General features: G+C 38.7%; 7 protein-coding genes and 1 long non-coding RNA gene across 10 annotated transcripts; 5 read left to right on the top strand and 3 right to left on the bottom strand.

Moving 5' to 3' along the window:
• Positions 1 to 1,399: 1,399 nt before the first annotated feature.
• On the top strand, positions 1,400 to 7,710 carry LOC108093597 (mitochondrial uncoupling protein 4). Of its 3 annotated transcripts, XM_017193726.2 has the most exons (6): positions 1,401 to 1,554; positions 1,611 to 1,877; positions 1,937 to 2,198; positions 5,606 to 5,715; positions 5,870 to 6,358; positions 6,421 to 7,710. In XM_017193726.2, exons 3-6 carry the CDS (start codon positions 1,953 to 1,955, stop codon positions 6,593 to 6,595), a joined length of 1,020 nt encoding a protein of 339 aa, XP_017049215.1. In that variant the 5' UTR covers positions 1,401 to 1,554; positions 1,611 to 1,877; positions 1,937 to 1,952; the 3' UTR covers positions 6,596 to 7,710. The 3 variants fall into 3 exon arrangements, with proteins under 3 accessions (XP_017049223.1, XP_017049215.1, XP_017049231.1); XM_017193734.2 differs by lacking the exon at positions 1,611 to 1,877 and having other exon boundaries at positions 1,400 to 1,554; XM_017193742.2 differs by lacking the exons at positions 1,401 to 1,554; positions 1,611 to 1,877; positions 5,606 to 5,715 and having other exon boundaries at positions 2,108 to 2,198.
• LOC108093615 (RING finger protein 121) lies at positions 7,696 to 9,847 on the bottom strand. The gene is made up of 7 exons (XM_017193755.2): positions 9,730 to 9,847; positions 9,475 to 9,636; positions 9,352 to 9,386; positions 8,991 to 9,287; positions 8,698 to 8,926; positions 8,405 to 8,640; positions 7,696 to 8,350 (listed from the first exon to the last, which is right to left on the bottom strand). The coding sequence occupies exons 2-7, from the start codon at positions 9,520 to 9,522 to the stop codon at positions 8,230 to 8,232; spliced, it is 966 nt and encodes a 321-aa protein (XP_017049244.1). The 5' UTR covers positions 9,523 to 9,636; positions 9,730 to 9,847; the 3' UTR covers positions 7,696 to 8,229.
• A 62-nt stretch (positions 9,848 to 9,909) lies between these two features.
• On the top strand, positions 9,910 to 11,548 carry LOC108093587. The gene is made up of 3 exons (XM_017193715.2): positions 9,910 to 10,146; positions 10,209 to 10,311; positions 10,568 to 11,548. Exons 1-3 carry the CDS (start codon positions 9,959 to 9,961, stop codon positions 11,390 to 11,392), a joined length of 1,116 nt encoding a protein of 371 aa, XP_017049204.1. The 5' UTR covers positions 9,910 to 9,958; the 3' UTR covers positions 11,393 to 11,548.
• A 556-nt stretch (positions 11,549 to 12,104) lies between these two features.
• Positions 12,105 to 13,216, bottom strand: LOC108093578. The gene has a single exon (XM_017193704.2). The coding sequence runs from the start codon at positions 13,113 to 13,115 to the stop codon at positions 12,447 to 12,449; it is 669 nt and encodes a 222-aa protein (XP_017049193.1). The 5' UTR covers positions 13,116 to 13,216; the 3' UTR covers positions 12,105 to 12,446.
• Positions 13,217 to 16,323: 3,107 nt separating this feature from the next.
• On the top strand, positions 16,324 to 21,253 carry LOC108093574. The gene is made up of 3 exons (XM_043208796.1): positions 16,324 to 17,017; positions 17,091 to 17,583; positions 21,219 to 21,253. The coding sequence occupies exons 1-3, from the start codon at positions 16,862 to 16,864 to the stop codon at positions 21,251 to 21,253; spliced, it is 684 nt and encodes a 227-aa protein (XP_043064731.1). The 5' UTR covers positions 16,324 to 16,861.
• An 811-nt stretch (positions 21,254 to 22,064) lies between these two features.
• Positions 22,065 to 23,172, top strand: LOC122320636. The gene is made up of 5 exons (XM_043208795.1): positions 22,065 to 22,116; positions 22,170 to 22,263; positions 22,667 to 22,763; positions 22,847 to 23,023; positions 23,079 to 23,172. Exons 3-5 carry the CDS (start codon positions 22,720 to 22,722, stop codon positions 23,170 to 23,172), a joined length of 315 nt encoding a protein of 104 aa, XP_043064730.1. The 5' UTR covers positions 22,065 to 22,116; positions 22,170 to 22,263; positions 22,667 to 22,719.
• A 1,417-nt stretch (positions 23,173 to 24,589) lies between these two features.
• LOC108094351 lies at positions 24,590 to 25,024 on the top strand. Its single transcript, XR_001771539.2, has 3 exons — positions 24,590 to 24,658; positions 24,738 to 24,787; positions 24,847 to 25,024. It is a non-coding gene; the product is annotated as an uncharacterized LOC108094351 (long non-coding RNA).
• A 1,548-nt stretch (positions 25,025 to 26,572) lies between these two features.
• Positions 26,573 to 27,382, bottom strand: LOC122320635. Its single transcript, XM_043208794.1, has 2 exons — positions 27,302 to 27,382; positions 26,573 to 27,031 (listed from the first exon to the last, which is right to left on the bottom strand). The coding sequence occupies exons 1-2, from the start codon at positions 27,380 to 27,382 to the stop codon at positions 26,573 to 26,575; spliced, it is 540 nt and encodes a 179-aa protein (XP_043064729.1).
• Positions 27,383 to 61,696: the final 34,314 nt, after the last annotated feature.

Here is a 61,696-nt window from a genome sequence, read left to right as displayed (position 1 = left end):
AAAAGTAATGAGTATTTTGGTACTCCCAACATCGATAAGACGACATATTCCTAGTAGAGGATGATACAATAAAGTTCTGGGTTGAAGTTCAGAAATACCGGGATTCTGACGGAAACTTCCGTTTTAATGAATTGGCTTCAGTTGCTCTGCAAATGCAGTCTCTGCCTTGGTCAAACGCCGACGTCGAGCGGGTATTCAGCAGTGTTGCCAACTTGGCTATTTTCTGGCCAGATTTGGCTATTTTGCATGACCTAAAACTAGAACCCACTCAATTTTGCAGGAGCCTGTTATGTTGGCTATTTCATAAAAAAATGTGCTATTTTTTAACTATTTTAAATAATTTGTAATATTTGATATTATTTATTTGTTTATAGTCGACTAAAAAACCGTCGAACTTCAAATTAAATTTTCGGAAATCGTATATTGGCAATAGAGACATTGTTTGTTCAATAGCTATTGATACATAGACACCATGTTTACCGCCCAGCGTGACCGAATTGTGCATTTGAAATACTAAAATATTACTTACCCTTTTGTAGCTTTCGGGTACTTCGTATTTTCTCAACATCGTTTCGCGCTCGCAATGCTAGCATCTCTACATTAAAATTCACCGATTATTGTGTTTGTGCGGTTGTTTCTTAAAATGTATAAGGGTGATTCCATATCAGATTTACAGTCGATATTGGGAAATTCGATGAGATATTTTTTTTCATGCTCTTTCTCGAAAATAAATCGACACGTATTTTTTTATATGGCTCAGAAAATTTTTTTGACAAAGTTATGATTTTTTGAATTTTTGATGAACTGCCCTTTTTTTGATGACAGTCGCGTTTTCCAACCCCAATAACTCGATAACCGTACGTCGCAGAAAAAAATGTATAGGAAGTAAAAATTTCATCCTTCCTTCTTCTTTGCAAAACTTTCGTGAAATAATTTTTTTAAACAATTTTTCACCACAAAAAGTTCAAATGTTTTTAACAAATTAATTTTTCTCCAACTTGGACCATTTTGATTTTGTTTTTTCACAGTAAATCCTTCAAATTCTTCTGATGAACATACTAAAATTTCAGAATGGTATCAAAATTAGTTTTTGAGTTATTTTAAATTTTAAGCAATTTGTTTAAGAAGAATCATTAAATAATCAACACCGAATGTACAAAAATATAAGATTTTATTATTGAAAACTAACGGCTATTTTAATTTACTATTTTAGAAGAAATTTAGCTATTTTTAGCTATTTTTTTTGCTTCCACTGCTATAAATGACCACTCAGAGTTCGCAACACTGGTCGCTCAGCTATTGATAAGCAGTGTTGCCAACTCTCAAATATATTTATGCCTAAAGGTAGGTAAAAAAAACCCCTAAAATCGGCATAATTATAGAGTTGTCAACCTAAAAACAGTCTGGCAACCCAGCCAGTGTAGCACATTGCTGCACACTGGCCTCTTGTTGTGTTTTTGTTTTTGTGCATTTTTGTTTTGCTGCACTTATAACTACAATTTTAATATAATAGCACGAATATCTGGCAGGACATAAATACAGCGGATTTTGCAGGTGGGACGGAAAAATATGATTAGCCGCCCAGCACGTAACATCGATTGTTTTCTAAGAGCACGATTTTGATTTACCATCGCCGTTGTTATTGTTGCGTCTTCTTGTACAAGACTACAAAAAACACAGAAAACAAAACGTTGCCAAAACGTTGTTGTTATGTAAATGCGCGGAAGCAGAACGTTGGACACAGAGGCACCCCCAATATCCGCAAACCACAATTCGCATCCAAAGTTCGCGGGCTCCCGATTGAGACACAAAGCAAGAGGTCGAAGCACACCAAGCATCACGCGATTGCTATTGTGTGAAGACGTCACCTGCCCAGTGTTTGTTTAGCACTTTTTACCTTTCGTATTGTGGAGTTACTGAGTTCCATTGCTTACAGATAGCCTTACTTGAAAATGGAGGCCAAGGCCGACAAATCATCGCCTGCAGTGGCTTCCGGTGGAAAAACTTCAGTGCCCTCCAGCGGACGCCATCAGTTGCGACCCGTAAAGTTTGACTATGCCGATTCCTTTGCCTGCACTTACATTGTCTCTGTCGTGGCTGCTTCCATCGCCGAGCTGGCTACTTATCCACTGGACCTAACAAAGACGCGTCTGCAAATCCAGGGCGAAGGATCCGCGATGTCCGCAGGAAAGTCCAATGTGAGTGGGACGCAATTCCCTCTTTTTGCTTGTTGTTCTTGTCGCCTCCAGCTTTCTGCTGCTCCTGAACCCCTTTCTAATTTCCAACATGGCTTATAAAATTAAACCAAACATGGAACTGCCCCTTTGATTCATCGACCTTAATCGTACCGCTTTTCCAAGAAATATTGCTAATCGAAGTGGGCACGGCCATACTGATAAGACCTGGATTGATATTAGTATTAGTCACAGCTTTTGCCTTTTTTCGTGTGGATTGATTTACCAACAATTGTTTCTCACACAGTTGTTTGTGGGTCTGCCGACAATTGGACCTCAGATATGTTATATGCCTTTATTACTAGTGAATATAAAAACTATTATACGAAATCTACCTAGGATATTATTGTAATCTTTATAAAGAAACACGGTTTGTTAGCAACTCAAAATGTAAAGAGAGCTCAAGAAAAGAATACAAATAATAACAAGATAGGAAGCTAGCGTTGGCGAGCCCTTGCAGTTAGAACTTCGATGTATGTATTTAGATGTTTTTCCTTTTGCCAGTTCTATCCCTACAACGTTAGTGTACTGTATAATACAAAGTATGTCCAATTTTTCATAAATTTGCTTTTTGTCTTAGGCGGCTATATGACCCTTATATAATCCAATGTCGGCTACTTTATATAGCAGTTCGATTTTCATAAAACTTAATTCGTAATTCAAGGCTCGGGAAAAAACACCATATACAAAAAAAAAACAAGAAAGGAAGCTAGATTCGGTAACCCGAAGCTTATATACCCTTGCAGTCATCAAATATGTCGATCAAAATGCATAAGGGCTAAACATTGAAACTATGACGATTTTTCTTTTAATTTTCCATATTTTCGACTATTGTTCGTACGGCAGCTATATGATATAGTTGTCCGATTTTGATGAAATTTAATATACAATTCAAGAGCAGTTAGAAAACTCTATATTCCAAAAACTATCTTATCTGTTGAAAAACAACGATGATGTAATCTTATCTCCCGATTTCTATATAGATTTTTCGGTCTTTCCTAAGGCCGCTATATTATAACGTTGTCGGATTTTTATGAAATTTTTTTCTCAATTCAAGGGTTATTAAAAAACTTCATGTGTTGAAATTCATGCTAGTGGGACTAAAAACAACGACGTTATAATTTTTTTTTATTATTTATACATATATTTTTTGATCTTTTGTTTGGCAGCTTTATGGTGGAGTTATCCGATTTTGAAAAAATTTTATCCGAAATTCAATAGTGGTTAGAAAATGCCATCTAGAAGAAATCAAGTCGATCTGATCAAAAACAACGGCGTTAGAATTTTTCATTTCAATCTCTTGTATGGCCCGTACGGCCCGTTCCAACTTATATACTGCGCGCAATAACTACATACCTTTTGGGAAAGTTTCAGCAAGATAGCTTTAAAACTGAGAGACTAGTTTGGGCAGAACGGACAGGAGGACAGACGGACAGACGTATTTCAATTCAGATCGTGATGCTGATGAAGAATATATATACTTTATTGGGTCTGAGATGTCTCCTTCACTGCGTTGCAAACTTCTGACTTAATTTATAATACCCTTTGCTCTGCAAGGGTATAAAAACAAAAAAGTAAGCTACTACCCTTGCAGTCATTAAATATGCCGAACAAAATACATAAAGGCTATGTCGATTTTTTTTATACCCTTGCAGAGCAAAGGGTATTATAATTTCAGTCAGAAGTTTGCAACGCAGTGAAGGAGACATCTCAGACCCCATAAAGTATATATATTCTTCATCAGCATCACGATCTAAATCGAAATACGTCTGTCCGTCTATCCTGTCTGAAAAAAATTGATTTTTGAAAATTTCACACTAGTTGTGCCCCTTAAGACTTTTGAATTACGAATTAAATTTCATCAAAATCGGACGACTATATCATGTAGCTGCCATATGAACAATATGGCAAAATATGAAAAATTAATAGAAAAATCGTCACAGCTTCATTGCTGTTTAGCCTTTATGTATTTTGTTCGATATATTTGATGACTGCAGGGTATATAAGCTTTTCCGAAGCTTGCTTCCTTTCTGTTTTTATTAATTTTGTGTATATTTGACGATTGTTCATATGACAGCTCTATAAAATGGTCGTCAGATTTTAATGAAATTTAATTCATCATTCGAGAGTCATTAGAAAACTCTATATTCCAAAAATCGTGCTTGTCTGATAAAAAACAACTATGTTATAATTTTTTCCATTAATTTAATATAGGTATGTAGTTCTTTCGATCTTTCTTATGGCAGCTATTTGTTGTTGTCCGATTTTTATGAAATATTTTTCTTTATTTAAGGGTCGATGCTCTAAAAATCATATTAATATGATCAAAACAACGACATTATAATTTGTTTTTCATTGCTTATGGATTTTTGTTTTTATTTAATTCAAAAATTAATTAAAGTTAGAAAACAACATCTGGAAGATATCAAGTCGATATGATCAGCGATAGCTCTCCTACGGGAGCTTTCCGATTCAGTCGCCCGATACGGCCGTTTCGACTTATGTATATGCTGCGTTCAATAACTACACAACTTTTGAAAAATTTTTGCAAGATAATTTTGAGAGACTAGTTTACATAGATCAGATCGTGATGTTGTTCAAGAATATACTTTATGGGGTCTAAGGTGTCTTCATCACTGCGTTGCAACCTCTGACTGAAATTTAATTACCCTCTGCAAGGGTATAAAAATGTAAATTAAATTTGGTATTTTCATATTGAGGACTGTATAGTATTCATGGAAATTTTTTCACAAATAATAGCTTTTCAAAAAATGCAAAAATACAGATAAAAGTGTTTAAAGATATGTAAGTTTTTCATTCAAAAGAAAAATATTGATGCAAAAGCTACTTACCCAAATTTGAAGCAACACGGTTATTGTTGTATATTCTGTAATGGACTACTTAAAAAAAGTGTAAGTGTTTCAATTTAAAGTGTAGCTACAAAAAATGACTTTATATTTTAATCTTTGTATTTTGATTTAAGAATACAGTTAGAAAGATATTATAAAGAATTAATATTAGCTGCTTGACATGATTTAGGTATTAGAACTTGCATATATTAGGCGGAATTGCAAGTTTTACGTATAAGTCCTGAGGATAAAAGAATAAAGTAAGAAAGATATTTCAACGTATTATTTTTAGATGTTTGACGTAACATAGATTTTAGAACTAGTGGATATTATGTTGGGCAGATTTGCAAGGTTTACGTAGCACTCCTGAGATTGAGCATCCCACTGTCCACCCTATCCCGTTGTGTGTGCCCGCTCCATGTCAATCTTGTGTTTTACCGGACTGCATCAGATGCAGTAAGCAGATAATAGATACTACAATGACGCACTCAATTACCGATTACCCACGATTACCATTACCAGATGCAATACCGCGGCATGGTGGCCACCGCCTTCGGGATTGCGCGCGAGGAGGGCGCCCTGAAGCTGTGGCAGGGCGTGACGCCGGCGCTCTATCGACACGTCGTCTATAGGTGGGCATTCCCAAACTTTCATTCTAGCATCTAACCCACCAAAACAGCAACAGCCACTAGCCGCTCTGCCAGCAGCTGATTGCACCAGCTCCCGTTCACCGCAGTCACTAAGCCAGTTCTAACCCGAGATCTCCCTGTCCCTGTTCATCCGCAGCGGAGTGAGGATCTGCAGTTACGATCTGATGCGCAAGGAGTTTACTCAGAGCGGCAGCCATGCGCTGCCCGTGTGGAAGTCGGCGCTATGCGGCGTCAGCGCCGGCGCTGTGGCCCAGTGGCTGGCTTCGCCCGCTGACCTGGTCAAGGTGCAGATTCAGATGGAGGGCCGCCGGAGGCTAATGGGCGAACCGCCGCGTGTCCACTCAGTCGGACACGCTTTTCGTGAGATCGTGCTCCGCGGGGGAGTCCGCGGCCTCTGGAAGGGTAGCATGCCGAACGTGCAACGGGCGGCGCTGGTCAACCTGGGCGACCTGACCACGTACGACACCATCAAGCACCTGATCATGGACCGCTTACAAATGCCAGACTGCCACACTGTGCACGTGTTGGCCTCCATCTGCGCCGGTTTCGTGGCAGCGGTCATGGGCACGCCGGCGGACGTGGTGAAGACGCGTATCATGAACCAGCCCACTGACGAAAAGGGACGGTGAGTGGACCCGCCTGCCCCTCAGAGAGCATAACCACCCTTCATTCTTTTCTCTCCCAAAGGGGCTTGCTATACCGCGGATCCCTGGACTGCCTACAGCAGACTGTGGCCAAAGAAGGCTTTGTCGCACTATACAAAGGCTTCCTGCCCTGCTGGATACGGATGGCCCCTTGGTCGCTCACCTTTTGGCTGTCCTTTGAACAGATCCGTAAGATGATCGGTGCTTCTGGCTACTGATCTGTGATTAGGTGTAGTTTTTTAAAGTAGCTCGCTCGCTACAACGGTTTAAGTTTGGCATGATCCTCGTTATCCCTTCCTGTGCCTGAGTAACTTACAGCCAGGCCGTGCTGTTGCTTTGAATAATATATTCTGTCCAATTTTAGTATGTTACGCCAGGGAGTTTTCTTTCTCAGATCTTTCGGGTTTGTTTATCCTGTAATTTGTTATTGTTGTTGCCTTAAGAAAATCAAAAATCCGTACAAAAAAGCCAAAAAAAAAAAGAAGTTATTATTCAAAAAAGTGGTTATCTTCCTAAAAGAGCACTCAGTGGAAAAGAAAGGGACAGAAATGCTTGTGCTCTTTAAAATGTGAGCACTTTGGTAAAAAAGAAGAAAGAAGGCTAGATTCGACAAGCCGAAGCTTATGTACCCACACAAATGTCTAACCAAATTGTATATAGATTCTTCCGATCTTTCCAGCTTTTTGATTCAGTAGCCATTTTTTTCCAATTCTCTTTCTTAATTCAATAGTAGTAAAAAAAACTAAATATTCCATAATATGGAATCCATATGTATGATAAAAAATAACTACATTATCTTCTTTTTTCCGTTAATTCTATCTAGATTTTTCGATCTTTTCTATGACGTCTATATGATATAGTCATCCGATTTAAATGAAATTGAAATCAAAATTCAAGAGTCATAAAAAACACCATGTGCGAAAATGGAAGTCTGTATAATAAAAAACAGTGTCGTTGTAATTTCTCCCCTGCGGGAGCTATCCGATATAATCGTCCGATCCGGCGTATACTCCGTTAAATAATTACAAAATGTTTGGTACATGTAGTTCTCACATCAAGATAGTTTTAAAATTGAAAGACTAATTCATCGAGATAGCTTTAAAATGGAGAGACTAATTTACATAAAAACTTAGAAACAGACAGACGGAAAGACGGACAGATGTATATGCCCAGATATATTGAGATGGTGATGCTGGTCATGAATATATATATAAGATATATATCTTATGGGGTCGGAGATGTCTCCTTTACTGCGTTGCAATCTTCTGACTGATATTATAATACCCTCTACAAGGTATACAAATAAAAGAGATTTAAGTACTTTATCAATAGATTTATTTTTGGTATATGTTTATTCCTAGACAGCTTCAGTGCAATTGGGTAAAATCATATATTAAAACTCGTAATATTACCTAGGAGAAACACACACAGGCACACATACATATGTACATAAATACATAGCTATGCATAACATGTAGATATAAATACACACATATATCCAATATTGCATTTAGGTTTCGATGAAAGACTGAAAAATGGAAAAGTTGGGTGCCCAAAGCAAAACACACACAGAACAGGAAACTAAGAAGCAGGTTGGATAACAACGGCATATTGGTAGCTTCATCAGCAGCTCGGTCATCTGACATTGACATCGGCATCGTCTGTCTGTTCTGCACTCTTTAAGGAGAGCAGGGAATAAATTGCGAAATTGCTGTAGTGCGGATGCCGCCGCCCTCCGATAAGTCTGTCGGTTTGGATTTCGTCTTCTCTTCTGTGTGGATAAATGTGCAGGACTTAATCCAAAGTGTGTGCTTGACTAGACGCCGTGGAAAGCCAGTGCCGGGCGCAAGAACTATTCCAGTCCTAGCATCCAGTTAATGCCTTGTACTATGAAAAAAATTAGTGGCTGCCATGCAACCAGCCAGCGGATCCAGTCCAGTAAGCGTCCGTAAAGCACATGCGGCTTCTCCCAGCTACCGGGATACAAGATTAGGCAATAGGATAAAAGGGCAATTTATCTTTCTTACGGATTTCGGAACATCTTTTGTAAGTCGACTTTCTCCTTGCAGTAGGGACACGTCTGCTTCTTGCCCACAATGCACCACCCACGTATGCAGAACTCGTGGAACACATGATTACAGGACAGCTTGTACGTGTTCTCGATGACGCCCTCTTCCTTCTCGGAGACCAGTAGCTGATTACCACAAACAGCGCAGACGTTGTTGTCCAGATGCCGAGTGGGAATACCCTGAGGTGTGTAGTACTGCGAAGAAGAGGGCTTATGACCTCCAGGATGGTCAACGGATTAATCCAAACTCACGCCTATAGCCGCCGCCATCTTATCCGAGCAGATCTCGGATATATCCCGACCCAGCACTCCGATATACAGGCCGTAGAAACAAAACATCAGACCCACGTCCATCCAGGTGTTGGGGGGCTGCGAAAATAGGTAGTTCATGCCGAGGAAGGCGGCCATGATCACCAAGTAGCCAAGCAGGCCGAGGCCATAGCTCAGTTTGTAGATGAAGTAAAACCACTTGTAGACCAGTCTGAAAACGAATGAAACTGGCTGCACCTTGATTCAGGGGGGCCACCATATCTAAGGTGACTCACCTGGGAGTAGTGCCCTGGATGGGCTTGCTTATGGCTCGACGCATCACTAGCGCCGTAATGCTAGTAAAAACCAGCCAGATAATGATGAAGCGCAGCCAGCCAAAGCTGCACGAGATGATCAGCGGGATGAGCCACATAGCCAGAAGGGTGACGAAGGCGTACGAGCTGTAGTGGCGCTTCTTCCACTCGACCAGGATTATCTGAGCAATGACCAGGGTAACAAACAGGATGATCACCATTTCAGAGTGCATGGCGTCATGGCCGAGGTGCTTCTCCACCATCATTTGGTGCTCCGCTCTGTGGGAACGAAACAAAGATAGATATCAACTGAGGGAGGTTATTTTGTGCTGGGACCACTTACCGCATTCGCTCCTCCGGAGTCATCTCGTCCAGAGACTAGGGAACAGCCATGGTACCAATAAATCAGATAAGATTAAGTAGATAATCAAATGTCGATCTTTCAATCGCCCGGAAAATTACTTACCTTATTAAGGTCTACGGGCGAATGCAGGTCTATGTGCTGCTGATGCATTTTGTATTCGTTGTATCCGCCGTATTCTGTTGCCGCCAATACGCTGGATAATTCCACACGTCGTCTTCGTTATTTTGCCACCACTTATTGCTTTCAGTGCTTACCTCTGAAATTCTTGAAACGAAAACAAATAATTACATTTTGTGATTGTATGCGTGTCCAGCTGCAGTGGCGTTGCCATTTGTCATTGTGTAGGGTGTTACCTACTAAGGTTGCAAGCAACTCCCACAACCGAATTTTAAAAACCAGCCAACTGGACTGGCGTTTTTATGCAATAATTTTTCTTATGCACTGTCCTTAATCAAATTGGGCTTTTTTCACAACTTAAAACAAAAATGTCAAGCGCAACGTTGCCAGATATGGTAGCCGGCAAAGAGCGGCGCGTGTTTACCTACACTGCCGGCAGCAATCGATATTGTTTGTGATTCGACACCCAATGTATATAAATGTTTTTAATTTGGCGGAAGACATGACCCTGCCAATGGAGCACTGGGGCGCGTTTCCGACAGGAGACGACGACGTTCATCTGACGCCGGACAAATATGTGCCCACGGCGGCCAAGAAACCGAAACTAGAAGAGATCCGCCTGTGTGGTGAAGGGGAACCGCGGCCGATTGAAAATAGGTAGAGATGGCCAAATAAATCTTTGTGTTTGACTAGATTACTCAATTTTCTTCTATATGAAGCCAGACAGTGGAACTGCGGAGCGCCTTGGTCACCCAGACGATTGAGGTGATGAAACAAACTGAGGTTCTGCAGTCTCTCATCGAAACGTACTCCAATAAAAATGTAAGCCAAATAACAATTAAGGATCTCCTCGATCTTCCCATATATAACTTAATTTTTTGTGTCTTTCAATCCAGAAAAGATTCTTATCCAACTAGTCCAACATTTTTTAGCTTCTTTAAAAACATAAATTTTTCTAATGACAATGAAAATTGTTTCTCTTGAATTCAAAAACTCTATCAAAATGTATTGTACATCTAAGCTTATCGCCGTCTTCAATGTATCTTAATTAACTTAAAAACAACACTTTTCAACCTAGGGAAATTCAAACTACCTACTCAATCCCTGCCTTATAATACCTGAGGTGGACTTTCCACCAGAAAACGCCGCCGAGCTGGTCGGCAGCCAGAAATTTCAGAAGCCCATTTGGTTCACGCCCACCGTAGACACGGCATATTCCCGTGGGGACCCTCAGTCCTATCCGGAAATAACCAACACTGCCTGTTCCCAGGCGATTCGCAAGGTGATGTGCGGGATGCTGCGCCTGGCGGGATTTACCGACTGCTCCGAATCGGCAGTACAGTTGCTGACCGATGCCACCGAGGAGTTTCTGCGCAGCTTCATCGGCGAGTATCGGGGCTACTATGACACACACCCGCGGCTGCAGAAGGCGTCTACGCTGCACCTGGTGCCTCTGGAACGAGCTCACGCCGCGCTTACGGGCACTTCTCTCACCCAGGTGCACAACTATTACAAGCACAAGGTGCTGGCCAGAAATCGCGTGGAGATCGGGGAGTTTAACAGCGTGCTGCAGGAGTACGACAAGCTGATGAAGGAGAGTCAGAGCAGCATCCAGAAGCAGCATAACGAGATCAACGGCCATGACTTCCTAAACATCCTAGACAACAGCGCCACCGGTAGCAGCCAGAGCATTGGTGGCAACATGGCAATGGGCGAAATGCTGCAGGATTTGGGTGGGAGCACGGGCTCCAGTGGCACCGTCAGCTCCCAGCAGATGCTCTACAGTCTGCTGGATGGCCAGATATCTTCCAACACCTCCAATATGACGGGAACAAGCGGCAATGGCAGCACCAGTGGAAACGGTGTCACGCTCGCCAACTTTCACACTAGCTTTGAGTCGTAAAGAAACTTAAAAACCTAAACTTCATTATAAGAAGGAAGAGGATGAAAATTTTCCTAGAATTGGTTTTATGCCTTAAGGGGGGGGTAAGGTTTTAAAGGCCAAAAAAAGGGCCATGTTTTATTTTTTTTTGCGGCGAAATGAGTAAGTTTTTTTTTTTTGAGCTTTATTACATTTAATTGTTCAACTTTTGAAGAGTATTGGAAAAAAAAATTTTTTTTTTAAATTTTAGAAATAAGCCTGTGGCGATTAATCTTCCGAAGCGCCCAAAGAAAAAGTTGTTTTGCGGTGAACATCATAGGGCGTTAACGGATCATCTTAAAAAAAAAACGTGATATGCGTTGTAAAGATAATGAATTTCCCGAGGTAATCAGGAAGAGTTTTTTTTAAATTTATTTTTTGTCTATTTTTGGGAGCACTTGAAAGTGAAAAGTGCGATTTTAGCTTAAAAACTCGCTGTTAATTTATTTTTTAAAAATAGAAAAAAATTTAAAATTAAAAAAATCTCTTCCTGATTACCTGCGTATTTATGTTGAGATTTTGTGTTAAAAATTTGAAAAGGATCGGTTCAGTAGATTTTGAGTTCTGATGTTCACCGACTTTCAAAATAACGTCTTCGGCAAAATCGATTCAAAGTATTTTTATACGTGAAAAAACGTCCAAATACGGTTGTTTAAAACGCTGTAACTCCGTTAGTTTGACTTTAATTGACTCAAAATTTTTATACAATGTTCTCGACATATTGGTCATTCATAAAAAAAATAAAAAAAAAAATGTAAAAAAAAATTTTTTAAAACCTTACCCCCCCTTAAGCGGTGTTGTGCTCTAGTTTGTTGCGAAAAATATATATCAATTTTTTTTATAAAAACTTCTTCGCATAATTTGTAAAAAAAAAGCTCAAAATGAATTTTTAGAGGCCGGTGCGAATATAAAAGAAAAAATCGAATCTAATATAACCCTAATAAACCAACTCTGTTTTTATTAATTTTCTAGAATATCCAATATTAGGTTTGAAACACATAAAGCCATCATACACATTTTTTTTATTACTTTTATGTCATTTATTTTTTTTATTGATCTTCCATTCTTTCCAATTGTTTTGTCGCCTTTGCTTGGTGAACTCGTTAGTAATTTCAATTGCCAGGCAGTTTTGCAGTTTGGCTGCCTTTGGACCACTAGCTCTGTACTGGTAGATCTTGTTCTGGCGCTGTTTTTTTACAGCCCAGGCGAAAAGGTCCTTTCCCTCGAGTACGGATTGACCAGTGACTACTATAGAGTTGAAATCTTCTGGCGAATATTGTTTTTCTTTGTGGAATCGTCTCTTGAAATTAGGTTTTATTGCAGGACCTTCCTCCACCAAATCAGCTACTAAATAGCAATCAGCATCGGATACTAGCCTTACTTTGTCAAGTAGAAGTTCCTGTTTGTCCACGGCATCAGTCTTGTATGGGGAAAATTCTATTTGCTTTTGAATTATGTCACTGAGTCGCTTCCAAATGTGATTTTGCATCTCGTTCGTGGTCTGCAGATCTCTGTTGGTCTCCTGTTCATCCAAGTACCGATCGCTTTTAACTGGTTTTATAGCTTGTCGCTTGGAGTCAGCATGTTTCTCTTGAAACATCGCATTTGTGAACAGGGTGGAGTCTGTCGCCACCAGGAGTTGAGACAACTGCTCGTCATTTTCCGACTCGGAATCGGAGTCATCAGTTTTGGGTTTTTCTGTCATTTTTTGCTACTCTTTATTAATAACGTTTGTTTATACTTTTACCGGACTGGCTGAAGTAGACCTGGAGAAATCATCGGCGATGTATCGATACATCGATGTTTTCAAAACTCGGAAAATATCTAGGTTTTCAAGCATCGATGTTCGAACTTCGAAGTTCTCTCTTTTACCAATACTACTTGGCAGGTAAACAAATTTGGTTAGCTAAACAAATTTTTTTTTAATTAAATCAAATAAACCTAACGATAAAATCAGTATTTTTTTTAACGAGATGAGATAAATATTTCCATGGATTAGTGAGGTGCATTTCCGGACCCATGGTTGGGAGGCCGAAGGGAGGGGACTCTGATTCCAGCTTCTCTCGTCCAAAATTCGTTATTTGAGCCCATGTTTCGAAAATGAGTTTAAAATACCGTTTTATTTGTTTTTGTTCAGCTTACCGTATAAATGTTAGCTTTGGTTGTTTCCCTCCCTGGGATGCCCATATCGAGGGCAAGTTGCACCACAAACCAGAAAAAGGCAGGACGGACATGACAAAATTAGAGTTATAAGTTACAGTCATATGATTTGTAATATCATTTTTGTCCGATAATATGTAGTTGCGTGTCAGGAGTAGGAAAGCGATGTCGACAGTGCGGTCCCAAATAAGCGGAGAAATATTGGCAATCTTGTGTGTTAAATTATTTTAATAAATCGGCTGATGGCATGACTGCCAATTGTATTAAATGTGGCAAAATATACCAAATAGGCCCAACTTTTCTTGCCACTTGAAGAGGATACATCCTAATTTAACAATTAGTGAATTGCCATAAAGACAACAGTCATAAGTTTGTCATTCACTGACAGAAAATAAGAAAAGTCGTCGAACCGCGAACAATAATTTGACAGTGCCTTATGCTAATATGGAAAACAAAGGCTTCTGCAATTTTGAAAGCCTCCTTGTTCCAAGGTATGAGTAGCCCTCACGAACAATCTTAAGAATTGTTTGATGAAAACAGGGAAAAGTTATCCGCCGTTTTTAAAAAACGTACCTAAAGCATTTTGCAATCACTTCAGATTGCTGGGCGCCAAGGGGCAACGAATTCTACGTCATGGTGCCTTGAAAATAATAACAGTGAATTTTGAATTGCGCAACGTTGTTTTGCCCACTAGTTGCTCGACGAAACGATTGCCTGAAAATATTGCAAGCTCGACAGTACTTGAGAAATGGAGAGTTTTTTGAAAGGCCACTACTATGGTCATAGATAACGCCAAAACATAATAAAAGCATGTCAGATACTGCAAACAAGGCATATTCCACCCTTTGCACATTTAATTAATTTGACTGTCGAGGACTGTTTGGCTACAGAAAAATGAAACCCATTCCTGAAAAGTGTAAGCGCATTGCTTTTTTTTTCAAAGCACCACAATTCCGTATGCCAAGTTAAAAAAGGCTCAGGAATGCGAAGGTCCTCATTGTTTAAAACAAGAACCTACAGGGTGAAATAGCGCCTATTATATGATGGAAAGGATTTTGATGACTAAGGCCGCTATCGCAAGTGTGCTACTAAACACGACCAACGCCAAAGGGTTAATGTTGCTAGCATCTGACGAAATATTCATTCTGGAGCATTTAAATGCAATACCATCACCTTTTGAGCATGCAACGGTTCACACATCTACAAGTACATATGTGACAGTGTCACCGGTATTCTTGTTGTTTGTGAGGTTTTACACCATCTCACAGTGGGCCAGAAAATCCAAAAAGTGGCAAAAAACCGATTTCGGAATTTCAAAAAAGTAGTTAGCTGTATTAAAAACGGATATATTGAACTAGTATTTGTCAAAGTTTCAAAGCATTTGGTTACAAATTACAATTTTTACAAGGAATTTAAATAGAAAATATTGCTTGAAACTCAGATAAATGTACCTTGCCTTAAATACAAATAAATTTTTATTTCTATGTGATACAAAACTATTTATTATTTTTTTTACAACTAATAATGTTACGGAAATCAAAAATAATAGTTTTTTAGTTTTTAGTTGAAAAAGAAGAAGAAGATTTCTATGATGAGGATAAACATAATATGTCAAATATACTCAATGAACTGGATGAAATTGAGCTCTCAGAAAATAAAAAAAATTAAAAAATATACGAAAATTTTAAAAAATTAAAAAAATGCAAAAAAAAATTAAATTTAAAAAATGCAAAAAAAAAATTAAAAAATAAAAAAAAATTAAAAAATAAAAAAAAAAATTAAAAAAAAATTTTAAAACCAAAACAAAAAAAAAAAACGGGATGTTAAATCGGTTTAGGAGCCTTCTCGTCGCACATCCTGAGTGCTTTAGCAAAAGCAGCTAATCCTAAGCGAAATATATAATTATAAAACAAAATTATCACAAATCCTGTTTAAAAATATATAAATTGATATAAAAAATTAAAAATAATGATTAGAAGTAATTTAATAACAAGTTTCAATGAGAATTAATCAGTTTTTAGAAAAGTCATCATCAGGGCTAACAGAGTTATGTTTTTAAATGAAAAAATATTTATTTCCATATTTTCGCCTTTTTTCCTATAAATCCATATTTTACACAATCACTTGAATAAATCCATATTTTGAGCATTAAAGCTTAAATATTATGAAATTTCTGTCGTTTGCCTTATACTCATCGATTACTTATCGATTAATTTTATATCTATTTACATTAATGGTATTCCTTATTGTCTAACGATAGGTTGTATTCCGTATTTGCCTATATTATTACATCGAATCTTATGTAGTGTTGTTAGTTTCCGTTACTTTCAAGTTTTACTTAATCATGCCGAAAACACAAAAGAAAGTACACGCGCGTTTTTGACGCGAATGCTACGTGAATATCCACATGTTTTTCGTGCAGATGAATCCGTTTTATTTTGTAAATTCTGTGAAGTGAAAATCAACGCCACGCAATTATTTCAAGTCAAGCAGCATATTGCAACACTGAAGCATGTGAATTCGGTTTCTAATAAAGAAAAGAATCAGCAATTGAGCCAAACCTTGGATAAAGCACTTTCAGGCTTTTCATAGCTTTGGTCATATATGGCGCCGCGTCCGTTACGAACAAACAAAACTTTATCGTATTGTATTCCTGTAAGTAAAATTTTATTTTTGAGCAACAAACAAACAATTTCAATACAAATTTCACTACATGCTAAACATACCAGCTGGCCAAAGTGAATTTCAGCAATCAACACATGGACCGAAATTAAGTGGTTTCTGCACGCAATTGGCAAACACTTTTCTACGTGCAGATATACCATTGCACAAAATTGCACATCCGTGCATGCAAGAATTCATCTCCGAGTTTACGGGTTTTGCAGCACCTTCCGAAAGTTCACTTCGAAGTACATATATGCCAAAATTGTACGAAAATTGTCTGGAAAAAATGCGTAAAAAGGCCGTGGACAATTACATTTGGATTACTGTAGACGAATCGACGGATTGTGAACAAAGATTTGTGGCTAATTTCGTATTCGGTGTTTTGGGCGTCGAAGAGGAGAAAGGCCTCAGTTATTTATTTTCCATCAAAATACTGGAGCTTGTTAATAGCAACACACTTGCCACATTCTTCAATGACTGTTTAAGTTCACTTTGGCCAGCTGGTATGTTTAGCATGTAGTGAAATTTGTATTGAAATTGTTTGTTTGTTGCTCAAAAATAAAATTTTACTTACAGGAATACAATACGATAAAGTTTTGTTTGTTCGTAACGGACGCGGCGCCATATATGACCAAAGCTATGAAAAGCCTGAAAGTGCTTTATCCAAAAATGGTTCATTTGACGTGTTTAGCTCATGGTTTACATCGCGTAGCTGGAACAATTCGTACTAAATATTCGAACGTCAATAATCTGATTTCAAACGTGAAAAATATCTTCGCAAAGGTGAGTTTGGAATTTGCAGATTACTGTAATATACCGCGGTTTGACGTTTACATTCATTTGCTACTCCTCGCAGGCTCCACTTCGACGCCAAAAATTTGCGCAAGCGTTTCCAAATATTCCACTTCCACCTAGGCCAATTATTACTCGCTGGGGCACGTGGATTGAGGCCGCCATATATTTTGCCGATCATTTTGAAGAAACGCGTTCAATCATCAACTCTTTCGATGCGGATGATGCTGAATCTATTCGAGCAGCTCAAGACCTACTGGCTATGCCAAGCTTTAAGATTGACTTAGCTTATCTCAAAAGAAACTACTCGTGTATTGTAACTGCGCTGAATTCGATACAATCCCAAAAAATTTTTGTGCCTGATGGAATTGACCTGTTCTTAAAAGTTGGTGTCCAATTGAAAAAGGGGAACGATTCAGTCATTTGTCAAAAGTTTGATTCTGTATCAAATAAGAATCCAGGTCTGCGAATTCTTCAGGACATATCGCGAATGTTAGCAGGAAATCTGATTCATAGTTCTACAGAAGGTGACGATCTTATCGCGAATTTATCACCTGGTGAGCTGAATGCATATGCAAATGCTCCTGTTACATCTTGCGATGTTGAGCGTTCATTTTCATCTTATAAACATATATTAAGTGACAAACGCCGTAGTTTTATTTTTAGTAATCTTACACAACATGTCATATTGTTCTGCAATAATCTTTAAGACATTAAAATATAATATGATCGATATAATCGTCTACGTGTTTCCATTTTTATACCTATATTTATCCCTTTTTTCTTCCATATTTCGTCCATATTTCTCTATTTTTTCGTCCATAAACCCATACATATTTTAACGTTTTTAAGAACATAACTCTGTTAGCCCTGGTCATCATATTCAGTCCGCCATTTTGCTTCCGCCATTTCGAATTTTGAAAATCCAATTTCAGATTCGGAATCAGCGACCCCAAGAACATAAGATAACATACTAAAAGTTTTAAATCTATTGATAATTTGGGAGTTATTAATTTTTGCCACTTTTTTCCAATCCTGGCCCACAGTGCATCTGACAGATTGATGTCAGAATCCACAGTCCAACCTACTTTTCAGTTTTTTATAAACGAACTAAACTCAAACAACTCAAAGCGCTCGCGTGAATTGTGGCAATATTTGAACGCCAGTAATTTGGAGCATGCATATATCCCTTTGGATTATTGGGAAGGTACGAAAAGTAACAATTTAGATGGCAACCAACTTAAAAATACAAATTTCTTATTTAGGCAGATATTAAATGATACCGCATTCAAAACATGCGTTTTGAAATACTTTTGCATACCGACTTTCACTGAAAGTGAGAGGATGTTCAGCAATGTAGGACTTGTCTTTAGCGAAAAGCGAAACTCGCTAGAACCAAAAAATGTCAACATGATATTATTTCTGAACAAAAATGATTGGATATTTTAATTTAAATTATGTTGCTTATTTCTTTTTTTTTTTGAGTAGAACTCGATGTTTTTTATTTTCGTTTTAATTGAATTGTGATTTAATTTTAATTTTAGTGTTGGACGAATAAGTAGTTTTAAGTTTCATTTTGAAATTTCAAGAAATATAAACAGACAACTATGGGTCTCGAATTAAGCCTAATTTTTTAAAAACAACTTTTACATATTTGAATTATTTATTTTATAAATACATATGTAAATATATTATTATACCCTTGCAGTGCAAAGGGTATTATAATTTAGGCCAGAAGTTTGCAACGCAGTGAGGGAGAAACCTCAGACCCCATAAAGTATATATATTCATGATCAGCATCACGATCTGAATCGAAATATGTCTGTCTGTCCGTCTGTCCTCCTGTCCGTTTCTGCGCAAACTAGTCTCTGAGTTTTAAAGCTACATATCTTGCTGAAACTTTCCCAAAAGTTGTGTAGTTATTGCACGCAGTTTATAAGTCGGAAGGAACGGATTGGGCGACTATATCGGATAGCTCCCATACGAGAATTGGAAAAAAAAAATTATTTCTCCGTTGTTTTCATATCATATCGACTTGACTTCTTCCAGATGTGATTTTTTTTACCTACTATTGAGTTTCAAATTAAATGTTATTAAAATCGGATAACTCTATTATATAGCTGCCATAGGAAAGATCGAAAAATATATGTATAAATAGTGAAAAAAATTATAAAGTTGTTTTTTATCTTAATACCCATGAATCAAGAACAAATTTTATAAAAATCGCAAAACTATATCATAGATAACTATCATAGGAAAGATTGAAAATCTCTATAGAATTAACGGCAATTAACGGAAAAAAATGATAAAATCGTTGTTTTTCATCAGAAAATCAAAATTTTTTAAATATAGTTTATATAGTTTTATAATGACTATTGAATTTCAAATTAAATTTCATAAAAATCGGACAACTGTATCATATAGCTTTCATTTTAACAATCGTCGAAAATGTAGAAACTTCATAAAAAAATCGACATAGCTTCTATGTTGTTAAGCTTCTATTTATTTGTTTTGACATATTTGATGACTGCAGGGCTATATAAGCTTCGACTTGCCGAAGCTAGTTTCTTTTCTTGTTTTTTTTTAAATAAATTTTTCAATACGAGACCCTAAAAAATGCTATCTATCGATACATCGATGTTATTTGAAAACATCTAAACATCGATACTCCAGCTCTAGGCTTAAAACGTTACATGCGAAAATGAAATTGTCGATAAATTCTGAAAAATGTTGTTTTCCGATAAACCAAGGAAACAAGCAATAGGTGGCGGACACATTTCGTCGATACCGATGTTCACTTATCAAATTAGCGTGACTATAAAATTTGGGTCAAGAAGGCTGTTTAGTCTGTCGATTAATAGGGCAGGAAAATATAGAAAAATTATCGACAGATTCTAAAAATGTTGAATGGATACAAGGAAACCGCCAACCACAGTATATGGCATGTCATGTCCTGCTTTTCGCGTGTTTATGTTGCCGGCTAGTTAGCGAGATCCCAGGGGGGGAACAACCCAAATTCTTACACGCAGCAGTCACAACAAAAAAAAAACAAACAAAACGGAATTTTTTTGGATCTGGACAACTAATTTGAACACAACGGAAATTTTCGGAATATCCAGATTGGACTACCTCACCAAATTGGTAGCCCTCGGAGTCCCACCCAACCATGAGTGCATCCTCGTTCCAATTTCGGACACATCTCCCAAATTTTTAAGTCGTGAGCAAGGTAGTCCGACTAAGTCATCTCACCCCCCCCCCCACCAACGGGAATATCTATTCAGATGGATTCATTTCTTTTTTTAATTCGTTATAATTTTAGAATTCATTTTATACTTATATACTAATATATAGAACACCTAACCACGGTACCGCAGGACGACTACATGGAACATATATAAATAAATAATAAATAAATAAATAGAATGTAATAAATAATAATGAATAAATAAATAATTGAATAGTGGAAAAATAGGGGATTTTAAATTACTTCATTTCTTCTTTTTTTTTTTTTTTTTGGATATTCGGCTAGTGAATTTTAATTTAATTTAATTAATTTTTAATTCGGGGTTGGGTTTCTTTTGTTTTATATATTACTTATATCTAATTAATTTTAAGTAATTAATGAAATAAATAAAATACAAAAAAAAACCTGGGGCCACCCAGACCGAGTGGCCAAATTTTCATCACAAAAAATTTCGCCCTCTTCTTATGGGGTGCTGCTCCTCGTTCAAACCGACAAAAATCTTCCTTCCTGGGAATAACTATAATTTACAAATTTTTATTTTTCACTTTTAGCACCTCTTTCTTTTATTTTATTTAAATATTTAACTCACTTTTCTTAAGAAATTTTTTTACAATTTTGAAAATTTTTAATTAATTTTTCTTTGTTTCTGCCGACCGCCAACTTGAGATAACCTCTTCCAAAAAAATGTGTTTTCCTTTTTTCTTTAAGCCTCTCTTTTTCTTTCGCAAAAACCATTCAAAATCTTCACTTCGGAGTTATCCGGTCTAGGGAACCAGTTCCGCAGTGCACTCTGCTGCCCGACCCCCTGGACTCACGAGTCTATCGATAACTTATTATCGTCGGCCGTTGGTAAACAAACACTGTTTACATTTTATTTGGTCTATTAATTTTGTTTGTTTGGCCGCACATAACAAGCACACTACGGTTTCGGGGCTTGCCGCGGAACAGGAGTGGAGGATGTGCGTCTGAAGATGGTGTGCTGATTCTGTCCAGCCCAACGTAGGCCACCGCCCACAACCCTGAGATTAAGATCTGGTAAGTACGATTTGCTAGCCGGGCACTATTGTTGGAGGTCCTTTGACAAACACTTGGAACTCTCTTTTAGGACTTCTTTCCACGACACCTGGTGCGACTTTTTGAAATGTTCTAGCCGAACTATAAATCCGTACCATGGCATTCTTTTAGGACTTCCATCAAAGGTAACTGCCAATTTTCTTACTTTATTTACTTGTACCAATGAATCTTTTTTACTCTCCTTCATCAGGTGCGGATATTGCCCAGGGTGACGGGCATTCGGTACTCTGTTTTGGCCGTAAGAATGTCCTTGATCTGTTGTTCGTGACCAGTTTGCTCTCCGGCGCTCGGGATCCGTGTACCAGTGAACTTTCTGACCGCTTTCTTCTTCCTGCTGGTCTATATTCACGGACAACGGACTCAACGGGATCTGTTCTGTTGTTCTAGCTGGTTTCAACCCTCCTTCCCAGCTTCGGTCGCTTTTCTGCTGATCAGCGGATGGCACTGGAGGTGTAAGATGAATTTCCCCAGGACGACTTGCTGGTACCTCTGGTGCTGGTTGTAGTGGCGTCTGATTATTGGCTGATCGACTCGTGTTCTGTTGTGGATTTGTCGGCTCTGGCGATGGAACCCCAGAAAGTGGCTGTTCTTGATCTTGACCCGTGTCTGAGTCTGGGTCAATGAACTGAGTCGATGCCAACCAAGCTGCGTTCTCGTTCCTTATCTCCCGCCGCCACTCCGACATGCAGTCGTTTAGGTCCTTCATAAACTGCATCATGTCCTGCCGCATCTGACGCCTAAATGCCTCATATTCCAAGGACATCACCGTCTGGTAAGTTTGTTGTGCTTGGAACAGTGCTACATTAACTCCTGATTTTATTTCAGATGGCAGCGACTTCGGTATGGCCCCAGTTCCGCTTACAGTTAGGCGACCACTAGCTTCTCCTGGACTTTGTTCTTGGATTCCATGAGGAATACGGTCAGTTGTAAACTCCATATCTGATAACTCGTCCTGAGATATCTTTTCTGGTTTTCTTTTCTATTTTTTTTTTTTTTATTTAATTGGATTCGGATCGAGTTATTGGCGTACTCATATCCACTGGTCCCCTATTCCGAATTAATACCAAACTTCTCCTAGTTTTTCTTCCTGTTTGAATTCTATACCTATCACTATTTGACATATCCTAACTCCTTTCCTATGTATATCTGTCTATTTCCTTTTTCTTCAACTTTATCTAATATGGGGGGGGGGGGATGAGACGTCACTATTTCCACTACCCACTAACTTTTTCTCTCCTTCCCTTCAATTCCTAATCCGTTGTGTACATTAAAAATTACTAGCAATAATTTAATTTATCTATTAATTTATTTAATTTTTTCAGAATCCGCCTGCAATTTTAACGGGCAACGATGTTACGACTGGATATTATCGTACATGGACCACATTAAATTTTTGCATAATACGGACTGCCAAATTAGGTACGTGAACTTTTTACTTTACAAAAAAAATACAACATTAAAAGACCAATATTTACTTTACATTTTACATTTACTACAAACAGATTTCGCCTCAACTCAGTCTGGCTGCGCATGTGCCGCTCTTTACTCGGCCATGGGTCCACTACTGATCGGCGATTTCAGGACTTTACCACTGCGGCTTCGAGGATCTTAACCCTTATGGTTCGTCCTCGGTCCAAGCAGCTGGTTTTAGTTCCCGCTTCCGGTTTTATTATCTTCCGGTAAATATCTGCATTTTCTTGTATTTAATCAATTTAAATTAATTTTTTCTTTCAGTCTGTATTTGAAACTGCTGGGCAACGATGCTACACATTGTCAACCGTGTACATGGACCACAACAATTCCGCACAAAGACAACAGATTTAGATAAGTTATTCAAATTTACTTTACTTTAGACAACATATTAAAAAGACAATTGTTTATTTCTTTCAGACACATTCTAGCCTGTCTTCCTTTCACATCAAGGACTGTGCTCAGCAACAAGGACTTCTCAGAATTTCCCCACTGTGGCTGCGATGGGTCTGACCTATTTCGTCTGCCCACGGTCCAAACAGATGGTTTCTGAGATTTTAGTCGTTGGCTTTCATCCTGGTGAGTATTTACTTTATATGAATTGATTCCATTTTATTAATTTTCTTCTATATTTTTATTTTTAGATTGGGCGCCATTTGTCATGTCCTGCTTTTCGCGTGTTTATGTTGCCGGCTAGTTAGCGAGATCCCAGGGGGGGAACAACCCAAATTCTTACACGCAGCAGACACAACAAAAAAAAAAACAAACAAAACGGAATTTTTTTGGATCTGGACAACTAATTTGAACACAACGGAAATTTTCGGAATATCCAGATTGGACTACCTCACCAAATTGGTAGCCCTCGGAGTCCCACCCAACCATGAGTGCATCCTCGTTCCAATTTCGGACACATCTCCCAAATTTTTAAGTCGTGAGCAAGGTAGTCCGACTAAGTCATCTCACCCCCCCCCCCCCACCAACGGGAATATCTATTCAGATGGATTCATTTCTTTTTTTAATTCGTTATAATTTTAGAATTCATTTTATACTTATACACGGTACCGCGGTTAGGTGTTCTATATGTTAGTATATAAGTATAAAATGAATGCTGAATTTATAATGAATTAAAAAAAAAAAGAAGATGAACTTAAGCGAATAGATTCCTCAAGCGGGGTGGATGAGAGGAGTTGAAATGTTTCCATGAAAACTATATTAGGGAGGTGCAATATAGGATGCACTCATGGTCGGGCGGGCCTCCGAAGACTTAAATTACATCTTTTGAGTCCATATATGTCTGTCTAAAAATCCGTTGTGTTAGAAAATGTTGTTGTTAAAGTTTGATATTCCGTTTTGTTTTTTTTGTCGTGTCTGCTGCGCGAATATTTGTGGTGGTTCCCCCCCTGGGATCACGCTAGCTAGCCGGCAACACAACCGCGCGAAACGGCAGGACATGACAGGCAATTTGTTAGCCAAGACACAACCCTTTATTTCTTGCATAAAAAAGTCATTCGATTTATTTCTGCACCGCTCAAGTTCCCCTTTGCATACCATTATATTGCATTCGAAATTAATTAATATAATATGTGACGAACTGCATTTTTTTTGGGCAGCGCCGCTAGCTCAGCGATCCATTTGGGCCAAGTTCTCCCCAATGCCCGCAGTCCGACAGCATAAAATCGATTGCTCGATGTCTCACAACATTGAATTACTACGATCTCTAACAAAAAGGTAAACAAACAAAAATTCAAATTCAAAACATTCAATTACAGGGCGACGGAAATTTGGATCCTTGGTGGCCATCGGTGTTCCTGGCCACTGCGTACCCACCCAATCTAGGATGCTAGGTAAGAATAATCCCCGCATCACCCATAATGGGTAAACTAGTCACTCCAGGCGACTAACTTAACTCCATCTCCCCCACAGAAAAAGGTCTAGCAATTCCTCATCATTATAAACTGGTTTTAATTACTCAGGTGAGTATAATTGACATTGTTACTTATATTTATCTAATCAAAAATTTAATCACATACAGGCCACAGGATCGCTAATCGACCGCCATCGTTAAATTTAGCGGAATTTGGAGATGTATGTTAATGGACTGGCCAACTTCGTGGCACCAGTCGCTCGCGAGGGAAATTGGCCACTATCGGAGGCACCCCGACGCGGAACGGACTCACCGGAGATCTGGAGTCCGAGAATGTGAACTGGGTTGTCGATGGTGAGTGTTTGTCCTGATTCCTGCGTGAGTCAATCGATGTCCATCCAAAATTATATCTCTTCCAAATATGTTTTCTCCGAAAGGTTGTGCTTCCTTAAGTTGTGCTCCCTCGAATCTTTTTCTCTGCAAAACATCCGTGAGGCGTCTCGGCATGGAATCCACTAGTTTTTTTGTTTCATCTGCAGTAATTTTCCCCCACTCCTCCAGAATCACATCCTTGAGCATTTTTTTTGATGTAATCGTGTGTTTTCGGATTTTCCTCTCAAGAAGATCCCACAAATGCTCAATGGGGTTTAGATCAGGACTCTGGGGAGGGGTTCGCAGCTGATTTTTGACATTATACAGCAGCCAAAGCTTGGTATTCTGTGCCGTGTGCTTCAGGTCGTTATCTTGTTGGAACCAATATTCACTTTCGAGCCCTAATTTTTCAGCACTTTCTTTTAAATTATTTTTAAAATGTCAATATAGATTTTTTGATCCATTATTGACTCAATAAATACCAACTTTCCAACGCCACTTGCTGCCATACACCTCCACACCATTATTCTGCTTCCTCCGTGCTTTACTGTGCCAACCAAATTTTCTTTATTAAAGGCTTCTCCGCTTTTCGTCCATACCAAAACCTTTCCCTTAATTCCAAAGAGGGAAAATTTACTTTCATCGGAAAAAATAACCTTATTCCAGAAGTCTTGGTTTTTGGAAATATAGTCATTAAAAAAAGGTAAGGCGTTTTTGTCTATTGACTTTCGATATGTGAGGTGGGCGGGCGACTCTGCTGTGGTAGCCAGCCTTTTTTATGACCCGGCGTACAGTATCCTATCCTCGACCTGTAGCTTTGCCTGATGAGCTGTCGTCCTTGGGTTGAGCTGGATAGATTTGTCAATATTCCTCTGCTCGCGGATTGTAACCAAAGGCGGTCGGCCAGAACGAACCTGTTTCGCATTGCACCTTGCAACACGAATTTAGTTGCGGCTTGCCCTTGTGCAAGCCCAAGATCTCGATGTGAGAGTGTGTGTGGGGGTGTTTGCCCTTGTGCAAACGAGAGTCCAAAAAGAAATCAAGAGACAGAGAGGTGTTCTGTATTCTACAAATATCTGTATTGAACTAATCTCAGCTTACAAGCTTTATGCTGATGCCAAGCGTGCAAGCTCGTTTGGTTACAGTAAGTGGATCTTATTTACAAGTACAAAGCAGGATATTCGTTTATGATGCTTCTACATACTCCCCCCGTTGGAAGGACTCTGGTCCTTGCAATAGATCCTTAGACTGGGAGTGGCGCAATTTTACAAATGGGACGGCGAGTAACTCCTTTCATCGTCTTTATATCCACAACTCTGACTCTTCCGTCAGCTCCAGCACAAGTGTTTAAGATTCGGCCGAGAGGCCACTGCTGAGGTGGAGCGTTGTCATCGTGGATAACTACCAGTTGTCCAGGTGTGATGTTGGCTTGCGGCGTCAACCATTTGCTGCGGAGTTGCACAGTGTGAAGGTAGTCTCTTCGCCAGAGATCCCACAACTGCTGTTTGAGATACGTGACCCGCTACCAGCGAGTCAGAATGTTAGGGTTCCGACCCTGCAAACACGGTTTTGGAAGCGCCTTTATAGAAGAACCTAATAAGAAATGAGATTGGGTTAGAGCTTCTTCATCATTCGGATCCTCTGATATTGGTGCCATTGGTCTTGAATTTAGGACGGCTTCGACCTCAATGGCAACAGTTTGCAGCTCCTCGTATGTCAGACCAGAATTGCCAATGTTTTTAATCAACAAATGCTTCATTGACTTCACCGCCGCTCCCCAGAGCCCGCCGAAGTGCGGCGCACGTGGAGGGATGAAGTGAAACAATACGCCCGTTGAAGAGGTGAACGTCTGTAGGTCTTGAAAGGCCTGATGACTGAACAACTGCTTTTTGAAACCGTCGAGTTGGGATTGAACACCAACAAAATTAGTTGCGTTGTCGCACCAAATACTCTCTGGCAGTCCTCTGCGTCCAACGAAGCGCTTTAAACATAAAACAAAAGTATTAGTGGAGAGGTCTGATACAAGTTCAACATGTACTGCTTTGGTTGCAAAGCAGATTAATACGGCCATATACGTTTTGTATGGAACTTTTCCACGTATCCGGTAGGAGGTTAAAAATGGACCACACAGATCTACTCCTGAGATAGCGAATGGGTTGCTTAGAGTAAGCCTTTCAGCTGGCAAGGATCCCATAATTTGTTGCATTAGTCTGGGCTTGTAATGGCAACAATGAATACATTTCCTGACTACCTTGGCGGCGATGCGACGAGCGTTCACGATCCATATTTGAAGCCTTAAAATTCCAATCAGCGCTTTGGGGCCCGCATGCATATTGACCTTGTGAAGATGTTCCACGTACTTATACATAGGTAAAAGGGTGATTTGTAGGAAAAAGCAATGGGAATTTTGCATCGACAGGAATCGGAGCGTTTGCTAAGCGGCCACCGACTCTGATCACTGTGACAGTTCGATGTCCAATGGCAGCTTCAGCTACAAACGGAGTCAATTTTTGAAGATGTTGACTGAGACGATTTCCCTTTTTAGGTCAACTAATTCCTTCGCAAAACTTTGGCTTTGAATGGTGGAGATGAGATATACAAACGCCCTTTTAATTTCGCTAGCTTCTAACTTGATAGGTTGTGAGCCAAGAAGCTGTCTACTGGCAGGAACGCCATTAAAAACGCTACAATCCGGAGAATTCGAAGATATGATGAGGTTCTGCTGATAAGTTGATTAATGATGGTTCCCTCGGTGCCACTATCGCTACATTTAAAGGTTGATGCTTTTCGCAATTCTAGTGCGGTATCTGCTGAGCTGGCTGTACGTTTTTCTTGTGGCCACGAGAATTTATCAAATCTAAGAAATGTTGGCCCTGTGAACCAGATTGTGTTTGGAAGATCTGCTGCTGTGCATCCTCGAGATACGATATCCGCTGGATTCTCCTTACCCGGAACATGTCGCCATTTAACGTTCGCAGACTTCGTTTGAATTGTTGACACTCGATTGGCTACAAAACACTTAAGCTGGGATGTGTGCATTGTAATCCACTGCAAGACAATTGTCGAATCTGACCAAAATGTGACATCCTTGGAAATGTTTTCAAACTTGTGTTTGATTTTATCCCAAGTTTTACACAGCAGCAAAGCTGCGCACAATTCTAATCTCGGGAGACAGACAGTCTGAAGAGGTGCCACCTTTGATTTTGCGATAACTAGATGTGATTCCGCTTGTCCTCCTTGAGATGATCGAAGATAAATGCAGCACCCGTACGCAAGCTCTGAGGCATCTGCAAACCCGTGTATTTCGCACTCCATATTGCGAGAAGAATTGACAAATCTTGGCACTTCAATTTGGTTTAGCAACTGTAAATCAGTCTAAATTCGCCTCCAGCTTTCTTGCAGCGTTGCTGGCAGTGGGTCATCCTATTCAAGACTATGCCTCCAAAGCAGTGTTGGGCAAATTTTAATTGCAATTAACAATTAATTAATTGGTAAATGTAACCACAACAACTAACAATTAATCAACTGTAATTGTGAAAATTTTCAATTAACAATTATTTAGTTGTTTACTGTATTAGTAACAATTAACAATTTATTAATTTTCAATTGTTTTGTTAAATTTAATTAAAAATAACAATTATAAAATACCGAATAAAATAAAAGACCGATCCAAATAATAATCAATACTTTTTATTGAACAATATTAGATAGACAATAACAATTTAAAATTTCTTTTAATAATTTAAATTACACTTCAGTACCACTCTCTTCTCGAACATACTGTCTGATAGTTTGTGACTCTTTGGCAGATTTGTCATTGTCGCAAAAGAAAAAAGACGTTCCACTGCAGCTGACGATTGCAAAGGTGTGTTGTATTTAATAAAAATACTTTTTATCTTAGGATATCTATTGAGAAGTTGTAAAGTTTGGCTTTCCTCGGCAAAAAATGTAAAATCAAAAGTTCTGCTTTAGTCATTGGGGCATCGGAGGAGCATCCGTTTTTATGAAGACAGATTTAGAAAAAATAAGCTATACATACAGCCTTTGACCACATTTTTATTCATCTAAAGTCTAGCACTTATAGCTAAATTTTCCTAAATCTTTACTAATTTCATTTTGATACATAAAGTTAATTATTAGTTTTAATTGTTTTATAAAACAACTAAAAAATTTAATTGCAATTATTTTAATTGTAAGTTGCAATTGACAAACATTAATCAAATTATTTAATTTCAAGGTACAATTAAAAGCTCAATTGCGATTAACTTAATTGTAATTAATTTAATTGCAATTACTTTTTTAGTCAATTAACAAGAAAATTGACAAATTAATTGTGTTCGGAGCAGACAGCCAGCCCCTAATCTGGTGCGCATAGGTGTGCCGCTGCAGTTGCATATTTGTAATCCGCTCTTCAAGCCTCTCTTTGCTTATCAATGTTATCTATCTATTTTATCTATAATTTCCAAAGCGACGGTATAAATAAGTCGCGCTTTCGGCTTATCTCGCCTCAGATGAAACACCAACTAATCTCGCATACATTGTTCGCGCAAACACAAACGAAGAGTTGCAGCTCCAAATAAACATACAATTAATTAACTAAACCTATCGTGCGTTTGGTTTCTTACAAGGGTGGCATATTCGTTGTCTTCCCCACAAACATTTTGGTGACCCTGACGTGATATTCGTTCACGTAATTTTCGTTTAAATCGGAGTCTGCAACTCAATTTTCGTTTTGGTTCAAATCGGTTAAACATTTGTCGTCGTTTGCTGGCATTCGGTCACAAACACACAAACGTACATACACAGTGCATTTTGTACATTTCGCGCTGTGTTTATCAGTTCTTTCGCTTTTGCTATTCAGGCAAAATCTGTGCAAGAACAACAATAACTTGCACAAAGGTTCCGTAACCTTTTTGTGACGCTTGGTGCCTTAACATTTTCGCGCTTGTTTCGTGCGGTGTTTCGTGCATCGTGAATCCGTTCAGAAATTACCTTTTATTTTTTCGCGTGATTTATAAAATGCCTAAATTTGTGAACGAGATTCAGTCTCAAAACGGCCCTAGTGACATAGAATACTTTCGGGCCAAAGTGCAATCCTATTTTCGGCAAATCAACGCGATGAAGGATTATTTGGTGCCCAGCAATATTAATCAATTTGATGAGGCCGATATTCTCGCGCGGTTGAAATGGATTGACGCACAAAACTTGGCATTTGATTCTGCCCAGACATCGCTGGATAGGCTGGAATTTTCGGAGGTCGTCATGGATGTGGAGGCTAAACTAAATCGACGCTTAGCGGCCCAACGCAAACTGCCATTTGCTGGTGCCACAGCTGGCAATTCTACATATCTGGACAAAATCGTTTTACCAAGGTCCACCACCGATGCTTCCACCAGGCAGGCAACCACACACCCCCAGCGGAACACTGAGGAACAAGGCGGCGGCTGGAGCCCTGGCAGCTATGAGGGCCCGTAGCGATTGCGAGGCGAATCACCAAGCCTACGACATGCAGGACGATGCGAACGACGAGCTGCGATTCATGTTGCATCAGCGGGAGCGACGCAAGGATCTCGATTGTGTCTTTCTTTGCTGGTCTGGCTCGTCTATCGTGTTTGCTTGGTTTCGGCAACCTCCGAGGGAGTTTAACGCTTTTATATCCAACCGAATCGCAAATATTCAGGAGATGGGAATGCCTTGGCATCATGTCCCAACTAATCTCAATCATCGTTTCGCAACTCAAATTGGAGCCGTTTGCATGGATATTTCTATATTTCGAATTGCAGAGCCAAAGCTTCACCTTCAGATGGCCATCTATCCGTTGAGGAGATCAACTCGGGGACCGTACTTCTTCTAAGGAGCATCCAACAGGTTCACTTAGCCAAGGAATATGGGTTTCTCAGCCAGAGCAATTGGCGTTGGACGCGTTCAAGAAGTCATACCCGGTAAGGACGGCATCGTCAGAGTAGCTATGGTTTGGACAGCTACGGGCAGCCGCCTCCAAACCGTTCTGCTCATCGACTTCCATCAAGTTGGAACCGTACCTCTTTCAACGGGGGGAGTATGTTCGGAGCAGACAGCCAGCCCCTAATCTGGTGCGCATAGGTGTGCCGCTGCAGTTGCATATTTATAATCCGCTCTTCAAGCCTCTCTTTGCTTATCTATGTTATCTATCTATTTTATCTATAATTGTCAAAGCGACGGTATAAATAAGCCGCGCTTTCGGCTTATCTCGCCTCAGATAAAACACCAACTAATCTCGCATACATTGTTCGCGCAAACACAAACGAAGAGTTGCAGCTCCAAATAAATATAAAATTAATTAAATAAACCTATTCGTGCGTTTGGTTTCTTACAAGGGTGGCATATTCGTTGTCTTCCCCACAAACAAATTGATTAATGCCCAACACTGCTCCAAAGCACTTGTACGAACATTTTGTACCGAATATTGATTGGACTTAGAAGTCCAAGGAGGTCGTATAAACTGGCAATAATGGAAATAATTTGCCTCTTGGTGGTAGCTTCGGATTCCGGTAGATCAAATCGGAAGCAAAATATATCCATTTGCGACTTCCATGACATTCCCAAAGCCTTTGTCACTTCTTTGTTTTCCATCTTAAACTGGTATTCTCCTACACATTTGCCCTCGCCGCTAAAATTCCACTTGGACAGCTTTAAACCTGCTCGTGAGAGAATCTCTTCGGTCTGAAGCATTTTAATTTGCAAATCCTCTAAGCTGTCTGCTCCTGTCAGAAGGTCATCTACGTACATGTCGTTCTGTATAGTAATCGATCCAATTGGGAATTCCTTTTCGTATCTTTTGGCAATGAAATTAAGACTCTGTATAGACAAAAACGGAGCACTAGCAAGGCCGTAAGTCACCGTATTCAAACGAACAATTGTTTCGTTGAGGCTGATGAATACTATCTCTCCAGAAAATAAGCTGGAAATTACGGTCTTCAGGGTCGACCAAGCATTGCCGATACATTTTGGTTACGTCAGCTGTGAATACGAATTTGTGCAATCTGAAAGCCAACAACGTTATAATCAAATTTTGCTGGATCGTTGGTTCAACCATTAGAATGTCGTTTAGAGACAAATTTGATGTTGTTTTGGCTGAGGCGTCAAAAACCACACGCAGTTTAGTAGTTGAGCTTTGAGGCCGCAACACTGCATGGTGCGGAATGACATAGTGAGGTTGATCAATCCTAAAATCAGACGCGAGTTCCATGTGACCAAGATCTATGTATTCTTTCATAAACTCGGCGTACAACTTCTTTTGTTCAGGTAAGCGTTCTAAATGGCGCTCAAGCTGAAGGAACCGCCGTCTAGCATTTTCCAAAGAACTTCCGAGATCAGTGGGCGATTGAGAGAATGGCAAACGGACTTGAATCCGACCGGAGTCAAGAATAGGAGCGTGCTTCAAACAATGTTGAACGCACTCTTCCTCTTTATGCGTAAACCCCTTTTTGCTGTTCTCCTCAAACGATTCAATTTTCCAAAACTTTGCTAGGGCATCGCTAAGATTCTGGGTTTCCACAACATTACACGAAAATGAATGAGCCCTTGCACCTGATAGATAGCTTTTGTCCAGTAAGAAAATCAAAAATTCCTGCGTACTAATCAACATATCAATCTTTTGTGGCTTAAAAAACTGTGGATCCGACAAATCAATGTCTTCCGGGATAGACCATTGTGATATGTTTATGCAACGATCTGGCTGCTGCTGAGCTATTGATTTTGTAACCGAAAACTGCAGAGTCCATTCATCAACTGTTAGTCGTGATCGGATGGTTGCTTCTAAAGAAAACTTTATGCGCTCTCGAATGTTGCCAATTCCCGATACCTCTAAATTCTTTTGCTTTAATTGAAGGGTTTTCGCAAAAGTTTCCGTAATGAAATTGACTTCAGAACCTGAGCCTAATAGAGCTCTAGCAGAGTGATATACGCCACACTTGTCCTTTATTAAGATAAGAGCTGTTGGGATGAGCGGGCGTCTCGAGTTGCGCGTAATTCCTGCAAACCCCTGAGATGAGGAACTGGCTTGAGAGTCCTCTTGCTCGTCACCTTTCTCAATCGCTGTCTTGGTCTCAATTGGGCGATGCAAAGAGGAATGATGCAATCCATGGCATGTCCTACAACGAAATTTTGAGGGACAGTCTGCGGCAATATGTCCTTTATGTAAACAATTTAAGCATAAAGAGGCCTGCCTACAGTGTTGCCAACTTTTCTTTGAAAAAAAAAGCTGTTTTTGACTGGAAGAACGTTGAAAAAAAGCCAAAAAAAAATTGGAAAAAGCTAAAAAAGAATCTGTTTTTGAAAATACTTATTTGGTGGTTTTAGTTCAACTAATTTTATTATATTTTTCTGTTTATTGTATTATAAATTATAGAATATTAATAATGTCGTCGATTTGTGCTGATTGGTCCTGGCTTTCATAGCTTGCTGATGTCCTCCTGCTGCACTTTTGTGCTTTTTGGTTAAGGCATGGGCGCGCAAATCAGAGAGTTTTGCAGTTATTGTACATTTGCAATAACTGCATACGACCCGCCTCTCATCCGTATCGTCCCTACGAACCCATCCCTTAAACTCTTCGCTTTTAAGCCAAACATCGCGAACTTTTTGCTTATATTCTTTTGGCATCTTTTCTCCTTGAATGACGTCGTTCTTGTAATTCCCGTTTCTTGAAATTCGTTTCAGTGTGACCAAAGTCAGTATTCTTAAAAGCAGTTTTAAAAGTATTCATAAGAATATTCTTAAAACTAGCAATCATTGCATTGATGGATCAGTATTCGTTGACCATGTTTCGCTGAACGCAACCAATGTAACGATCATACGCAAAAAAATCGGAAAAAATCATTTGAACAAAATAAAAAGCCAGAATTCCCGCTGCCCGCTGTTTGTAAATTTTTCTAGCAAATGGCATTCAGAAAAAGCCAGATTTGACGGGAAAAAAGCGACCCTGGCAACAGTGCCTGCCTAACCCAGCTATGTCTTCTTTCAAATGAGAGTGAAGTGAACGAAGGACATGACCCTAGACTATGGTCTGTTGAATTGCATTTAAGACAGCTCCGATTGGCTGTTATAAATGCTTTTCTGGAATAACTTGGTTTTTCGGAACGCTTCTCATACTGTTTTCCTTCAACTGGAGGTTTTGTATGACACTCCAAAAATTGACAGTGTCTGCTCAAAGTATTGTAGCAATCTTCCCACTTTGGAAGCTTCTCATACTCCTGGACTCGGTCGTAAGCTTGCTTAGCATCAGAATCGACTTTCTGCAAAACGAGATGGATGATGATCGCACTAAGAATATCCTTTTCAATGCCAAGAGAAAGAAGAACCAAGAACCAAGAAGTGCTGAGACTGTATCTAAAATCTGCCGAAGAGAGTTCAGGTCAGATTTTTTCATGTGAGAAATGCTAAACAAACTGGTGATATGCTCAATAAGAATTAATACCTTCTTGTCGTACCGTTCTTGCAATTGATTTAGAGCCTTTTGATAATTGGCATCTGAAACATGGAATGCTGACACGACGCTTAGCGCTGGGCCAGATAAACAACTAAGAAGATACGTGAATTTGTCTACTTCTGGTATGGTGACATCTTCGTCTACCATGTGCTTAAATGCCGAGATGAACCGTTTATAGTCGCTGTACTTCCCATCGAACTTTGGCAACTTTAGAGCAGGCAGCCGGTTGTGATTGGCGCTACCTGAGAATGATGCATTTGTGAAGTTTAGTTCTTCAGAACGCTGCGGCCTATTTAATGTCATCCTTTTCATAAGGATCGACTTAGCAATGATATACTCCTCTTCATTTTCCAGTCTAGAATTATCGATTGGGTCTAACTCCTGGATTTGCAGCTGAATTTGAGCTAATTGCCTATAGTGGGATTCTAGCATTTGCAACCTACACTCCGCCGTACTGGCATCGGTGACAGTAGCAGCCAAAGCTCGATCTTTGCAGCTATTGAAGTTTTGTTCAATCACTGTGCGTTTGCGCCTGAGAACCAGCAGCTGCTCTTCAGTTGTCGGTTTCGTCATCTTTGAAAATAAATTGATGAATCAAAGGAACATAAACTCCAACGCAGAATGTATGCAAAATGTAGCGATAGTGGTTAAAGTTTTACAGCCGTTGGTGAAATGGTAAACACAAACTGGATACAGTTTTAAAGCCGTTGGTAAAATGGTAAACACAAACTTTGAAACTACCTAGATTCCAAAGCACAAGTGAAAGCTTTAAGCCAACTTTAACTTCGCTCACTGCATATATTTAAATCCAAAATAATTAAATGGCCTTTTATTTCTTTAAATGGTCTTCAATTAAAGTGAGTTATACGCTTACGGTTCGATAGCTATTTTAAAAGAGTAGCTATCGGATGTGAGGTTATGTTGCTCCACTTGAAGTCCGAAGCGCAGAATTATTGCTGCCGACGGATCCCTTGTGATCCTCCGATTCCAACAAATCCAGGACTGCAGATGTCCTGTCACGGTCGCCACGAATTTAGTTGCGGCTTGCCCTTGTGCAAGCCCAAGATCTCGATGTGAGAGTGTGTGTGTGGGGTGTTTGCCCTTGTGCAAACGAGAGTCCAAAAAGAAATCAATTCTACCTATCTATCAATTCTACCAATATCTGTATTGAACTAATCTCAGCTTACAAGCTTTATGCTGATGACAAGCGTGCAAGCTCGTTTGGTTACAGTAAGTGGATCTTATTTACAAGTACAATGCAGGATATTTGTTTATGATGCTTCTACAGAGCCTTTGGCAGGATACTTCCAGTCGAGTTGTAATTATTTATCCCTCTTTGGATGGATGAGTGAGTTCTACCAACTAAAGCACAAATTTCTCTATAAGATTTTCCATCCAAAAAACCTTTTAGTATAATTTTCCGCTCCTCAACAGAAATTTCCTTGCCTTTTTGTTCCGTCTTGCAATATGCTCGTTATTGTAATGACAGAGTTTCATTTTAACAGAGTAAAATCAATTTTTAGACATTCTAAAGTAGTTCGGCGACGACAAAATTAACGGTAATCGCACAATCCTGCATTCCACGAAGTTGAAAACCGCTGTACGCAGACTTTTTTTTCGTAGAGTTAAGTTTAAAATTAAAAGTAAAATATAAGACTCTGTTGAATAATTTTAACAAAAATACGTCAATGAAGACAATAAATTATAATTATGTTTAAAAAAAGAATGGGTTGAATATATGTATAAATGGCCGAACAACTAGGGTTTAAAGTTCAATTTTGAAATTTTTTTGGGGTGTACGCAGAGATATGCGAGCGAGTGTAGGGGAATGTTGTCAGGGTTGGACCGTTGTCAGGCTTGGGCCATCTCAATATTTTGAATATTCGTTCTAGTACCATCTGTTAGTGGGTGTCTAGAAACTTCTATCGGTCACTCAAAACTTTCCACATTACTTCATTTTTCGGGATTTAATTTTTCTACGTGTCGTTGTTTTGTGAAAAAAAGTGCTCGAAAAAGTTTTTTAACCTGGCCGAAAAGGTGGAATAACACAAGATTACAACATGTCATCCGCGAAGTGAGCATAAAAATACGTTATATAGGTGTTATATTACAAAATACTAAGATATAGTTTCATTGATAGATATAGTTTGGCTATATCATACCATAATAGATTAATACCGCATGTCCTCAGGGTTGGGCCACTTTTGTAGTCAGGCTTGGGCCATCATAATTTTTACATTTTATTCGTGTATTTTCGATTTTTGTTGTAATATTTCAGTTTTTTGTAGAAAAAATATGCAAAATAAATTAAATAAATTTCCTTAAAAAAATATTTTGATGGATTGAAAGAAGATGAATAATTTTTATCTTTTTCTTTAGTGTTTCTCGCTACAAACGAAAAACAACTCTGAATAATTTGATATTTACTGTAAAATCCCAAATAATTAAATAAATGAACAAAATAAAGTGAGATTTACCTGAATTCAATTTTATTCCACCACGTTACGATATTGTCAACTATTCTCTGAAGGTGGCCCAACCCTGACTATGTTACATATTTTTTTTTTCAAACGCCTATAACTTTTTTTGTTTTGGATTTTTTATTCTCTATTTTTGGTGAACACTTTCTCTTGCTTTTACCTTTCAAAAAATGTATAAACTTATTCTAAATTGTAATACGTTCAGAACTTATGGACATACATAGGTCAAAATATGGCTCAACCCTGACAACATTTCCCTATTCCTCGTAAAAAAATTTATGTTCTCCTCAAAGGGTTATGTTCCCTTTTTTTTTTTTTTTAAAGGTTATATCTTCTTCAACGAAAAAGAATCCCGGGGCCCTTTATTGTGGGACCCCGGGTTCCCTAATCAAAAATAAACATTTTATACATATTTACTAAACGGTGATCCGTATTATCACGCCACGTTCCCTACCATCTTTCCCAGGCTCTCTCGAAGATGGGTCAATGGATATCTCCAAGGCCATCTAAGAGAAATCCCTATCAGGAATATTCTACATAATAGATATGTAAGTAGAAACTTGCCCATGACCCAAAAGGTGGCGCTGCTCTAACCATCGCTACTTGTTCTAATGTATCGATAGCGTCCTCCTGGAATCGACTCCAACTGCAACATCAACCAAGGAATTCGAGAGGTGCTACAACGAGGTTTGGCGGAACGATGAAATGCTTGGTAGCTGTGGAGGAGGCCAGGAATCCGAGCAGTTCGTACGGCGCCCTACGCGGGGCCCACGCTTGCCGGGAAGTTTTGCGATCCATTTTTAGTGCTCTCGTTTAATTTGTGTACCCATTTCAGCCCACAGCTGGATGTCTTCGGCGTGGTACACCGCTAGGCTGCGATTATGGACTGAATTAAGTGGACCCAGAACCACTCCTTGGCTCGGCCGGTGAGGAGAATATGGAAGTGCCTTGCTAACTCCTGGCATGGACGCTGGTAATCCTCGTCTGGAAAGTCGCCAGCCCTGTGGTCCTCGACGCGCCAGGTTTGGCCATTTCCATCCGGCCCCCTGTACCGCTCGGCCTCCGGAGGATAACTTGGACTGGTGCCGGCCCAATCCGCCGATATGTCCACTCTTCGCTGTGGCTTCGGCGGGACCAATGGAGGTGGCCGACATGGCTTGCTTTCCTTCGGGATGGTCCCCTGCCTCTGATTCACCGCCGACTTCAGTTCCGCTGCTGCTGGCTGTTGCAGCCGATCTGTTTGTTTTCTGGCCGCGGGAGAAGGCCTTGGATCTGCTGGCCTTAGAGCGTCGTTCAAGAGCTTCATCATCTCTAGGAAGCCTTCACGGATTTCATCCCGTAGCGACTGACTCACTCCCGCCTCCTGTGCCTTTCGGTACGTCTCAGCCGCCTGCGCGATCGCCACATTTGCTGCCGACTTATCCTCCGAAGCGAGCCGTGATTTGGCCGAGTTGACGTCGCCTAGCTCGAGCTGTTGCTCGCGCTCTACTCCAGCAGCACCTTCTACGTCCGTTGACCGAAGAGCATCTTCATCTCCTCCAGGAGGACCCATCGACCTCAGCTGGTGGTCGTGCCTACTCCAAAAATTCCTATCTTTCGACATGTTTCACTACAATAAATATTTCTTGTCCTAATACTACAAAAAATATATAAATAACAGTACCAGTCTAGACTTCGAACAGTGAAGACGTGCTATCGCCAGTGCCTCCCGCGTACCCGTGGTTACAAAAACAATTTCCTACCAATTTTGGTAAAAACAAACCAGAACTCAAAGAAGACGCTGCAAAAAGCCAACAACAAAAGTTACAGACAAATCTAATAACCTTAAACGATGGATCTCCAACCCACTTCTCAAATCATCACTCATTGACTCACGTGGACCTTACGATAACAACCCCCAACTTAGCCACACATACGAAATGGAAAAAAGACAAGGATCTCTTTGGAAGTGACCACTTTCCGATTCACATTAATTTATTTGAAAATGAACGCGCCGAAAACTACATAAAACGTCGGAACGTCGAAAACTACATAAAAGTTCAAGGTAGAATCAGCAGACTGCCCCCTCTTCGCAACGCTCTCAGAAAAGTTCCATAACGAAAAACCAACTTCCAACAATGTCAACCAAGAAGCTGCTAACATAGTAAAAATTATAAGGCAAAGCGCGAACTTAGCTATCCCCCAAACATCACCTAATGGCAATAGAACCAAAACGGTGCCATGGTGGAACAAAAGTCTGGAAGAACTCAAACTCAACAAAAATAAAGCATGGAACCAATTAAAAAGGAACGTAAATACGGAGAACATAATACAATTTAAAAGAAACAAGGCCCGATTCAGGAGGGAATTAAAACAACCAAAACGGGAATCCCTTTTAAATTTCACGGCAGAAATCAACCCCAGCTCATCTTCCTCAAAGATTTGGGCAAATATCAACACATTCTGTGGTAGGAAAATTAGACACGAAATTCACTGCATATCTTCCCCCTCAACCCCATCCCTAAAAATCATTGATAAGCAATCCATAGCCCAACTTTTTGTCTCCCATTGGTCAGAAACATCTTCCGACTCGAACTTCAGTGACTTTTTTCGAAGTAACAAAGAAAAAATAAACTCCGAAAATATCATTTATAGCACATCGTCGAAAGCTCTCATGCTAGACAAAGAAATCACGTTAATTGAATTTAAAGCAGCGCTAAATGTACTTGAAGGAAAGACCCCAGGACTTGACAAAATTTCATACCCGATGTTAAAAAATCTCAGCAAACCATGTACAATTCGCTTGATCAACCGTTACAATAACATCCTCAACAGCCATACCCCCAGCAGTTCAAAATCAGTTCTATTTTACCAATACCTATATAAACCTAACTCACCTAAAACTTCAGTAAACTCGTATCGCCCAATTTCCCTCAATCCTTGCATATCTAAGCTTCTAGACAAGACCATCGCAAACCGACTTTGGTTGATTGCTGTCAACAGCAATTTTCTGGATAGTCGACAGCTTGGCTTTCGAAAGGGCATGTCAGTATCTGAGTGTCTAACACTGTTAGACTATCAGACTACGACATCCCTATCCACGAGAAGTCATTTATCGGTGATAAGTCTTGATTTCGAGAAAGCCTATGACAGAGTAGGTATTCATGCAATAATTGATGAACTAGTAAGATGGAAAATTGGTCCCAAAGTATTAGACTACATAAAGAACTTCCTCACCAATCGCAAAATTAAAGTCCAAATCCACAATCATTTTTCTAAAAGCCGTCCACTTTACAATGGGATCCCTCAAGGATCTCCATTGTCAGTTATACTCTTCTTAATTGCCTACAACAAACTTTGCCGCACTTTTGAGGTACACAAAGGGTTCTAATTCGCTTCCTATGCGGATGACTTTACTATTGTAAAGAGAGTTAGCAGAAAAGGTAAATCAATTAACATCAATCCACTGTTTAATGATATATTGAGTTTGTGCGAGTATTCCGGAGCAAAACTCTCCGTACAGAAATGTAAACACCTGCATATTTGCAGAAAGCACAAATGCAATTTTCTTATCAAGTGTCAAGCTTATCCCCTTGGTCAAGTGAACTCCCTCAAGATCCTTGGGCCAACAATAACAAATAGGTATAGATGGAAAGAACATATAGAATCACTAGTTGTTCAAATCACTAAAAGTCTAAACATTATAAAATGGTTAGGGAACCAAAAATACAACTGCGATGTCAGGAGTCTTATTAACACTATTAATTCCCTTATAATGTCCAAGATAGACTACTGTCTTCCATTTTACGGTAACTGCCCCCCTCTTATCTAAAGAAAATAAAGTATATCTACCACTCAGCCATTAGTGTAGCTTTTGGAGCTCTTCGATCAACGCCAATTAAGAATCTTCTCTATGGGTCTGAAATATTTCCAATCGAGTTGAGACTTGACCTGACCGCTGCAAAAATTTATAAGTCATTTTCATATACAGTCGACTCTCGTTAATTCAAACCTGCGATAATTCGAACCTCTCTATAATTCAAAGTTATCACGAGGTCCCTTCGAAATCTCTTTATATTTCGAACTAAATCAATACATTTTCATACACTTGGTAATTCGAACGAAAAAATCATTGATATTTAACAAAACCACGCGTTAATTCGAAGTCATCAGCGTCTAACACTCGACAATTCAAAGTTGCAGAGAAAAAAGGCGGAAATTTCGGGACAAGTTCAAACTTGCCTTTGTTTTTGTTTTGATTATATACTACATAGTTTGACCATTTGACGCACACACTTCTTACGAATTGGTTTGTGTACTTATTCAGTTGCTGTTACTCTTTCGTTGGTATGCATATTAAAAGTTAGTGTTAGCTATGAGCCCTAGAAAGTATAAAGAACCTTTGGCAGAGGTGTCAGTTAAGAAAGCAAGATCCTCATTTGATACCTTATAAAGCTTATGTCAACAAAACGAAAGTGATGAAAAAGCATTTCAGGCACTTTTTCTCTTAAAAAAAGTTATTGAGTAGTGTGAGCAGCAGAATTGTACCAGTATAACAAAGTTCTTTCGAAAGATTTATTAATTCACATTACGAATACATGTACGTACACGAATGTACATATGTACCTCTTAATTTTTATCATTTTTATATTAATAAATAAAAATTAAGAAACACTTAATAATTCGAAGTTTTATTTATTTTCTCTCGTAAATTTCGAACCATTTGATATTTCAAACACTCGATAATTCGAAATATTTCAAGAGTCCCTCGAGTTTCGAATTAACGAGAGTCGACTGTACATCCCATACCCCACTCCAAAACATTCTTAAAAAAAATAAAAAAATCGAAAAGAAAACCTAAAATCCTATCAGTCATACAAAAAGCAACGAAATTCGCCTATGAATACGAAATCCTTTCCCCCCTCCAAAATCGATCAGACTAAAAATCCCCCCATGGTTCTTTGAGGAAGACTCAGTTAACCTAACCAGCAGTATTTCGAAAAAAATTTATTTCTATCAAAGAAATGTACGAAGACTATTTGTTCATCTACACTGACGGCTCAAAATCAGACCAAGGCGTAACTTATGGCGTCACTAGCGATACCCACATCATAAAAACTGCTATATTACCAACCCATAGCTCGGTATTCACGGCGGAAGTGGCAGCTATTTATGCTGCTTGTCAATATGCTGAGAGACAACAGCGAAAATTCGTCATCTGTTCTGACTCATTATCATCGCTACAATCAATCTGCAATATAAACAACACATCCATTTATACCGCCAAAATCAGGGACATGCTGAACCATCACTATCCTAAGATTTTGTTATTGTGGATACCAGGACACACAAACATAACTGGCAACGATATTGCAGATTTTGCTGCCAAGGGAGCACATTCCCTCCCAAAAATCCTAGAGACCAATTACAACTTTAAGGATACACAGAGGCTGATGAAAAGTATTGCCTCAAGACTATTCTTATCGACATTCGACATCCGAGCACTGCAAATCCATGAACCCTAATAAATTATCCTTAAAAGATTATAATTTCAAAACAGAACATAACATCAACCGTTTAGACATGGTTAAATTCATTAGACTAAGGTTCGGACACACAAGATTAACAAAAGAACACCTATTTAACAAACAACCCCCCCCCACAATGTCAACGCTGTATGTAACTCAAATATAACAATACGTCACATCCTATTAGAGTGTCCTCTCTACATAGAGGAAAGAAATAAAACTCCATCCTCAAACCCTGCAGATCTCCTAGTACCCAACACCAAAAATATACTCTCCACCCTGGAATTTTTTAAAAGGATAAAACTGTACAGTGAAATTTAATGCTAGTGTAAGATAGATTGATAAAATCTGATCTCAGAGTTGGGCCATCTCAATATTTCGAATATTCGTTCTAGTACCTTCTGTTTGTGGGTGTCTAGAAACTTCTATCGGTCACTCGAAACTTTCCACGTGACTACTTATTTCGGGATTTCATTTTTCTACGTGTCGTTGTCCTGTAAAAAATAAGTGCTCGAAAAAGTTTTTTTAACCTGGCCGAAAAGGTGGAATAACACAAGATTACAACATGTCATCCGCAAAGTGAGCATAAAAATACGTTATATAGTTGTTATATAACAAAATACTAAGATATAGTTTTATTGATAGATATAGTTTGGCTATATCATACCATAATAGATTAATACCGCATGTCGTCAGGGTTGGGCCACTTTTGTAGTCAGGCTTGGGCCATCAAAATTTGTACATTTTATTCGTGTATTTTCGATTTTTGTTGTAATATTTAAGTTTTTTATAGCAAAAATATGCAAAATAAATTAAATAGATTTCCTTAAAAAAATATTTCGATGGATTGAAAGAAGATGAATCATTTTTATCTTTTTCTTTAGTGTTTCTCGCTACAAACGAAAAAACAACTCTGAATAATTTGATATTTACTGTAAAATCCCAAATAATTAAATAAATGAACAAAATAATGTCAGATTTACCTGAATTCAATTTTATTCCACCACGTTACGATATTGTCAACGATTTTCTGAAGGTGGCCCAACCCTGACTACAAGGCCCAACCCTGACTACATTTTTTTTTTTTCAAACGCCTATAACTTTTTTTGTTTTTGTTTTTTATTCTCTATTTTTGGTGAAAACTTTCTCTTGCTTGTACCTTTCCAAAAATGTATAAACTTATGGACATAGGTCAACATTCCCCCAAGTATGGGTTAGAGGTAATTTGTAATTGCCCCATAACCCGAGCATAAATAAATAAATAAATAACAAGAAATTTCGCCACTAAAAAAATTAATGTTAAAAGTATGAACAAATAAATAATGAAAAAAATAATGAGATAAATAATGAAATAAATAAATAAACCAATGGCAAAATAAATAATGCAATAAATAACAGAATAATAAATAACAGAATAAATAAATAAAAGAATAAATAAATAAATTATTAAACGCCAAAAAAAAAAAATAACACCTGAAATAAATAGGGGAGTGTTGTCAGGGTTGGGCCATATTTTGACCTATGTCCATAAGTTCTGAACGAATGACAATTTAGAATAAGTTTATACATTTTTGAAAAGGTACAAGCAAGAGAAAGTGTTCACCAAAAATTGAGAATAAAAAAACAAAAACAAAAAAAGTTATAGGCGATTGAAAAAAAAAATGTAGTCAGCGTTGGGCCATGTTGTCATGGTTGGGCCACCTTCAGAAAATCGTTGACAATATCGTAACGTGGTGGAATAAAATTGAATTCAGGTAAATCTGACATTATTTTGTTTATTTATTTAATTATTTGGGATTTGTTTTTTTCGTTTGTAGCGAGAAACACTAAAGAAAAAGATAAAAATGATTCATCTTCTTTCAATTCATCGAAAAATTTTTTTAAGGAAATCTATTTAATTTATTTTGCATATTTTTGCTACAAAAAACTTAAATATTACAACAAAAATTGAAAATACACGAATAAAATGTAAAAATTATGATGGCCCAAGCCTGACTACAAAAGTGGCCCAACCCTGACGACATGCGGTATTAATCTATTATGGTATGATATAGCCAAACTATATCTATCAATAAAACTATATCTTAGTATTTTGTTATATAACAACTATATAACGTATTTTTATGCTCACTTTGCGGATGACATGTTGTAATCTTGTGTTATTCCACCTTTTCGGCCAGGTTAAAAAAACTTTTTCGAGCACTTTTTTTTCACAGAACAACGACACGTAGAAAAATGAAATCCCGAAATAAGTAGTCACGTGGAAGGTTTCGAGTGACCGATAGAAGTTTCTAGACACCCACTAACAGATGGTACTAGAACGAATATTCAAAATATTGAGATGGCCCAACCCTGACAACGGTCCAACCCTGACAACATTGCCCTAATAATAAATAACCAAAAATCACCACTAAGTATTAAACTCTTCGAGCCACCAGATAACTAAATTCTTTCAATCTTTCTTTCAGATCCTACTGTGGGCAGCTGAAATTAACGTCACCGGTGCACTTCCGACCCTTTAATACCTACTACGCATCTTCCTAATTTCCGCCCCTAAACAGCCGCTCGTCAACTGGTCTAGCTATCACATTACGTGATAGCCGCAAGTTAAGGACATCAGCTGCTCCTGGACTGCTGTTGGTCTTCTTCCTCATCTGCAGTTTCCATCGCAAATCGAGGAACTCGTGCATCGCGTATGGTACCACGGGCCACGAGTTCCAATTAAGTTGTAAACCGACCAGAAATTGGAAACCCGCAGAAGGAGGAAGAACCCAATTTACCTCAAATTACTCTCAGAAAAAAATATATAAAACAAGAAAGGAAGCTAGCTTCGGCAAGCCGAAGCTTATATACCCTTGCAGTCATCAAATATGTCGAAAAAAATACATAAAAATACAACATCGAATCTAAGACGATTTTTCTATTCATTTTCCATATTTTCGACTACGGGAGCTATATGATATAGTTGTCCGATTTTGATCAAATTTAATTCGTAATTCAAGAGTCATTAGAAAACTTTATATTCCGAAAATCATGCTTATCTAATAAAAACCAACGATGTTATAACTTTATTTCCGTTATTTCTATATAGATTTTTCGATCTTTCCTATGGCAGCTATAAGATATCGTTGTCCGATTTTTATGAAACTTTTTTCTCAATCAAAAAAATCATGCTCGTGGGATAAAAAACAACGATGTTATCAATTTATTTCCATTAATTCGATATATATTTTTCGATCTCTCCTATGACAGCTATATGATAGAGTTATCCGATTTTGATAAAATTTAATCCGAAATTCAATAACAGTTAGAAAACGCCATCTTGAAGAATTCAAGTCGATCTGATCAAAAACAACGGCGGGAGAATTTTTTTATTTCATTCTCTCGTATGGGAGCTATCCGATATAGTCGGCCGATCCGGCCCGTTCCGACTTATATACTGCGTGCAATAACTACACAACTTTTGGGAAGTTTCAGCAAGATTGCTTTAAAACTGAGAGACTAGTTTACATAGAAACAGACAGACGGACAGACGGACAGACGTATTCCGACTCTGCTCGTGATGCTGATCAAGAATATATATACTTTATGGGGTCTGAGGTGCCTCCTTCACTGCGTTGCAAACTTCTGACTGAAATTATAATACCCTTTGGCTCTGCAAGGGTATAAAAATAAGTTAATGTGAAAAAAAACCGACAAAGAAAATGAGACTATTTATCACAGACTATATATTTCTAATTTGCGTCAGGGAGCAATTGGCCAGCATTCTGGACAAGCCTCCCACTTCCTCAGCTAATCCCTAGTTACCCAGTCCCCTTTCCCGATGCAATTGCATTCGTCTACAAGCCACCGTTCAGGGTGGCCGATAACTAGATCAGCTCCTTGCGAAACTTCGTCGCCTCAACCATTTTAATAATTTAATTGTGCGACCGGGAGCAATTGGCCAGCATTTTTCTGGACAAGCCTCCCATTCTCCTCAGCTAATTCCCAGTCTCCCTTCCCGATGCAATTGTGTTCGTCTACAAGCCACCGTTCCGAGTGACTGAACACCAGGCCAGCTCCTTGCGAGACGTCGTCGCCTCGACCATTTATATAATTTTTTTTTTTTAATTTGGGCGCCATTATGTTACGAACTGCTTTTTTTTGGGCAGCGCCGCTAGCTCAGCGAGCTCTTTTGGGCCAAGTTCTCCCCAAAGAGATCGCTGAGCTAGCGGCGCTGCCCAAAAAAAAACCAGTTCGTAACAAATTTTTTTTTCATTTATTTTTAACAAAATATCTTCAGTTTTCCTGAATATACAGGCAGGCTCCGGTTTTCACTTTCACAAGATTCTCTCGTTTTCGTTTTCAAAAACGAGAATTGGTGCTCCCGTTTTCACTTTCACAAGACTTTTTCGTTTTCAAAAACGGGCAAGTTTTTTTGTCGAAATGAAAAGTAAATGCCTTTTTCTACATCAAATCGGTTCTTAATTGCAAAAGGAAAAAAATAGTTGACTCCTTGGTCTATTGATGTTCATTTCACATCTAATTCGTATTTATTTTTTAAATAATTATTTTCTGACCCCATCTTGATTTCATACATAAAATATTTGCCGTCGGCAACAACAACTTTCGTTTTGCGAAGGGGAACAAAACAACCACTTAAAAATACTTATAAAATGAAAACGAAGCTAAAATATTTGTAAAGAAAAGTTAAATAAGCTTTTTATAAATAAATATGATTAATTTCGTTTCATAAATGGTAAAAGTGCAGTAAAAAAGTTGTTGAGAATAGTGGAATGAAAGCTGCAAAAAAGGTGGCAGCCCGTTCTGGGAGCAACTTATATGAAATTTTGGAAATGTAAGTAAGACAACTTAAGGCAGGTTCTCACCTTGTAGGGCCGAAAAATTGACATTTTTAAAAAAAATTGTTTTGAGAAAATGGTTAAAGATAAAAATCTGAAATTTGTAACTTTATTTGAAAACATATTTATTTTGCGAAAAAAAATTTCAAAATTGAAAAATCAAAAAAAGGCGGGAGGGGGCGTTCCTCAGTTGCAACATTTCGGCAAAAAGGTGTCCCGCTTACGGAAGTGATTCAGCCAAAACGGGTAATCGGAAACCCAAAAACCGAAAAGATTCTTAAAGTGTACAGTACTGTGCAACTAGGATCAGAAAAAAAATGAAAATTGCAAAAGTTATTAGCTTTTAACAAAATTTCGATTTTCTCGCTTTTTTTCTCACTAATTATTTTCTCAATTAAACAGTTTTCAACATTTTTGGATAATCCTAGTTCATTAGTTAAAGGAAACAATTAGGAACATTTAAAAATTTAATGACGATTGGTTAACCCCAACGCCTTCAATTACTTCCGTAAGGTCCGAAAACGTGGTTCCGAGATAAACGCTTTTAAAGTTTTTGCTTCCAATGACCGGTGCTCGACATGTGCTCCGTGTAAGGGCCTGTAACTCTTGTAATATTTCAAATTTGGATCTGAAATTTTTTGAGAACATTTTCGGAACATATATCTATACGATAAGCCAAAAAAAAAAAATGAATTTTTTTTTGCCACAAGGTGAGAATCTGCCTTAAGTTGTGTATTTAAAACTAAATGCAAAGCTATTCTTTTTAGGGGGAAGCATAAGTCGTCGCTCCAGGACGAAATTATTTTGGATTTTATGAAAGACAAGCCAGATCTGGCCGAGGCTTTGTCAAAGGAGATCGAGTGGCTGCAGAGGCGACGTGGGCAGATCTTGCTGGCGCGTTGAACGCAATTAGGCCTCCCATTAAAGACGTTGCAGGATGGAAGAAGGTATGACTATTAATTACTATATAAAAGAAAGCTAATATATCAAAGAAAAATATTCCAGGTTTGGTGCGACTGGAAGTCCAACATCCGGAAGAAGATAGCCAAAAACAAGGATGAGGCCAGGGCCACTGGCGGTGGTCCTTACTCGCAGCAGATTGTAACGGACGTGGAGAAGGAGCTGGCCAAGATCTGCGGCCTTTACGAAATGGTGGAGGGAGTGGCAGGGCCAACATATGGGGTTTCGCCCACCGTGAACCTTGATTTAGAAGGGGAGGAGGAAGAAACCCCAAATCAGGACACCGTAGCCGAGGAGCCAAGCCGAAAGCGTCGGCGCTCCCCTGAGCATGATCTCAAAAGCCTTTGCCCAGCACAGCTCGAAGTTCTGTCGCAGATGAGCAACTCCATGTCCGAGCACTTTAAGAGGATGGAGGCTCTTCAACGGAAGGACATGGAGTTGAAGAGAGAGCTCCTCTCAAAATTTAGTGAGATAATTAAAAAACTAGGAGAATAAACAGATTAAGTAAATGTTAAGATGTTTTATTTATATAAACTTGCAGGTTTTTTTTTAAATTTTTTCGCGTTGTTTACTTTTGACCAAAAAAACAAATTAGCCGTTTGAACAATGAGAAACGATGAAATGAACCATTCCGATAACGAAACGATGACAAAAAGTTTGGAAAATATGAAAAAGTAAACAAGATTCAGTAAAGAAAAGTAACAGAAACAGCAAAAACATCAGAAGAAAGCGAAGAGACAGTCATCAACGAGCGGCTTTCGAAAAACAACGCGAAAACAACGCGAAAACTTACTATGAGAAAGAGGACAACTCAGACTTCATCAATTGACTACAGTGCCCATTATTTCATACATTAATTTTTATTTTCTGGAAAGAACCTTCAATATATTTCTTAATAAACGTCAAAATCATTAAATTCTATTTTATGTTATTAAATTTTTCTGTTAAGAAATAGGGGGTCGGTTTCGGACCACTACTTTTGAGTACGACCAAAAAGTGGAGTTTTATATTTGCCTGAATCTCTAACGCTTCAAAGCACTTACTAATCAATTAGATGTATAGTAAACTGATTCCTCTACATAGTAAATTTTTGAACTGAACTGAAAAATTGATTTTTCTCACCTTTATCGCCTTTGCCATTTAGGGGGTCGGTATCGGGCCACCCTCCCCTATATCATTTATTGAGAGTAATGTTGAAAATGCCCAAAACAATGCACAGAAAACTGAGACATCCCAGAAAGCTGCGAAAAAGCCGCGATCACCATTACCAATCAGTGAAGATTCGGCGTGCGCATCTCCGCCAACTGCTGGTGGGTTCAATGGAGCTGGTAAGCCAAATTTAATTGCTACTGGTATTTTAGTGTACAATTAGTTTTATTTACACAGGTATTGAATCAATAACAAAAGATTCGAGTAAGATTCTGTGGCGAGAGAAATGTATGCAGTTGCATGTTAACAATGTAGCATTTCGAGGAGATTTTTCGCTGCCATCAGAAATAAAGGAACTCGAAACTCCTCTAGAGCTCTTTTGCAATTTCTTCAATGCGGAAATCATGAATATGATCGTCGACGAAACCAGCTTTGAACGATGATATTAACAATAAGTTCAAAATTAACACTGATGAGATGCACCATTACATAGGTATTTTGATGTTCATGTCCATTTATCGCTACCCAAATCTAAAGAGCTACTGGGGACAAAACGCGCTCGGACCTATAAAAACCTGCATGATCCGAAGCAGGTTCGAGGGAATCAAAAAGTACTTGTCGCTACGTGATGAGCGCGAACGGATCAAAAAGGGTGAACCAGGCTACGATCCTTTGTTCCGTACGCGAAAATTTGTAGACTGTCTCAACAAACGCTTTGACTTGGTGCCAAAGTATGCCCGCCTTTGTGTTGACGAGCAAATGTGCAGCACAAAAATGAAGCACCACTTGCGTCAGTACATGCCAAATAAGCCGCACAAGTGGGTCATTAAACTATTTGTATTGTGCGATTCATTTGGATACGGATACCGCTTTGAGATCTACAGCGGTGCAGGTGATAATGTGGTCTTACATGGTCACCCGGATCTTGGTGCTTCGGCCAACATTGTAGTGCGCTTAACACAAACCGTAGAACGATTTAAGAATCACATCGTTTACTTCGATAATTTTTATACATCTCTGCCTTTGATGGTTTATCTAAGAGCGATAGGTATTTATAGCCTTGGCACGGTACGAGGAAAACGTATCCACAATTGCAGGCTACCTAACGATATTGCCATCAACAAATTACCAACGGGTTTTTCAACTGAGTACGTTGGGTCCTCATATGGTGTCGACATAACCAATGTACTCTGGAAAGACAGCAAGCCTGTTCGCTTTTTGTCCACCTATGTGGGTGTTAAGCCACTTGAAAAGACAAGCCCTCGTGAAGGAACTGCAAAGGCTGCTCGTTTTGACAGAAAAGCTAAGCGACACATTTTAATTGATTGTCCCCAAATTGTGCATGAGTACAACGCTCACATATCAGAGCAAAAACTCGGGATGCCGTAACACGAATTTTTTATCACCTAATTGATATGGCAGCCACCAATGCCTATATTTTACACAGACGTATCCATACAGAGAACGAAAGCAAAAAAAACTACTCGCACTCCCAGACTTTCGCGAAACACTAGCCGCAGGGCTGGTGACTTATAAAAACAAAAACTTTCCGGGTCGTCCAGTCAATGCATCTTCACCGCGATGGGCAAACCAGTCTCCATCCTCTCAGTCAGGACGAACAATAAGTTCCCCATTTTTGCCGAAAGAACAGGAAAAGCAGTCTCCACTCTCTCATCGACCTTTTCAGCATGAGCTCAAACATGGTCAAAAATCAAAGCATCCAATATCGGACTTGCGGTTTGACCAGCTAAACCATTACCCACATTGGTTGGATCGAAACAGTGGAAAAAGATGTTGCAAGCACTGTAAAACTTCACAAACGCAATGCATATGCACGAAATGCAATCTGCATTTATGCTGCACAGCGAATAAAAACTGTTTTGTAGAATACCATAAGAAAAAATAAAATAAATCTTCATTATCGAAAATGTTTTTTTTTTTTCACTCAAAGCCTCAAGCGTGCCTTCAGGCCCGCTTACCTTTTTTCCCAGCTTACAGGTGAACCAAAAATTGTATGTTATTTCAAAGCACATATTTGAGCTTAGTAGCATTAATTCACTTAAAAAAAAATTATTTGGAAACTTTTTTTCTACTATTTTGGAAAGTAGTCTTAGGCTGCAAACATAGTGCGCGCTGAGACGAAGATTAAGATGAAGATGAAGCTGAAGACGAATTGTTTGCGTTGCTAGCAGGCTAATAGGTTGCATAGTAAAAGACGAATTTGTTGCGATTTTATGATGTTAGTCTCAATGGATTTCGCATCAGATGATGAGCTGCTGTTGGCGGAAAGTTTATTTTTTAAATTAAAGTACCACAAAAAAGTGAATGAAAGAATTCACCCGAATGCGTTCGCCGAATTTTATCATATAATTAATGAGCTGCGTAAAGGTGAAAAAAAATTTGTGAAGTACACCAGAATTAAAATCAGTACATTTGATTACATTCTGTTAAAAATTGAACCGCTAATTATTAATAACAAAGGCAAAACAGCAAGCGATTCGTCTTCAAAAACAGTACTGCACCGTTTGAAGCTGATTGCTTGCGTATCGTCTTCGTCTTCGTCTTTGCGCGAGTTACCGTATCGGTACCGCCGCCTAAACCTCCTCGAGCTACCTCGCACCTGAGCGATGACCGGCAGCTAGCCGTTCATTGCCCTATATAAATTCTCCGTTAAGATCGCAGCGTCAGCAAGAGGCAGGATGTTGGCGACCACTCGCTTGAGCAGCGACACTATATAAACTCCCCGATAAAATTGCATCATCAGCAAAAGGCAGGACGTTGGCGACTACTCACTTGAGCAATGATATACAAAACTATTGGTTGGCATATAAGCGTTTTACATATAAATACATTGTACACATCTAAGATTTCCGGGCTGAGGTTCCAAGCGACCAACATGCCATAATAAAAATCACTTATAATTTGGCAAGCAAACTGCACGGTGTTGTTTATTAAATCAAGAATTAATTGAAAGAAGCTATTTACATCGAATTGAATAAGGAGTACCGATCTACACTGGGAATAAAACCAACTAATCCAGTCACCGCAAGGATCCCAATTGTTAACTGGCGCAGCCGGTCACCTCAGCTGGAAGAAGAGGACCAACAAGGACTACAGTACCCAGAGAACTGAGGAGGACCATGGAAACAGCTATTGGACAAATTATTGGATTACTGATACTGATTGGGCAGTGAGTAAAAGAAAAAAAAAGTGAATAGAAGTGAAACGTGAAGGCATTTACATATACGTGAGAGAAGCCAAAAAGAATGCAGATTATGAAGATTGCGAGGTTGGCAGAAATAGCAGAAGAGAGGGGTAGAGACGGAGCCTAGCAAAAAAATGAGCGGTGCAGTGTGTTGAACCAAGGTGGATACAATTCGATCGAACCAAGTTGGGTGTTGCATCAGGTTCGAAGCTAGGTCATTGCAAATTAGTCGAGCGGGGCTAGCCGAGTTGAGCAGAAAATTGAAAAAAAAATGTCCGAGTTGAGCAGAAACTCTTTTTGGACATAAAAAATGAACATCCGAGTTGAGCAGAAACGATTTTTGGACATAAAAAATGAACATCCGAGTTGAGCAGAAACGATTTTTGAACATAAAAAATGAACGTCCGAGTTGAGCATAAAACCGATAACGGTAAAAAAAAAACCTCCGAGTTGGGCAAAATCAATGTCAGAAATGCGTCAAAATCATTACTTATTCATATAATTATTACATATTTATTATTCATTTATTTGCAAATAATTATTACTTAATAATCATATATCATATAGTATAGTAGTATAGTATAGTAGTTTTTCAAAAAAAAACTAAACTAAAAACTGAAAAAAAAACCTTTTTTTTGAGAAAAATTACTTAATAATCATATAGCATATGTATCAATGCAAAAGTGCGCGCGCACTTTTGCATTGATACATATGCTATATGATTATTAAGTAATTTTTCTAAAAAAAAAAAAGACTAAAAACAGAAAACATAACCTTTTTTTTGAATAATTACTTAATAATCATATAGCATATGTATCAATGCATAAGTGCGCGCGCACTAATTTTTCAAAAAAAAAACTAAACTGAAAACTGAAAAAAGAACCATTTTTTTGAAAAATTAAATTATTTGATTAATAATTATTTTGTGGCATCTCTGACATTGGTTTTTTATGTGGAAAAGGCGTTCATGCGCAACTCGGATGTTTTTGTTTTTTTTTTTTACCATAATCGGTTTTCTGCTCAACTCGGACGTTCATTTTTTATGTGCAAAAATCGTTTCTGCTCAACTCGGACGTTCATTTTTTATGTCAAAAAATCGTTTCTGCTCAACTCGGAATTTTTTTATTTACCGTAATCGGCTTTCTGCTCAACTCGGTATCGCCCAGTCGAGCCGATATGACGTGCAACGAGTTTGAGATGGATGTTCGATGCAGCGAATGGTTCGACCCGGACGGAATAACGATGGAGTTTGGTCGCCGAGCGAATACCCTGAAGTTATGGGGTGCTCTCAAGAAATAAATGTGGGAGGTGCGTGTTTTGATTGGAATAACTGCATCGTGCAGGAATTTTGGTCAAATCCAGCATGATGAGAGGAAGAAGAAAAAAAAAAAAAACAAGACAAAGCTGATAAATTAACCTTGTGCATAACTCATAGGAGAAAGTGCGTGAGGAATCAAGTGCAAGTCACAGGCGACTGTCCGCTCGTGGCCGAAATAAATGCATCGCGCATGAATTTCGGTTAGCTTCAGCGCAGTGATTTGTAGAGAAATATGAAAAGAATAAATTCACGTAAAATTTATAATGTGGCTTGTAGGATGGAGGTGTGTGTAAAGTTTAGAGATAATCACAGGTTGACTGTCCGCTCTTGACTGAGATAGCTGCATCGCGCAGTTATTTTAGTTAGCTTCAGCAAGGTGATTTTTCTTTAAAAAAAAAAAAAAAAAAAAAAAAAAAAAAAAAAAAAAAAGAGAAGAGAAAAAAATAATTAGTAGATTTTGACATCACTGCATCGCGCAAGGGTGATCAGAATATAGAAAAATATAACGAAATGGTTAAATTTAGATTCTGACGTCACTGCATCACGCAAGGGCGGCCAGAGAGAAAATTTTTTTTAAAAAAAAAATAACAAATGAAGAAAAGCAAAAAATTTGAACACAATACACTTCTAAAGCCTTTTGATGAACAAAAATATTAAAGAGAAATTGTTATACTTATGATCAAAATAATCAACAAAAAATTTTTCAGAACTTATTAATGACACACGGTTTGAAGACAAATTATTCTACAAATCACACCATACACACATACACGAAGAGGAGGACATAGAAGCATTTGAGGAATCTCACGCTATTCTACAAGATCATACCACATATAATTACGGAAAAGAAAAAGAGAGATAAGAGTATATTAAGAGCCGAAACTATTATTAAGTAATATCTAATATATTTAAGTAGGAGGGCCAATATAAAATAAATTAAGAAGGAAACGGAGAAATAGATGTCAAAATTAAATAAGGTTAAGGAGTCACTGAGACCATTGACTAGGAGTAAAATCTTAAAAAAGGCTACTAGCTTACCGACAATCACAGAACAGATACAGGCTGAGGCTTCAACATCAGTTACGACAAGAAGTAGAAATAGAGTAGTGAGAATGGAGGATCAACTAGCAGGACAACAACCGATGATTGATATGACAGGAGGGATAAAGCTTTCAGACGTTATAAGATCAATGCACGTTTATGAGGGTAGCGCAGAAAAACTTAACGAATTCATACAAAATTCGGAGGAAATTCTAATGATGATTAGGGGAGCTGATCAAACTCCAACGGGGCTTCTGGTGTTGAGGCAAATAAGGAACAAGATCCAGGGAAAGGCGGATGACGTTTTAGTAAAATCTAACGCACGTCTAAATTGGGATCAGATTAAACACTTATTGATTACTCATTTCGCCGATAAAAGAACGGAACCGGACTTACTCAGGGAGTTAAACCAATTAGAAAATAAAAGACTTTCGGTGGAGGCATTTTATGATGAGATTTCTGACACGCACAAAGCATTGTGTAATATAGTTGATAGGACCGAGACCGACCCTATGGCCCTACAGACAAAAAAGACGTTGTATGAGGCAACTTGTTTGGAGGCGTTTGTTACAGGATTGAAAGGTAACTTGGGTAGTGCTGTTCGGAGCAGGGACCCGAATACGTTGCTTAAAGCGTACGAGATAGCTATCCGGGAGAGGGATATCTATCTCAGGAGACGAGAGGCAGACAGATTGAATAACCCTTTCAACTCCGGTAATTACGGAAGGCAGCAGTATCAGGGTTATAATAGGAACAGGGGATACAACAGTTATCATTCGAGAGGAAATACTGGGTTCAACGACCGGTACAGGCAGCAAGGAATGCTGAATAATAATAGAAGGGAGAACTACAGGTGGAACAAGGAGGAGACAGGTAATAGGCGCCAGGACGACCAGTCGTCTGGGGGTAGTTCAGGCCTCAATAGGCGAGCAATTATGCCGAAGCACGAGGTAGCTGAATGCTCCCCATCAGGGTCAAGGAATTCGAAGCAATGGCAGTCTGGTCAATCAAGAAAAGGGCAAATAAATACAATGGAAAAGGAAGCTGATCAAGAGCTCTGTAACATTGTAGACGAAGAGGATTTTCGCCAGAGCGCCTCGGGAAACAAACAGGGTTCATAAGAAGGGATACCCATAAGTCAGTGCTGCCTTATGTGGTAATCAACGGAGAAGGAAAGGAAGCACTGAAACTATTAATTGATTCTGGGGCTACACATTCGTACCTAAACCCTGAATTAATTGAAGATGATAGGAAGTTGAAGTTGGAAAGGACTTTCGTTATTAAAACCCCTATAGGGACCCATGGTATACATGAGTGTATCAAGGACGTTAAATTTCATGAATTTGACAATGAACCCTTCGATTTTTACTTGTTTAATTTCCATCCCTATTTTGATGGACTACTGGGAATGGACATACTTAGGAGCTTAGGAGCCAAGTTAGATTTAGAAAATTTATTTTTGGAAGTAAGAAACAAACGGATCCCGGTACTATTGAGGCCGAATAGGGTTACAGAGGTGCACCTATTAGAGGAGGCATCAAAGACACTCATAACACTCCCCGTTACAATAAATAAGGGAGCATTTTTACTAAATACAATAATTTTGGAAGATGGACTGCAGATTACTGGTGGCATCTATCAGGCAAAGAGAGGACAGGCAGAGCTAGAAGTAGCCAACCTTACTGGTAGCAAAAAGAAACTATATCTGGAGGCACCATTGGCAGTAGAACCATATAACAAAGATAACTTTGTAGAAGTGGATATGCTAGCCCCATTGCAAGACTCCCATACGGAATTAAATGTTATAGAGAGTGATGACATTAGGACGGTACAACCCAAACTGGCGGTTGACCATTTAAATGAGGAGGAGGCGGAAGGCCTAAAGAAACTTTATTCACAATTTCCGGACATATTTCACTCAAAAGGGAAACGGTTGACATTTACCAATGCGGTTACGCACTCAATTCCAACAACGGATGAAATTCCGATTTACAAAAAACCATATAGATATGGATTTAAACAGAGAGACGAGATAAAGAATCAGATACAGGAGTTATTAGATCAAGAGGTTATCAGACATAGTCACTCACCATGGAGTGCGCCAGTATGGTTAGTACCCAAAAAGATAGATTTGTCAGGGAAACAGAAGTGGCGATTAGTAGTCGACTTTAGGAAACTTAATGAAAAGACAGTAAAGGACAGATATCCCATGCCAGTAATCAGTGAGGTACTTGATAAACTGGGAAAAGCTATGTATTTTTCAGTGTTGGATTTAGCAAGTGGGTACCACCAGGTAGAGATGGATAAGAAGGATATTCCAAAGACTGCATTTACTACAGAAAATGGACACTTTGAGTATGTGAGGATGCCGTTTGGGCTTACTAATGCCCCGGCTACATTTCAGAGAGTTATGAATAATATTCTAGGAAAATTAATTGGAAAAATCTGTTTAGTATATATGGATGATATAATAGTTTATTCACCGTCACTACAGAGCCATATGCAGGATTTGAAAACAGTGTTTAAGAAGCTAAGTGAAGCCCGATTTAAGTTACAGACGGATAAGTCGGAGTTCCTTAAGAAAGAAATAGAATATTTGGGTCATGTAGTGACCCAGGAGGGGGTTAAGCCAAACCCGAGGAAGATTGAGGCCATAAGGCGTTTCCCATTGCCAAAGACAGCGAAGGAAATAAAGTCATTTTTGGGATTGATCGGATATTACAGAAAATTTATAAGGGATTTTGCGAGGGTTACAAAACCCTTGACAAGAAGATTAAAAGGGAAGCAGCAAGTTGTTCTTGATGACGAATATGTTCGGACATTTGAACACTGCAAGACCCTGTTATGTAATGACCCTCTCCTAAGATACCCGGATTTTACAAAACCATTTATATTGACTACGGATGCTAGTAATTTTGCCGTGGGTGCAGTGTTATCTCAGGGGGCAATGGGGAGTGACAGACCTATAGCATTTGGTAGCAGAACGTTGAATGACGCAGAGGTCAACTATTCGACGGTGGAGAAAGAAATGTTGGCTATAGTTTGGGGTATAAAACACTTCCGACCGTACTTGTTTGGTCACAAGTTCACAATAGTCACAGATCACCGTCCACTAACCTGGTTAATGGGCTTGAAGGAACCCAATTCCAAGTTAGTGAGGTGGAAACTGCAACTATTGGAGTATGACTACGAAGTGGTGTATAAGAAGGGCTCCCAAAATGTAGTAGCAGACGCTCTTAGTAGGATAGAGCTACAAGTTAACAATAGCGAGTTGGACTCTAATCAGGCTACATGTGCTGATGTTGACCATACAGGAGTAGTTTCTGAGCAAAGAATTCAAGTGGCAGAAAAGCCACTGAATGATTTCAATATTCAGTTAATATTCGAAATTGGACCAAAAGCAAATAGGACGGTAATATCACCTTTTAGAAATAAGACTAGAAGGGTAATAACCGAACCAAAGTTCGAAGAGGAGCAGATGGCAAAAATTATGAAGGAACTATTAAAGCCACACAGAATGTGCGCGATTTATGCCTCTGACGGAATATTTAAAGAAATAGAAAGATCGTTTGAGGCATATTTTAGGAAGAGTGGGCTGTACAAAGTAGTGAGGTGCCTAACGTTCATGCAGGAAATCACGGACATAGATGAACAAAGGAGGGAAATAGAGAAGTATCATATTTCAAAAAATCACAGAGGGATAGATGAGACATTTTGGGAAATGAGACGTGTAATTTATTTTCCCTATATGAAGAATAGAATTAGTCAAGTCATAAACAAATGCGAGACTTGTCAGACGTTAAAGTATGACAGGCACCCACCAAAAGTAGTATTCCAAAAGACAGAAACCCCTGCGATGCCACTAGATATCGTACACACCGACCTATATACGATTAATAAAAATTATGTAATGACGATCATAGACAAATTTTCTAGATTCGCAGTTGGATATACGATACCAACTAGGGACGGGGTAAATGTTGTCAAGACGATAAAGAAATTTGTCAGCCAGTATGGTGTCCCGAAAAAATTAATTTGTGACCAAGGGGCTGAATACGCCTCAAGTTTGTTTAAAGATTTTTGTACACACTATGGGATCGAGTTACATGTGACGTCCTTTCAGCAATCTTCTAGTAATTCGACAGTAGAAAGATTACATTCGACTCTGACAGAAATATACAGAATAATCTTAAAGACTAGGAAGGATTTAAAATTAGAATTTGACCATGAGGAAATTTTAGATGAGGCGTTCCTTACGTATAACAATTCTATTCATGCTACCACAAAGTTGAAACCTTTTGAACTTTTTTCGGGCAGGACACACATTTTCGAAAAAGAAATAACCTTTGAAACGGAGCATGAATACTTAAGGAAACTTAACGAATATCAGGAAGGAATTTACAAGAAAGTGCGAGAACAGTTAGATCAGGTAAAACAAAGGAGAACCAATAATTTAAACGAGGAAAGAGAGGAACCAATAGAACTACAAGAAGGAGACATCGTTTATAGGAAAGAAAATAGGAGGAATAAGTTAACACCCAGGTTTACAACACAAGAAATTGAACAAGACATGGGCGTTACTTGTAGGACGAAGAGAAAACAGAAAATACATAAATCTAAATTAAGAAAACGAATTCGGAAGTAAAAAAAATTAACACTTTATAATAAATTACAGGTATGTTCCGACCCACGGACAGACGTTGGACATTCGGAGGTTAGAAGGAGAGACTATCGCGAAGATTAACATGGGAATCGCGAGAGTCGCAAGAGGGTCGAAAGTATTTAACCACGTAGTTAACCTTAAGGACTATCAGATTAACATAGATCAGATGGAAAAGGCATTGACAGATGTAGAAAACGTAAGGTTTTCGGGAGAGGCAGTGCAGATAATAAAAGAAAAACTAAGGCAAGTAAGGGAAAGATTGGAAACACTTACACCAAGAAGAAGAATGAAGAGAGGAATCTTTAACGGATTAGGAAGTGTTATTAAAATGGTATCAGGAAATATGGATGCCGAGGATGCACAGAACATAGAGAATAGGATTAATGAACTTAATAACGGCACAAAAATGTTGACAGAGGAGGCAGCTGAACAGAGAAACTTTTATCAAGAGACACTTAGTAGATTTAAAAACATAACTATACACATAAATAAAGAACAGCAGGATATTCAATTATTTATAAAGAATTATAAAAATAATGTTTTTAAAGAGCTATCTCAGGAGCATAACGAAATACACATGTTGCAACACTTGAATAGAATAAGTTATAATATTGACATTTTGGCAGAACATTTAAATAATATTGCGGAAAGCATTTTATTGGCAAAACTTCAGATTATTCCGAAGTTTATTTTATCAGAAACAGAACTAATTAAAATAGAGAAATTTTTAACGAACCAAAATATTAAAATATCATCAAATGAGCACATATATGAGTTTTTAGAAATGCAAACTTTAATAAATGAAACAGACATAATATTTCGTATAAAGGTACCGGTATTAGAACCAGTAGAATATCAATTATATCATGTTATACCGGTACCAATTAACAGGACGCTCTTATTAATAATCCCTAAATTTGTAGCAATAAGTAACGATAGGATAAATTTTTTTAATAAACAATGTAATAAAGTTAAAGAGGTATACATTTGCGAGAGTGAGGAGTTAGGAGCTACTGTCAAAGGAGAACAATGCCTACTAAACATACTGAGGAACAAATCACCAAATTGCGATTCGATAGACATAAAGGAAAGGGAATTAATTATTGCACCGGAGGATCACTATATATTTGTTTTCAACGTGAGAGATATAATTATAAACAACACTTGTGGAGAAGGTGTAAAGATTTCTGGAGCCGCTGCCTTAAACTACATAAACTGTTCACTAGAAATAAATGGAGTCACTTATAGTGACCAAATAGTAGAACAGAAGGAAGAAAGGATGAACCTTATAACAACCATGGCAAGGGAGGTAACCATTAATAGTACCCAAATGGACCTTAACCTTGAGACCCTTCATCTAGAAGATATAAAACACACCAAAAATGTTATCGTCGTTCAAAAAAGTCAGGAACGACACCTTACAGCCATATACATAATATTATTAATACTCTCGTTAGCACTGGGAGTACTATGGAAAATAAGGAGGTCAAAGACTACCTTTGTTCCCAACACCGTTCTGCACAATGTCGCTCTGGATATACCACAGATGTGGCCATCGCTCCATTCTCGGGGGGAGGAGTTACCGTATCGGTACCGCCGCCTAAACCTCCTCGAGCTACCTCGCACCTGAGCGATGACCGGCAGCTAGCCGTTCATTGCCCTATATAAATTCTCCGTTAAGATCGCAGCGTCAGCAAGAGGCAGGATGTTGGCGACCACTCGCTTGAGCAGCGACACTATATAAACTCCCCGATAAAATTGCATCATCAGCAAAAGGCAGGACGTTGGCGACTACTCACTTGAGCAATGATATACAAAACCATTTGTTAGCATATAAGCATTTTACATATACATACATTGTACACATCTAAGATTTCCGGGCTGAGGTTCCAAGCGACCAACATGCCATAATAAAAATCACTTATAATTTGGCAAGCAAACTGCACGGTGTTGTTTATTAAATCAAGAATTAATTGAAAGAAGCTATTTACATCGAATTGAATAAGGAGTACCGAT

The sequence above is a fragment of the Drosophila ficusphila genome, unplaced genomic scaffold, assembly GCF_018152265.1.
Source record: "Drosophila ficusphila isolate 14025-0441.05 unplaced genomic scaffold, ASM1815226v1 contig_668, whole genome shotgun sequence".
Lineage (NCBI taxonomy): Eukaryota > Metazoa > Arthropoda > Insecta > Diptera > Drosophilidae > Drosophila > Drosophila ficusphila.
The sequence above is the reverse complement of the archived record's forward strand: the minus strand, read 5'-3'. Positions and strand labels throughout refer to the sequence as shown.

Coding starts and splice junctions, on each gene's coding strand:
- LOC108093597 (XM_017193734.2), top strand. CDS start 1,953: ATGGAGGCCAAGGCCGACAAATCATCGCCTGCAGTGGCTTCCGGTGGA. Junction 2,199..5,605: donor TGTCCGCAGGAAAGTCCAAT/GTGAGTGGGACG, acceptor TACCATTACCAG/ATGCAATACCGCGGCATGGT. Junction 5,716..5,869: donor TATCGACACGTCGTCTATAG/GTGGGCATTCCC, acceptor GTTCATCCGCAG/CGGAGTGAGGATCTGCAGTT.
- LOC108093615 (XM_017193755.2), bottom strand. CDS start 9,522: ATGCATCAGCAGCACATAGACCTGCATTCGCCCGTAGACCTTAATAAG. Junction 8,927..8,990: donor ATCCAGGGCACTACTCCCAG/GTGAGTCACCTT, acceptor ATTCGTTTTCAG/ACTGGTCTACAAGTGGTTTT. Junction 8,351..8,404: donor CAAAAGATGTTCCGAAATCC/GTAAGAAAGATA, acceptor GTATCCCGGTAG/CTGGGAGAAGCCGCATGTGC.
- LOC108093587 (XM_017193715.2), top strand. CDS start 9,959: ATGTATATAAATGTTTTTAATTTGGCGGAAGACATGACCCTGCCAATG. Junction 10,147..10,208: donor CCGCGGCCGATTGAAAATAG/GTAGAGATGGCC, acceptor TTCTATATGAAG/CCAGACAGTGGAACTGCGGA. Junction 10,312..10,567: donor AAACGTACTCCAATAAAAAT/GTAAGCCAAATA, acceptor TTTTCAACCTAG/GGAAATTCAAACTACCTACT.
- LOC108093578 (XM_017193704.2), bottom strand. CDS start 13,115: ATGACAGAAAAACCCAAAACTGATGACTCCGATTCCGAGTCGGAAAAT.
- LOC108093574 (XM_043208796.1), top strand. CDS start 16,862: ATGACCAAAGCTATGAAAAGCCTGAAAGTGCTTTATCCAAAAATGGTT. Junction 17,018..17,090: donor TGAAAAATATCTTCGCAAAG/GTGAGTTTGGAA, acceptor TACTCCTCGCAG/GCTCCACTTCGACGCCAAAA. Junction 17,584..21,218: donor TATCGCGAATTTATCACCTG/GTGAGCTGAATG, acceptor GCCGCGGAACAG/GAGTGGAGGATGTGCGTCTG.
- LOC122320636 (XM_043208795.1), top strand. CDS start 22,720: ATGGACCACATTAAATTTTTGCATAATACGGACTGCCAAATTAG. Junction 22,764..22,846: donor AATACGGACTGCCAAATTAG/GTACGTGAACTT, acceptor TACTACAAACAG/ATTTCGCCTCAACTCAGTCT. Junction 23,024..23,078: donor TCCGGTTTTATTATCTTCCG/GTAAATATCTGC, acceptor TTTTTCTTTCAG/TCTGTATTTGAAACTGCTGG.
- LOC122320635 (XM_043208794.1), bottom strand. CDS start 27,382: ATGCATGCGGGCCCCAAAGCGCTGATTGGAATTTTAAGGCTTCAAATA. Junction 27,032..27,301: donor CTCGTCGCATCGCCGCCAAG/GTAGTCAGGAAA, acceptor TTATGTTTAAAG/CGCTTCGTTGGACGCAGAGG.